The sequence below is a fragment of the Amborella trichopoda genome, chromosome 8, assembly GCF_054954075.1.
Source record: "Amborella trichopoda isolate Santa Cruz 75 chromosome 8, AtrichopodaSantaCruz75HAP2 v2.0, whole genome shotgun sequence".
NCBI lineage: Eukaryota > Viridiplantae > Streptophyta > Magnoliopsida > Amborellales > Amborellaceae > Amborella > Amborella trichopoda.
In genome coordinates, this window is record NC_142343.1 from 41,001,417 (window position 1) to 41,072,919 (window position 71,503).

The following is a 71,503-nucleotide window of genomic DNA, read 5'->3' on the forward strand; positions in this document are numbered from 1 at the left end:
GGTGAGGAAAATTGTTTCAAACTTTAAGTCAATCGTACATCTCCAGCGACCCGATTCCACATTAGCAGTTAGGGTTGATTGTGATCTTTTGTGCCAAATAAAGGTGGCAACGAGATGGGCTTGGGCTGGCCTCGGAGTTGTGAGTGTGGTTATTTACTTTTGTAACTATAATCATGTCTTGGAGCTACCACCTATAAATGGTGGTATGCCACCTATTCTTGGCGCAATCACAATGTCTTGGAGCTACCACCTATAAAGGTGAATGTCCAAACTGGGACTTAAACTCTATTTATCTTTAAGGTTTCAATTTAATTCAGCCACCCTGAGCATCAACTATGGTTTTATGTATGATTAATGTAGTAGGTATACACTCTTGTTATCAGTCAATTATTGAACCAGTGAGGGATCAGGTTCAGTCAAAATTAGGATGACTGCAGTCTATCCAGTTTGACAGATTTTAAGACTATTTTAAAAGCAACAATTGTTTAAAAACACAAAATATATTAGAAAAAGTTGCACACTTTATTTTGTCGGTTGAACAAGTCGAAATATGCTGATCAAACAGCTAAAACCTGTCAAATACTAGTTTGGGTGGATTACTTTAATAATTGTTGGCTATTTTGCAACATCCAATAGAATAGTTGTGTTTATTTCGCTCCATTTATCTTGCCAAAGATTAAAAATAATTGAGACAATAAACAAGTTTTTGTTTTTTGGTTGAATAGACAATAAACAAGTTTATGATGGCAAAAACACCTAGCCTTTGTCACCATTTTGTGTCAAGAAAGAACATTACTCAAATTTCTCACCATTGGTTTGCGATGTATGTTGCACGATGGGCTTTTTTTTTTTTTTTTCCATTTATCTTCATGCTATCATTTTGTGCCAATGAATGAAAGTGAGTATGTAACTTTTTTTTCTGCTTATTTGCCCCAAAAAAGAAAAACAAATATTTTTTTTTCTCCATTAAAAATATATGGACTTGATTCTATTTGAATAAGTGTCCATCTAAATCCATTGTCCAGACGGTGGATGTTGTATCATACTCGGTGTACCTATTGTGTACATGCACCACATTTAGATCGTTATGACCTTTCTCTCTGCAAGTCAAGGACACAACATCGAAATGGTTCGTCCTGCACATGTTTTATGCCTAAAATTAGCTATTAAAAAGTACGACTCAGATTAGGACTCTTCAGGTTCCCTAGTCTGAGTCCGACTCGAATGAGCCATGCTCCCTAGGCAAGTTTTGTTGCCCAACCCGGCAGGATCTCAAAATAAATAAAATTCAACAGTCAGAATCAGACTCACCCTGATTTTAAAGTTTGTCATCCAAACCAGACACCTTAGTGCATCCGAGTTACCCGACCGAGTTTGATGACCATTAGATGGCTAGCCATGGGTTAGAAGTCTTCATTTCCTTTTTCTTGTAGTGGACTACACATGTGCACCATCTCATAAAGATATTGTGGGGATCACTAGTTATAAGCAAGAGTGGAAGTTATGATTGATAGAGGGACCCTTGTTAACACATGCAACAAGGACCCCATAATTTGTCACTAGCTCCATGATGCCATCCACCTACAAAATGCCCCAAAACTCCACCCTTTGCACTCTATGTCAAAAAAAAACCCTATGCCCCTTTTTGTTTCTTGATGAGTTGATATTAAGCATGGCACATTTATAAGTCACAATCTAGATGTTATTTGGACAAAAAATGCGCTTTATTTCAGATAAATTCCCTTATGGTCCTCTATTTTTTAAGCTTGACCTAATTAATAATAAAGAAAGAGGAATAAATATTATATGTTCAATGGGTTTATACAGTAGCATAAGTCATTTTAAAAAGTAGAGGACTGTTGGACCCCAAACTTTAAGCACATAAATCTTATTAAGGGATTAAAATAAAAAAAATATTGAATTCACACAAAAAATATGGAGTCCACCATTTCCTCTGAATGTGGGATGTCTCTACTTTTTTGGGACCATTCTCTGATTGCGGGTAATCTGTAAGGGTGTTAGAAATGCTAATCTCAAATTTTACTTTTAGATACAATGTTCCAGTCTACTATTTAGAAAAAGAGAAAGATGTGATTTTAGGTAACATTAAACAACTCTTAAAAAAAAAATTTATAGTGAGATTTAAGTATTAATAGGAATTGGGTTTGAGCTTGAGTGGTTAGCAATTTATTTATTTTTATTTTTATTTTTTGTGTAATTTAATGATAACTGGATGTGGGGATACAACCACCACGACCTCAACCCCTTTTTTAAATGGTTAGCAGTTGACTTTCAGCAATACCACATCTCCAAATTGGATTCCTACCATTGAATTTCCCGAAAAAAACAGAATAAATATTAATACTGCTTTGGGTAGTGAGCCTGTTAATATTGCTGATCAAGTTGGCCTTTGACCCTCTTGCTCATCCACCTGCAGTCAATATGGTTTCTTTAACCAGAAATATGGTGGCCATGTGGAAGACCTTTGTTTCATCTTTTTTCTTAAGTTTGATCCATCTTCTTGTCCTCTTCAAAGTAATTTTCGGTGAATTTGTTGTAATTTGCTCATGGAAAGATATTCTGAGTAACTTAAAATATTACATTAACATTTTTTTAAAACAAAAAATATAACTAGGAAATCAATATCTACTTGACATGAGGAAATTAGGAATAATGGCAAGTTTTAAACTACTATTTTTAAATAAAATGTATCTACAGATTATCTTTATATCTCACATTTTACAACAATTGTAATTAAAATTCTCTAAAAAGTAGAAATGCGATATATAGCATATTTTCCAATCCATTGTTTTATATCGGCTTTAATTACTTTCAAATATAATTTTGTAATTAATGATTTAAATTTGTGTAAAGTTGTAAATTACTCAGTTAATAGCATCAGATTACACATTTGGAATCAGAGCATCAAAAATAGACAAAGAAGGTAAGGATATTCCGAATTTGGTTAAACGTCCGGCTTCGACTGCATCATTGGTATCTCGATAGACGTGATAAAAGGAAACCCAAAGCACAAGGGAAGAGCAAATATCTTAGATCTTCAGCTAAAAAACATGAAGAGACCATGGAATCCTTTGCTCATGTTTATACCATTTTATAACATTAAAGGAGTCGCCATCAATTAATACATATCTTGTAATTCCTTTGGTAACAATAACTTACCGATCCTTACAGGAGCAAACAAATTTCAGCTTGATTAGTTGAGATGTTGCCACAAGCCCGGTGTAAGAGAAAATAACGACCTTCATAGTCTCTTAAAGTACCCCCACTTTTGGCCTGATCTAAGTTATCTAAAAAACTCCCTTCAAAACTCAGTTTAAATGAGTCCTTTGAGCAAAAGCAAATGTTCGAGATTGAAGAATCGAGTTTCAACTTATGAAAAATCGAGTCTCGACTCTAGCTCTCTTGGTCTGCCTCAACTATTCTCAAGTCAAACAATTCTACTATGGCATCATCAGATGCATCTAACATCCATGCCTATAAAAATTTAAAATCGATAGCGTTAAAACTATTTTTTTAAAAAAAGTAATTATTTTTTTATTTTTAAAATTTATTGCTTTCAAGTTCGTACGAATCATGGTTGCGATTTTCATTCTCTAAAATATTGAATCCAAAATCCATCTCTAAAATAGATTTTGAGAGAGGATTCATTTAAATAAATAAGTCATCGACTCATAAAAACCTTATCCAATAGAAAAATTAAGTGACGATGGGGATTTTTCAGTTAGAATCGTCCACCTCTTTATCCCGATCCAACCCACAGGTAACCGATCCGATCGTCGAATTTTTAGTAACTGGTGGAAGTGGATCCCATTGCACAAGGGCAACTAAATAAACCGTACGGAGCTAGTTTCTCTACATCACCGTCCAACCAAATGATTGACAGTGATAAGCCTATGAGTGACAGCTGTTGGTTATTATATTATGGGGACATATTGACAGGTGACGATTGCCGGCCATTTAAGGCAAGGTAAGGGCAATATGGTCTTTGTTTTTCTTAATCTCTGGTGGGCCCTCCAATTTCCCACTTAAAATAACTCTATTTCAACTTTCAACCCAAAAATGGCACCTTAAAATCCTATTCCACATGCGCCTCTGGACAGAACACCCTCCTTTTTCCGGCCAAGTCGCCGGAAAATTCCCATGCGTTTCGGTATTTTAATTTCAGGCAACATGTTGCCTGATTTTCCAGCCACTATAACCATAGTTCTTCTCTTCCTCTTGTTGTCTCTTAGCATTTGCTCGGCAGAGTTTCTCACCGGAAATCGTGTGATCCTTCCTATCCCTCCGGGAAACCAGAGTGGGTTTTCCGGAAAAGCGATTTTCATGGAAACAAATGGAATTTTCCCACCTGTCCGTGCTGGTTTAAGCTTGGATTATCACGAAGGCGAAGAATACTACTATTGCTCTTTGAAGGTGTTTTCCGGTGGGTTGGTGGTCTGGAATTCAGACGAGTTTTCGGTATTCCGGCCTTCGGAAAGATGTATTTTGGATTTCACGGTAGCCGGAAATTTGGAGTTGAAGGACTCGAGAGGGAGCATTGGGTGGAGTACAGGGACTTCTGGACAAGGCGTGCAGGTACATGACACACACTTGTTGCGTATGCAAGCACATGTCATGAATCCTCTTGTAATGGTGTTATACATACAGCATAGCATGCACATGCTCCTTATGCTATTTATGATATATCTATAGCATACACATGTGTTGTATTCTAAATTTGTGTATCATAAAGGAGAGGATAAAGTAGTTTGTGAGTAAATGAAATGAAAATTATAAGGGAAAATATCTAAATTCAAAATTAGTATTTCTTTTATCTAAAAAAATTAAATAAAATATACTTGCTTAAAGCTGTCCCTTGCTTTCATCTGAATAGTCCATAGGTTTGGCCTGATAACCATTTTGGACTTTCACTTTTTTTCTTCTCCCTTCTTTTTTAAATTTCTCATACTGACGTAGCTTTTTTTTCTAACTATTAGGGGTCGGTCGGCATTCATAAACTCTAACTATCTCTTTTGAAACTATCATTTTCGATGTAAAACTTATATAAGCAATTTTCAAATTTTCATCAATATTCTGCTTTTCTAATAATTGCCTTTTATGTTCCCCTAATTTCCATCTTTTTCTGACAGAGATTACTACTGCACAAGACTGGAAATCTCGTATTAATGACGGCGAAAAACCATGTTAAATGGCAGAGCTTCGACTTCCCAACTGATATCTTACTCTGGGGCCAAAAACTCTACAATTCAAGCAAGCTTACATCATTCTCCGGCGACCAAAGAACCTTCTACTCGTTTGAATTACAGCTCGATGGAGCCGCCCTCTTCTTAAATTCTGGCCACCAAAAATACTCTTATTGGGAATTCCGGCCACCAGAAAGCCAGTCTATTTATTTCTCTAAATTGGGTTCATCAGGATTGAACTTTTTTGATAAAAATTCGAAAATTTCTGGCAATTTTACGCCAGATATTCCAGGACCCATCAAGCTTTTGGCCTTAGCCAAGAACGGTAACTTGGGTTTCTATAGATATTCAAAAATGAAAAGGAAATTTGAGTGTGTATATCAAGTTTTAATGGGTCCATGCAATATGCCCCTAACTTGTGGGGATTACCAAGCTTGTACTTTATATAATTCATGCTCCTGTATGCCATTTCTTAGGCCTCACAATGATCTCTCCAGCTGCATTTCCGGCGAGTTTTCCAGCGATTTTTGCCATAATGGGTCAACAGAAATGGTGAAATTAGAGGGCTTTACCACAATTTTGAGAACAAATTCGATAATAACAACCAGTAGTATGGACATATGCGTAAAAATGTGCGCTGGAAATTGTTCTTGTGCGGCCGCTTTGTATTCATATTCGCCGAATTCGGAATGTTTTCACTATGGATTGGTGGGTGGTGTGAAGCAAGTGAGAGGAGAGAGAGGGTTGGTGTATTTTGTGAAGGCTCCAAGAGGGATCGTAAAGGGCTGTTATCAAAGTTCAAGCCTAAGACCGAGGCTATTGATTTTTAGTAGTGTTGTAGAGGGAGTGGTACTCGTTATGATTCTTGGAGGATTCATGTATTGGTTCTTTGTAATTCGTAAGAGAAAGAAGGATTTGGCAGGAGAGAGGTCCTGAATCATTCCAAACTTAAAAATATATATATATATATATATATATAATGAGAACATTTATTTTTGATATAAGGTGAACCATTAGATGTTAAATTGGATGGCTGTATTTATTTCATTGACCATGCTCAAAGTTTAAAAAAAAAAAATTTGAACTTTGTAATATACTCAAACTATTAGATATCACATCAGATGGTCACATGACCTCCTCGTATCAAAAACAAATGGTGTCATTATATACAATCGGTTTAAATTTTTAGAATAGAATTATAATTTTGAGTATATTTCACATTTAGCTTTATAACCCATGTTCAACAAAACATATATTGCCACTCAAGCAAAAACCTGCAACGCCAGCAATCTTCTGTAAATATGTTTGTTACAAGGAAAAAGTTCGTGCGTCTGAGGCATGTAACATTCATCATCGAGATGGATGTCGGAAAATAATAGTTGCAAAAAGTTTTCAAATTGATGGTGTTAAAATTATGCCAAAATATTTTGTTTATGCTTCTAATTTTTAATTTTTGCAAGTTACTACTTATCAACATTCCTCAATATTTTTAATCCAAAATCCATATATAAAATATATTCTAGAGAGAGAACTCATTTCAATGGTCGAGCCTCCTGACTCATACAAACCCTTCTTCGAAGGCACATTTAATTCGTATGAAAATATTTCCCAAAAATTACTTACATAAAAAAGTTATCTTGAGGTTCGGGGAGATAATATTTCCACACACCAATTAGCTACCAATTGGAAATGGAGTGAAGGACACACTAGGACCAATTGGTATGAAAGGTATTGTATGAAATGGTACCCCAAATAAACAAAGCTTTTTTTCTAAAAGTTCCTTTCTGATACCTCCTTTAACCTGACATCAAATGCCAAACAGCACGCATCACATGCTAATTTCACACTATGATACATTATTAATTTATAAATTATTTTTCATAAGATGGAACCCTTCATATAAACCGATTTGACAGCTACAAATTGATTTCCTTTTTCAATAAAATATAAAAAATATTTCATACAAAAATTGAAATATAAGCACCCTTTCAATATTTTTGATGGAATATAGGATTTGATGGCTGCACAATTGATTTTGTTTTTTGTTATTTATCATTTTTTTTATAAATCTTATTCACATTTAAATTGAGGCATACAAACATCTTTATAGGGCAGACTCAATAAATAAATAAATACAATTTTAAATAAAAAATTGCCTAAAATATTTATAAACATTTAGAGGTATTTTAGTAAACTTTTCTACTTAAATTATTTTATATTTTTATTGGGCGCACTCTTATCAGAGGTAAGTACACCCCAATTTTTTGTATGAATAAAATTTTAAAAAAATAAAAATAACATCGATTTACAGCCCTCAAATATGTGAACCGCTAAATTACATTAAAAAAAAATGAACCACAGCAGGGTATGCACACTTCCCACATGGAACCTATATCACTTCAAACTATAGTGCGTCGGAAAATCAACAACCTAGAGAGACTCAAACAACACTAGATTAGACCATAGCAGGGGGGTAAAAAAAACATAATATTAGTATGGTCTAATGTAAGCAATATCATATACAAGATCAAGAGCATCCTATCTAACAAGTCACAACGCATGACTGTGAGTCAACCGCTGGCATGGGTTTCAAAAATGACTATCATGCCCCCAACAGCGAGTCTACATCTTGCCACGAAAACGAACAGCTTGAGGAGAAATGATTACTCATAAACATCATTCATTCCAAGCCATGAGTTCCTGCATACATACCTGAATCATTAACATTACTCCTACAATTTATCAAACAGGGATACACAAGGTGGCCCACCTTTTCAAAAATGAGAACAACAAAAATGCACGTATAATTCATACCCATAATGAATAACAGCATTTGGGTCATTTTCATTGATCCATAAAAGACCAAGAACAAGGAAATTCTTTCACCATATACAGTAAATTATATATATCATTTTAGAGCTATATTTGATTGAAAGGATGCAAAAGTAATGGGAGTACTCACCTCCAATATTCCTGTTGTATCATACAAAGCCATGTCATCGTCTATACATCCATGTTCCCCTAGCATCATGGTCTAATCCATCATCATCATCACCATCATCATTACCATAGTAGTAGTCACCATCACGATCATCATCGCTGTTCGGTTCCTCAGATAGGTAGGAGGAGCTTTTGCTCTGAAGATCCTCGTCTTCAGATGATTCGTCAGGGTAGTCATTCCGAGGGTTATTTTCAGCTGCAATCAAAATATATCAGTTTCCAAGAGAGAGAATTACATGATCATTTTACTGTTACTGTTCCAATTTTTTGACACAATACTTCATAATCGTTTTTATGCTCCGAAGTCACACTCAACATCCATTCCCAGTGAAGGATAGTGGAGATTAACAACACCAAGTAAAGGATTGGAAATTGAAAGTGCAGAACTAGAAAGAACATACCATTTGAATCATCAGTTTCCTCACCGGAATCAGCAGGCTCATCACCAAATAGCTCCTCCTCAATTTGCACACTTTCTCAAGCCAACACACATATATCATTAGATGACATGACAGGATCCCATTAGATGTTCCATATCTCATTTCATAGAATACTTGTGAACCCAATGGACTTTGGTTCTTTTATGGTCCATTTGACTATGATACACATTCCCTAAATTAACAGGGATGAGAAAGAACCCTCACCTGGGAAACCAACATGAGGCATCTGAGTCCAAAGGACTTCGGTTATCATCCACAGCATATACATCATATACATATTCATCTGTGCATCACAAAGTTTTGTCACAAGCATTGCAATGATAATCATTAGTTTTCCACTCTTCTAATATTTAAATATTCAGAATTGAAAGAAATCAGTAGCTAAACCAAAAGTTTTCCTTTCCTTTTTATTTTTGATAATATCAAATAAAAATCCAGAAAAAGGTAAAGGTATCGAGATGACTTCTGAACCTGTAAACATCGCAACAAAACTCTTAATTCTAAAAGCAGTTGTCCAGGCCACACAGGAAAGTAGGAAGAAATAGATATTAACAAATTAGGGATCTCCTCATGGGTTCTGTATGTTCACGAAATGTAGGGACCAAACTAAATTATGAGGCTACATTACCCAGACCAAACACCAAAGGTTCAAGCAGAAGGCTGGGCATGGCATTCACTTAGTTTACAACTCACGGTAAAACCAGGAAGGTGCAAGGGCCTAGCTTCATGAGTTCAACAAGGAATTTTGAAAATAAGGAACTCGTAAGAGAAGTACAGATATATCAAGGCATGAACTAATAACTGATGCCTGTATAAGAAAACTGAGATGTGGTACTGGTTTTGAAAACTATGGTGCAGAAGGTACTAGTTTGCAAAACTCTGCAAGGCAATTACCGCTTTCAACATGATGACAAAACTATCCACTCTTTTTTAAAATATTACAAAGGCGACCATTTCTCATCTTGTGTGTGTGTGTGTGTGCGTGCATGCGTGCGTGCGTGCATGCGTGTGTGTGTGTGTAAATATGAGATTGTATACTATGAGACCAATTATCTTTAATGCAAGGAGGTCACAATCACTTTTAGCCATGGGATGTGAAATCCAATAGATAAAAGTGTGTACAACATTCGAGAAATTTTCTTTTGTACTCTGTGCCCAAACAATGACACATCTTCAACCACCTGATACAAGACCATTTACCTTTGATACAAGGATATCACAATTACTTACAACCATCTGATGTGAAATCTAGTAGCTTGGGTGTGTCACAAAGTTCTAGAATTTTTTTTTGAAGTTTAGAGCTTGGTCAATGGAATAAATGCAGCAATAGAATTTCACATCCAATGGGCAAGATTAATTGTGACCACCTTGTACTAAAGGTAAATGGTGTCATTGTGTGTATATATATATATATGGATTTGTGTCAGTTCCATCATCTTTGGAAATTCCCATCCTTTTTCTGAGAACTGGTCTCAGTTTTGTAAAATTTACAAATCTAGTTGCTAGTGCATAGGTAATCAAGTAGGCCACCCAGAAGAAATAAATGCACAACCAACTGAAGAATACCTTGCTTATGAGAAGCATTCAATTCAGCTTCAATCTCATCAGCAGCATCAGGAACCCACTCCCTTAGCATAGGGAGGTAATTACATAGGATTGTTCCTTCATCTAAAGCAGCACCTCTGCATCAACCAAAACATGTTAGAAACAATCAAAATAAGGAAATTACAAAAGAAGATCATTTACCTCTTTTACAAGTTCACAATCAATTATGACTGTTGGAAGTGAAATCGGGGTGGCTTGTAGTGTTCAAGTGATTGGGCTCAAAGTCCAAAGAAAATTTTTTGAACTATGAAACACCTCAAGCGATTGGATTCACATCTAATAGCTATGATTGATTTGACCACCTTGTACCGAAAGTAATGGTCTTATAGTATACAATCCCAATAAGTAAAGTGGGCACAAACACTGTAAGATGGAAACCTTTCCTCAGTTTGAATCACACAAAAAAAAAAAAAAAATGAGAGAGAGAGATTATGCCTAAAAGAAACTCAGAAGACATAGCAACAGAAAATCTGATAAAACTGTTAAATTGAAAATAGAAACCCAAAGGAGAGCATACAATTTTTCAATGGACATAAACAATAGTCCATTAGGCATGACAGTCCAATGAAATGATGGACAGTGATGGGATGGAGAGGGACCCATCTTTGAGGTCACATCTTGTTTGACAGTTCCCAACTTCTCTCCATTAGTGTCCATCATTTATTGGAAAGTGATGACCCCATTAAACAATGATTAGCTATAACCCATTGGTGACTGGACAAATTCTTCGCAAAACAAAATCACCTGTCTTTTTTGTTTTGCCTTGATGCCCTATCTGAAGATCGCTCGTCTTCGTCGACACGGACAACATCATAGAGATGACAAAATTCACGCACAAAACTATCATGATGTGCTTCTTCGTTTCCCTTGCGGCTCTTCCATATTTGTTCAAAACGAGCACTTTTAGCCAGATCCTGCAAAGAAACACCAAAGAAAAGTACAAATAATTGATGATTATTGTTAAAAGTCATTTTTTCTATTTTACTTATTTAAATAGGATCTATCTGTCATATTTCCAGTTTGTATGGGCAGTTTTTCCCTTTCTCTAAAAGTATAGAACTGAATTGAGAGGTGCGTGAGATCAACTTGGACTCTCATGTTGCTTTCCCTTCCTCTCCCCTTTTCTTTTCATCTCTCTTTCTCCACTCTCTAACATAGGATATCAGAGCTTGATCATTTTCTTCCCTCCACCTTTTCTTTTCTATCCTAAATATGTTTCTTCCCTTTTAATCTTCTTCACTCTTGATTTTTTTTTTCTACCCTAACAAGACAAAAAGGGTTACTTCCTAGGGTTGTTCGATCTTGACTGTAGGATTGTTTCCTAGTTTCATTGTTTTTTTTTTTTTGTGCGCAAAAACCCATGTGGGTCTGGGTTTGATGTGGTGGTACTGCTGTTCATGTGATTGCTCTTTGAATATCGAGGTTTGTGGGCAACTATGGATGATTCCCCGAAGTTTAGTCAAAAATCTTAAGTGCAGACAGGTGCTGCCCTAGTCTACTCAAAGAGTGGTAGCGTGGTGTGATGTGATGCTGCCCTAGTTTGTTCAAGTGTGAGAAAGTGGCTATGTTCCAATCCAAATGATAAGAATTTCTCTGTTCTTTTTTTTTTTTAATATGAGAAAGATGTTCTCAGCATTCTGCGAGGCGTGGTGTGAGAGATTGTATTCGGTTGACCCTGGTTGGCCCCTTTACCTTTATTTCATATACCTGTGGCTAATGAAATTAAACTTGGAACCTTCGGTCTTCCTAAACATGTGGGGATACAAATTACTTCAATAAACTTAAATGAGTCCAATTATGTTGTATGGGCTCGGTCTGTTAAAGTATCCCTTGGTGCTAGGCGGAAATTGAAATACTTGACTAAGGATAATTGTAGATATAAAGAGTGGATGAGAGAGAACTTGGTCGTGGAGTAGTGTGGAGCTTCAAATAAGTGCAAATGAGATGTTTCTTGACACTAATAAAGAAATCTGGGGACATTCTGAAAGAAACATATTCATCAGATAAGAACATCTCATGGGTATATAACTGTTTGAGAAAATGTTTCGATCGCAACAAGGTAATAAGAGTGTGAGTAAATATAACAGTGCTGCTAGAGGTATGTGGAGCCAGTTGAATCTCGATCAGCCTGTATTTAGTGATGTAGAATCACAGAGGAAGCAAAGTGAAGAACAGGTCTTAATCCCAAGTTCCATCCTGTTCATGGACAGATTTTGCGAGTGAGTTGCCATCCACTTAATAATGTAAATGCACACATTCAACATGTTAACATATCTGTCTCTCCCACACCTTCTGGCTTGAGTATCAATGATGGATTGGCATTACACATTTGTGGGGAGAGGTGATGGACACAGAGGTAGGGACATGGTGGTCACTTGGGAAGGGGTCATGGTAGAGATAATGGAGGTAGGAGTCATGGAACTTGAAAAGTGTACGCATTGTAGGCGTACAAATCATACAATTGATAAATGTTGGGATAAGATTGGTAAGCCCGCTTGGGCAAATCTGGTTACTTATAGATCTGAGGCCAATGATGTTTATCCGAATGGTCCTAGTGATCATCACCGACAGACAAATTCTGCTAGTGACTCTATTGTGCTTACAAGAAAAGAATATAATAAACTTGTTAAACCAATACAGTACGCTAGTGTCAAACCTTCTACTTCCACTTCCCTCTTAACAAGTTCCACTGCTAGCGAAAGAAATTTACTTGTGTTGATGTTACCTTTTTTTAAAATAACCCTTATTTTTCAGAAGAGGGTCATATGCTTAATGCAAATTTCCTTTACCCTAATCCAAAAGAGGTCTCACAGTCATCATCTTCTATAGTTCCTCTTACTATTTCTGCTGATACTTCTTCACCTCAGTTTCCTAGACCAGTTAACCTATTACTTCTACATTTCATAATGTCTCCCAAGAGAAATCCATAAAAGTCTTACATGAGAAGGAAATTGCAGAATGGACACCCTTCACTGACTTAAGCCAACTACTCAATCAACATCTTCGCCTATAGATATACGTCCTACTTCTGACTCACATTCTGTGTCTAGTGATGACAATGCACCTATTGCCATCCATAAAGGTATAAGATCTTGTACTCAACATCCCATTGCTCATTTTATTACCTTTCGAAATTTGTCCCCCATCCTATCAAAGCTTTACTTCAGCTCTTTCATTTATTTCTATCCCTAAATCTTATTAGGAAACACTATCTCATATTGGTAGAAGAAAGTAATGGAAGAGGAAATGGATGCACTCAACTTGAATGATATGGGAGCTCATGGAGTTACCAGCTAGAAAAAGAACTGTTGGGTTTTGCTAGGTTTATGCGGTAAAATACCAGTCTAATGGCACCATCAAGCGATTAAAAGGCAGGCTTGTTGCCAAAGGATACACCTAAACCTTTAGAACAAATTACTCTGAGCCTTTTGCACCTGCTACCAAACTTAGTTCGAGTAGTTCTATCTGTAGCAACAAACAACGGCTGGCCACAGTGACAACTTGATGTGAAGAACGCCTTCCTCCACAGTGATTTACAAGAGGTGTATATGGAGTAACTACCTGGGTTTGTTGTTCAGAGGGAGTCAGATAAGGCACGTAAGTCGAAGAAAACCATTGACAGTCTGAACCAGTCCCCACGTGCATGGTTTGAAAAGTTTAGTGAAATTGTCGTGGCATATGGATTTTGAGACAGCCATGCAGATCATTCAATGTTTATCTAGAAACAAGGACTCCAGGATAATTGTCTTAGTTGTATATATTGATGATGTTGTCATTATAGGCAATGATCAAGGAGGAATCTGTCATTTGAAGAGGCACCTAAAACAATATGTTCAGACAAAGGATTTGCCAGCTAAGGACTTCTTATCTAAGAATTGAAGCAGTCAGATCAAAGCATCGCATTAGCTTGTCACAAAGAAAGTATGTGACTGATTTGTTGACAAAGACTGGAATGTTAGGGGCTAAACCAGTTGATACTCCTATAGATTCAAATACAAAATTTTTTGACTGATAAGAGGGAGTTGTTTGAGGATCCAAGAAGGTAAAGAAGACTTGTAGACAGGCCAATTTATCTCACTATAACTAGGTCTGATATTGCTCTAGCAGCAAGTGTAGTGACTCAGTTTATGCATTCTCCAAGGATCCCTCATTGAGATGTTGTTTGTAGAATTTTGAGGTATCTGAAGGGAGCTCCAGATAGAGGTCTCATTTATAAGCCAAATAACCACTTGTACATTTATTGGTGGAAATCTGTTAACATGGAGAAGTAATAAACTAAATTTTGTAGCTAGATCTGGTGCAGAGGCTGAATATAAAGCAATGGAACATACTATATGTGAAATGATGTGGCCGAAGACACTAATGGACGAGATGGGGTTTACTATTGCTGGGCCTATAAAGATGTATTGTCATAATAAAGTCGCAACTTATATAGCCAGCAATCCAATGTTTCACGAGAGAAGTAATATATTGAAGTAGCATGTTATTTTATTCAAGTGAAGGTCACTAGCATGCAGGGGTTTACTACATATGTGAAATCTAAGGATCAGTTGGTAGACATCATAACCAAAGCTCTTGGCTGTAATATGGTTGAAACAATTTGTTCCAAGCTAGGCATGGGTGACATCTATGGCCCAGCTTGAAGGGAAGTATTAAAAGTCCTTATTTCTCTTTTATTTTAAGTTAATAGGAGATATATGTCCTATTTACAGTTTGTATTGGCAGTTTCTCTATTTTTACTGATATAAATTTGACTCGATGGTGTGTGAGACCAATTTGGACTCTCACGTTCCTTTTAAGCTCTCTCTCTCTCTCTCTCTCTCTCTCTCTCTCTCTCTCACATGTTCAACCATTGCCCGACAAAACTGTCATTATTTACCAATATGAGCAAAAAAAAACCTCTGATTAACCAGCTTCATGCTTTAGGAGAATGTCAAGACATTATCAAGAAACCTGCATAGATGAGGCAGGTGGTCTAGATATTTGAAATATAGGTTCCTCTCGATTTTTTTAATGACTGTTATCCCTTTTCCGGTGTTCCAAACATGCAAGCAAGGTAAAGCAGCAAAATAAGTTGCATAGTCAATCTATAATTCGAAAATGATGCTTTCATTTCTCCAGTATTTTAAACACTAGACCGAGTGTAAATAATTATTTCACAACAGGAATCGGTATCTCTATTGTTGTATATCTGCAAAATAACTTCACCAGTTTGTTTTTTGGAGGGTAGTTCAGCAGTTGGATTCAAATTTGGGAAGAAGATTTGCAAGCATCAACACCTTAAGCAATATCAAGCCCAAGCCCAAGCCCAATTCCTTAAACAATCCTCACAAGTTGATATTTTCTATTTACCAGTAATAAGTGTGTGTGTGTGGGTGTATTTGGGGAGAGGTTAATTCCTGCAACACGAATAACAAAATGCAGGACAGCTAAGCCAATAATGAATCAAGAAATGGAGAAACACACCTCCTGCTTTTGTCTTGCTGATGAGCGCAACTGTTCTTGCTTCTGTGGCACCAAGGCAAAGCTTACAAAGTATTAGGTCGAACAGAAACATTTATTCATACTCTGGAGAAAGAAGGGGCAGAGGGGGGAGATCATCAACTGAAAACAACAATTTTGACATTCTCAAAAAGGCTTATGTGCAATGTTGGTTGCATGATTTCAATGTAAGAAAATACACTATACTCCCAATTCTTTCTTTTATAGGTATAATCCACTGGATTCTGGAAAAACCATAATCCATTGGGAACAACCAATACAGGAAATGACTCTTATGTCACGTACGTACATACATACATACATATATTGTGGTTTTAGATATAGTATTGAATCACATATGTATCTCAAAAGCAATGTTAATAGCTAATTGGATAAGCCTAGAATAATATTCTACTATTATATATGGTGATTGCAGAAACAAAATCATCCCTAATAAACTACAAGCACAAATAAAGGCAGTTCAATCAATAAAAAAAAGCATATTTGATCCTCAATTTAGCTGGAGAATACCTTATCCTGTTTGAACTCAAGTCTCCTCTCCTCCAACTTGGGTCTGTGAGTTTTTGCCCCAGTGGTCTTTGCATCATTGACATTTGGCTACATAATGAACAATTGCATGAAAAGATTGTATTCAAGGCATCTTCTTAACAGAAGAAAAGAGGTCAAATACTATTCCAACAATGATAACAACAAATTAAACCCGGCCTGCTCAAACAGGAAGCATTGCTCAAAAGAAGAATGATGACAGGAAATGTTCATGAACCAAACTGGATACCAAAGTACGTGTGTTGAAAAACTTCATTGGAAAAGTTGAGACTAGGAGGACACATGAAAACACGGCTTTCTTCCATAAGATGGCAATTCCAGGCGTTGGAATAATGCTATAACTCAAGTTCAGGTCGCTGGTCACACTAACACCCAACCCAACCAGGTAGAAAAGACTATGGTAAGGTACTCTAAGAACCCAAATCCTAGGCTTCATTTGGGTCATCTTACCTTCCTTTCTATTACCCAAAATGATTCCTCCTGGCTTGAAAGTGCCTTCTCCTTGACTGAAATCAAAAGGACAGCCTTAGAGCTTGCGCGCGATAACGCCCCAAGGTCCAGATGGCTTCCCTCTTGGGTTCTTTAGCAGACTTTGGGACATGCTTTCCTCTGAGCTCCTCCTTTTCTTCGACCAATTCTACTGCAGAGTTCAACTCCACAAGGGACTAAACTCCACTCTGATAGCGTTAGTCCCAAAGCTGCAAGGGGCAAATAAACCTAAGGACTTCAGGCCAATTAGCCTCCTTAACTCCCCCGACAAAATTCTTACTAAGGTCCTCGGCTCCTGGCCAATAGATCAAAAAAAGCAATGGGAATGTCATCTCCCAATCACAGTCAGCCTTCATGGCGGGTAGACAGATTCTTAAATGGAGCACTCATTAACCATGAAGCCATCCACTCTAGACATCTATTGGGAAAGAGGGGCCTCATCACCATCAAAGCCTTTTCCCAACTTTTGGGATCGACTACACAAATCCCAGTCCGCCATTCTGCTCTTTTAAGGGTCATACCCTCAATGAGGCCATAAGTCCCCATATCTTTTCTCACTACTTCCAACTGTGTCCTTTTGGGACTACCCCTAGCCCTTTTTTAAGCCTTTCACTTGAACTAACTCGCACCTTCTGACAGGTGTTGTACTAAGTCTGCACCATACATGGTCATCCCACATAAGTCTACTTTCTCTCATCTTATTGCTTATTGATGTCACACCTAAATTCTCCCAAATGTATTTATTTCGAATTCTATCCCTTCTTGTCTTACCACTCATCCATCTCAACTACACTCATTCTATGGGTATGTAGTTTCTTGACCGCCCAATATTCCGTCCCATAAAGTAAAGTTGGTCTCACAATTGTCCTATAGAACTTGCCCTTCAACTTCATTGAATGCAGTGATCACTTAAAACTCTGGTGGCACATCTCCACTTCCCCTACCCAACTTTAATTCTATATGCGACATCTTCCTCAATCATTCCAGTTTCTTGGATTATCGACACAAGATATCGAAAGTGCACACTTTTTGGTATTTCTTGGTCATCAATCCTAACTACTTCCTCGTCTCTACTCCGATTCTTACTAAACTTGCATTCCATATAATCTGACTTAGCTTGAAAAATTTTAAAACATTTAGATTCTAGAGCATCCCTCCAGAGTTCTAACTTTGTGTTGACGCCATTTCGGGCCTAATGCTCAAATTACACTGGGAAAAATCCTATGGCCATGCTGATTAGTCACTATTAGATGAGATCCAAGAAAGAATGGGGTTCAGGGTAAAATGGAGACCATGGGCACAAGGCTATAAAACCAACACATCCTTCTCCACACTTATTAATGGGGCCTCAAAGGGTTACTTTACTACTATGAGAGATTAGAGGCAAGAAGACCCAGTCTCGCCTTTCCTGTTTGCTACCTATGGAGAAATCGTCTCTAGATTGATCTCCAATCTGTTCCACCGAGGGACCCTCCTAGGTTTCTGCCCTCACCTATCAGACCCTCATCTCACATCTGTTGTACATTCATGATACCATGGTCTTCACAGATGACTGCCCTTCCCAGCTAGAAAAACTTGGCTCTTCTTGAGATGCTATAAGGTATCCTTTGGTATGAAAGTTAATTTCAATAAAACTAGGATGTTTGGAGTGAGGATACCAAAGCAAGAGGTGAGGGCTCTCAGTCATTACCAGGGTTGTGCTTCTGAAGAGTTGCCTTCCACTTACCTAGGGTTGCCCCTATGCTGAGGAAACTGAGGAAAAGAATCATAGAGGTAGGTTTCTTCCTTTGTGGGGCAGAATAACTCTCATCAAGGCAACCTTAGCCAATATTCCTATATACCTGTCAATGTTCCATATTCTTGCAAGTGTGGGTGTAGGAGTTGAAGCTAGAACAACTCATGCGAAGCTTCTTATGGTCTAGAGCGAAGGAAGGGCGAAGAAAATCCATCTACTTGCCTGGAAGACGACATGCAAACCCAAAAAGGCAGGTGGTTTGGGTATAAGGAATATGAGAGAAACAAACATTGCCCTTATGGGGAAATGGTGGTGCAAATATGCCACAGAAGAGGACCAACCATGGAAAGAGGTGGTGTGCAGCAAGTAGGGAAGTAATGAGGATGGTTGGTTCCCAAAATCTCCTAGACGTAAGCATCAGGAGCCTGGTTGAGCATAACCAGGAGCAGAGCCCCCATTCCTATCTAGGTCTAGATTCAAAGTAAGTCAAGGGACATGGTCAAGTTTTGGATGGATATGTGGATGCGAACCCAAACCTTCGCTGACCAGTAGCCAGGACTATTTTTGGTAGCCTCAAACAGACTTGCTCAGATGAGAGATTATGTGGACCAGGTAGTAGGCCGGTTAGTATGCACTCCATTGTTCAGAAAGGAGCTAACCAAAAATGAAGCACATCTTTTCATGGGCCTTCAAAAATGCTTGTAATAAGTATTCGTTCCTTTGGAGGGGGATGATCAACTAATTTGGGCCCATGCCAAGAGGAGTTTTCACGGCGTCAACGTTCTACTCCTCGTTGCAGCTTTTTCATGCCCATAACCCAATCTTCGGTAATATATGGACTGTCCCAGAACCGCTACAGATACAGGCTTTTCCTTGGATACTGGGTCATGGAAATATCCTCACCATAGACCACATACAAAAAAGGGAGCTTCGCATTCATATTGTTGCATCATATGCCAACAGGATAAGGACAGCCAACCATATATTTCTCCATTGTCCCGTTTTCTCTCTACTTAAGGTCAAACTCATAGATCTTTTGGTGCCATGGGTCTACCCACAAAATTTGTAACAACTCTTTCACGCCTACATCCCCTCCCCCCCCCCCCAAGGGCTTCCCCACACTGGGCACAAGATGGAGGCTCTCTATTCTTGCCTTTTTCTGGATAGTAATGGAGGGAAAGGAATTCTCAAACCTTTCGAGCTCAGGCACAACCAATACCCTCTATTCTTCACAGTTCCTCTGTTATATTCTGGTCAAGGAAACTTCCTATGTGTAGTAAACTGGGTTCCTCAATTTGCCCCCCCAATTGGTAAAGTGTTCGCCTCTTAACCCCAAGTCCTTCCATTCCCCAGGTGAACTAAGTTCCTCCCCCAACGAGCACACTAAAACTAAATATAGATGGATGCTCCCTAGGAAACCTGGGACACTCAGTGTACAGAGGAAGTCTATTGGACCACAATGGAAAAATCCTCTCTTTCTCAGGCTATTTAGGGGACATATGTTCCACAGCAGCTGAAACCATAGCCATCTTAGAACGCCTTCAGCGAGCTTCCACCTTAATTAATAACACCCAGAACTTTAGTGGAGGGAAGTTGTAGCAATGTCATCACTTGGGCAAACAGAAAATCAACCTCACCTTGGAGGTTAACCCATTTCTTTGACCACATTCACATTATTTGCAGGGAGCTTCAGTTGCATTCAGAAATATTCCGAAGGAAGCTAACGCACTCGCAGATAGATTGGCCAAAGGAGGAGCTACCTGACACTCACAGCTTGCAGGCCTCACAGCATAGAACCTCTTCTATCTTCTTTCATCTCTCACTTCTCCCATCTTTTTCTCCTCTTCGACCTTCTTTCTTCCTATCGGACTTTTGTAGCGGCCTACACCTTTTAGGCTCTTTTTGCTTTCTCACTTTTTGCTAATGTACCCCTTCTTTTGTTGTTTGAGCACTTCATGTTGTGGATGGTCAAAAAGGGGCATTTTTGTATTCTCTATATTACTCAATACTACAGTTGACACTTCCTTCAAAGGAAAAAACAAGAATGATGATAACAAAGCCCAAAGGCCAAATGTCATTATGAAAGACTTAAAAAAGAGCCTAGAACATCGAAACATCAGGAAAACTATGATTTTACAAAGAACCTCTAAGATATTAACTAAACAAAAAGGCCAAAATGGGTATCATATTACTGCAAAAACTAGGCAACCAACCAATGCAAACACAAATGGGAGGTACAAAGGAAAAAAACTTCCAGAAACCAAAGATGCATGAATTGCATAGTCTCCCTGAGAGACTGTTAATAAGATCTTGTGTTTTTGGGGTCTAGGTGGGGCTTACTCAAGTAATTTTGTACACTTCTCTTATATTCAATGCTATCTTTGTCAGTTATAAATAGCTAAAAAAAGTATAAAAAATGGACAGAATTTCCTTCAAAATTCTCAGCTGTGCTGCCTAAACAAGATGGAATAAGTAAAAGCAGGGACATGACCGCATAAAATTAAACAAAGCGAAAGTATAGAAATAAAAAGAACGAATATAAAAGCTAGAATGCAGGGGACCGAAGTTCTTGTCAGATACGACTTTTTGGGTTCATCCAAAGATAGTTTTGAGACATTAATATTCTGGAGTCCCAATACTCCAGGAATTTCCTTACTGTAGGATTGGATTGTCTCATAATCCATCAAGAATAGAAAAATAACACCCTTGTTTTATTATATATGTACAAATGGCTAAACACCCAATAGTCATCATTAAGGTGATAGCTAATTTGAGTTTAAAGATCATAAATTCCAGCTGAAGTATGTACTGGTATAAGTTAATAGGTTAATATCATGTTTACTTGCTGGTCAAAAGGTAATAATCCAGAGGCAAATGCAAAATAAAAAATAAAAAAAAATTGAGAAATGGTTGACTAAAATGCAAAAACAATTTGAAACTGGGAAATGTAAAGTCACTGACCACAACTGATAGTAAAATATCTTGTATGGCCTCAGAGCTGCTTATAGTTTCCACACGCTGGACCAAAATTCTTGTGGCCTTCACCTCTTCTGAGCCAGCATAACAATTCAAAATATTAGGAAAAAATAAACAAAAGATCACGATATGTATCAGAGACAGATTTGGGAGAATTGCCTGACCATAACAAGCCAAAACTAATCATTTGATAGCAACAATAATTACCGAAAAACAAAGTCGATATCACCTATAACCTGTTCATATGTACCAGAGATGTAAGCAGAATCTATATGATTAAAACAAGATATAATTATTGCAAGTCACCATAAGGAAGCAAAAAACTGTTCATGTGATGAACACATGCAGTTTGCACCACTACCCTATAACCCTACCTAATAGAATGCATTGCATGCATAATATTTCATCTGTCAATGGAACCAAGAAGATTTCATATTCGAGCAATCTAATCAATTAAGTTTATGATAACTTAAAAACATCAATGGGATATGACAACATTACACGCAAATTAAAGCTTTCAACAACATGTGCAATATGCATATACCTTTAATGACTAAGTCTCCTCAAATGCATCTAGATAACATCACCGACTACTGCTCACAATGTATGAAATGACAATAACACTCAGATCTCCTATTCAAACCAATCTGACATTATAAGAATTTTCATTTATTACACTAAAAAAAAAAAGGAAAAAATAAAAAGTAGTTTCTGAAGGGAACCCATTCAGGAATCATTCCAGTCCCTGAAAGAGAAAATTATTTGGTAAACGAAAAAAATGAATAAAAGTGAAGACCTTACAACCAACCACATATAGAATAAACAAAGCTCGAAATTTCTGTAACCAACTAATTAATAATTTTCTCAATGAAAAAGTAGCTCATAATTTTCTTAAAAAACTGAAAAATATCAAATAAATTAGAGCAAAATACTTCAAAAATTAGGTCATGACAACAGATTAACAAAGCAAATTTACCTTTGCCAATTGAATCAGAAATGGACAGAGCAGAAATATCCAAAGTCGCCCGCTTCAGTGGCCTATCATTAATCTCCAACCCTAGAACAAAGGAAATAAATCAACACTTATAGGGAAAAAAATTACAATCTTCTTTATTGAGTAAAGGAAAAAATTCATTGAATGCTTTCCTTTATGAGGAAAATTCATACACCTAAGGAGACAATTCTTTATATATCTATATATATATATATATATATATATATATATATGAGCAATGATTCCATGCAACCGTTGTACAGTAATATGATGGAACAACCTTAAAAAACCATCTTATGGCCATTTGTTTGATCCAAATTTTGAAATATACACTCTTTTTATTCTAATGAACAATCACAAAAAAAGAAAAAATTGAAAACACAACCTAGAAAGTATTTTTTTAACCCAATTAACATAGGCCGTTCATTTTGGTGAGATGCTTAGATCTAGGCCCTAGAAGGATTTTTCATATCCAATTTTTTTGGATGGCTTTATTATCATTAGATAAACAAAGTAAAAAAAAAACAATGATTTTGAGTTTATAAAGGCTAAGATCTTGAAATTCACAAAATGAATGGTCCAGATTCGTTTTTGGAGGGGATTCATTTTAACCATATCTAGGGTTCAAATTGAACTTTTTTTTTTTGGGGGCTTGATTATTGAAATGAAGAGAGTGTGTGTGCAAAATTTGGAGTCATACAAATATCACAAACATGGTTTTCTAGAAGTGTCGTTGCATTATACTATAATACAACCATTGCATTGGATCATTGCTGTATATATATATACACGGACTATTACATCAATAAAAGAGGATATGAGGAAATAATTCATTTGAAACTGGCTTAAGACTTGAATTTAAAACCATAGAAAAGCCAAAAAGCCTTCCTTGCTTATTTATGAGCCGGACCTAGCTTCTGCATAAACTACAAATAATTCATTTGAAACTGGCTTAAGTATTCTTAGCAAGAAACAACATGAAACACTATCAGAAACAACAAAAGTACTACAAAACTAGAAATGAACTGAAGAAATCGAAGCCAAGCTTTAAATTACAAAGAGCATCAACAGGAGCCTGGTTTGCCTTCCTCTTAACCCTAACAATCACTGGCTTCTCAGATATTGTAGTAGATGCATGATTCTTAGAAGAGCTTGCTTTTGAATCCATTATCGTTGAGCCAAACCTGGATTTTCCAAGAAACTGAGAGACAGAGAGAGTGTATTTGATAACTTTTTTTACAGTTTCCCTGGGAATCTCCCTGCTGCTGACTTACCTGGAATTTGGGAGGAAAATGAAATTTAGTAGCCTAAAAGCTGGGAACCTTGTTTGATAAACTGTGGTGCTGCTAGTTTCACTTGTTCCGTATTGGGAAAGCTGGAAACTGCCTATTTTAACCATTCATTATGTATTTCATTGATTTGATATGCAAAATCATTTGATGAATAAGATTTTCTTGCTACAACCCATCTAACGCATTTCTTAAAATATATGGTTAAGATTGAAATTTGATCTCATATCTATGCAACTTAAGATAGGAAGGCACTCAATAAAAAATCAAATTTCAACCACACAAGTACACCAGAAAAGATAAGCACATAACCATATTAAAAGTTCACCACAAAGGTCTTATGAAATACAGACGAATGAGAGAGAGAGAAAGAGAGAGCAGCCAAACTTTTTTTTTTATAATGTTAACATTGAGAGAAGACAAACTTACTGCATCAGCGTAATACTTCCAGGATTAAGCCATCAAATCAAGAGCAACACCAACTTCTTCTAATGCTTTGTTAGATTGATGGAATATATAAAAACCAAATGTTATTTCTCTAAAAAAAAAATTTATTTGTCAAAAACAAACTTACTGCACACCCACATATGTAAATACACTATAAACACCACATTTGCACTGTAATTTCGTCATGTAGCCCACATTTGCACTATAAATAGTAGATAAAGAGGACTGATCATCTAAGTCAAGCTCCAATCAAGCCTTGGTGAAACCACCCATTGGAAAATCATAAACATAAATAGCATAGCAAACTAAGAACCTTGATGCGGATTCATTCCATATTGGAAAGATGAGACAATCATAGTCCCAATGGTAATCATTTCGATATTAAAACAAAGAGAAAACACAAGCCCAAATCATGTAATGGTAAAATAAGAAGCATAAGCTCTAATTCCCAAGAGAAACCGATTACTAAAAAGAACAAGGAATAAATGGACGGAGTACATAATCTGACATGAGTATATTTTATAGAAGTCTATTAAATATTTTGTGCGTTGAATTGATTCATCTTTCGTCAATCAGCACCAAAACCAGCTAGAAAACTGCTCTGATTAGCGTGAAAATTTAAAGATTGAATAACAAGTATGTAATAGAGAGCTGATGTATGCAATAATATTGAAAATACGAAGACATGAACCTGAGAAACAAGCAATCGACTCGAACTAAAATTGGAACAAACAGATGTTTAGAAAGGAAGAGAGGTGATAGAAACCTAGATATTGCACACGATTGGGAATGCCTTGTCCAGCAGCTCAGCCAAGTACGTGGTGATCAAATTTATGGGTGGTATAAATAGCCATAAAAAAATAAATTCGTATAACCAGCCGTAACATAAAACCAGCTACAAAAAAGATAAAAAAAAAAATATAACCAGCAAAAGAGAAAAAAGAAAACCAGCAATGAACCATTTCTTCGGTTGAGCTTAACCAGAAAAAATATAATATAACTAATAAATAAATAAACTCTGTGGATATGGGGGTTTTCTTCTTTGAGCATAACCAGGAAAGAAAAAAGAAACCAAAAATCAAATAAAAAATACCTCTGTAGACTTGGGGTTAAACTTGTTTGAGCTTAATAAAAAAAAAACCTAAATCAGAAATAAAATCTCAGTTAGATGTGGGATTATTTCTTTGAGCTCTAAAAATAAAATAAAAAATAAAAAAAAGAGGACTCACTGTGGCTTTCTCTAAACTCTTAGCTTGCAGCAATGGGGGCGATGAGGGAAATAGACCTGAGGCGAGGAGGATTGAGCTTCGTTTGAGCGAGTGGCAATGGAGGGTTGAGTTGCTTAGAGAGAGAGAGAGAGAGGGATTTCAGAAATAGTCATAGAGAGGGGCCTTGGAAGGAGGTATTTAACAACTAGAAGCTGGCGGTTCCTAGGAAGGCGGAAGCTCTGGCTCCGTTTCCTTGCACCCGGAAATTATTGTGTTTTGTAAATGTTCTAGAATTTTGAGGTTTTTAAATTTAGAGAGATGGTAATTATCTATATACTATATTATTAAGCAAGAATTAAGTGGTGGAATAAAAATGGTCCGCGATCCTAACTCTGTATTACATTATTAAGCGAGAGTTAAGATTTCAATGGGTTTAGAGGTAATGGTTGCCATGATTGCAGTGCGGTGCTGATTTTAGAGAGAAGATGGGCAACACCTGCACTAACTGATGAGGATGGGATAATATTTATGGATGGGTTTTAAGTGTATGGCCATGGATGTAACTTCAGGAATTTTGTTATTTTTCTTTGTGTATATTGTTATATACACATTTAACTAACTAGTTATTTTTCTTTGTGTACATTGTTATATTAACCAAGGTCCTAGAGTCCAGAAATCTTCCATGGATCTGCATATGAAAGAGAAAGATGCTATGGTGGGGAGATTGAACATACGACCTCTCCAATCCAGTGGTACGCAATGCAGAGTTTCTTTTTCTAAAAAATTTTGGAAAAAAAAAAAAAAAAGAGGAAGACTTTTTTGAAAATCATGATATAAAATAGAATGTATAACTAATGTGATTCTTAATCTTGTTTCTTGTGAATTTTTGGGTGGTTTTTTGAGAATTTGTCTCATCTACAGTGGTTATAGGATTTACTCATATGATAATGTTCTAATTTTTTGGATTGGTGTAGTTTCATTCTCTTCACCATGATTTTATGCAAAAAATGCTATTTATTCATCCAAATCATTTTTCATGACAGGTGTAAAGAGAGCTAAGAGGGCTTACAGGGGTAAAAGGAAGGTCCACCGGCCTCACCAGCGCATGACCGAGGTGTCCGTATGGGATGAAGATATCCGGATTTGTCATGACTGGTAACGGACTCACCACTGTTCCGGATTTGGCTTGCGTGAGCTCCTTCGGGACGATTTTAAACCGGGCCAAGGTCTCCGCCCCGATGGCAAAGGGATGTCAGAGCCGTTCCTTACACCTCGCCGCACAAAGCTTCAAAACGACGATGTTCAGGGCCTCAAGTATGTATCCATGTCGAAGAGGGATTGAGTCCGCCGCATGTGACTCAGTTTATTTCTAGCGACCTACAAGGTGGTTGACCTGTAGAACTTTCGGGTTCGGGTTCGGGTTCGCAGCCTAACATGTCCTCCCCCTCCACTTACTCTTTAGCTCCCTTGAGTGTCATCCCCCTCCACCAACCCTTCTGATCACACTCTTCAGCTCACTTGGGACATCTCTGACATGTTGGTTCATATGAGCTTGATTGACATTCATTGTAGGATTTGCTCTAGAACCTCAAGCACCATCCATCATCTTCAACTTTCATAAATTCTTTTTGTAAATTATAAAGTTCATGTCCTAACAAATGGAATGAACATTTATTTGTAAACAAATTAAATTTCGAGTTTTTTAACATTTAGATCTCAGCCTCTATAAGATGAACTTTCTTTATTTTTTCAAGCACATTGATGGTGTAATTAAGGAATTCTTTTTATTGAGGTTAGTCTATGGTTTGAGGAGGTCACATCCCAAAATTTTGGATCCTAAAATTGATTCTAGAAGGGGTTTGATCCGTGGGAATAAATAGACAGTATACTCCCTTGGGAGTAATATATTTTAGGCTTTTTATAATGGTCTGACAGTTTACTTCTCTCTACAGATGTCCTCTCCGCAATCCGTTGTTTATGCTTCTTAGCCCATTTTTATTGAAATAAAAGATGGGTTTCTAAAAAAAAGAAAAGAAAAAAAAAAGAGGCAAGGTGGATTTCTGATCCTTAAAAATAAATAACTAAACGATAAAATACAAGCAATTATAATAGGGTGTGGTTTGGATAAGGCTGAGGCCCTAAACAATCATGGTAAGACACACCTTCAAATAGTGTCAAAAGATGTTTTAATAATAAAAATCTTTGAGGTGGCTTAAAAATTTTATTTTCATCTTTAATTGTAAAATTTAAAGTTTTAAAAATAGTATAGATTGATCAGGTCTATAAACACTTGAAAATCTTAAAAATTGACAATCTAAAAAATGCACTACAATTTGCACTCTTTCCAAGACAAAATCTATTTGTTCTCATGTCGTACATCTTGATGTCGAGACAATGGATTTAAGGATTTTTAGGCATCAAAACAACCATTTCTAATGGATTTTTGAGGTGTTCCCTAATTTGATTGTTTCGAGCCTCACCCTTATAAACTTTTTCCATATACGGATGCTCTAATGGGACATCGGCTTAAAATTTGTTTTTTGACTGCTAAACTAGTGACAAGGAAAATGAGACAATCAGCCCAAGCCTACCTACTAACAGCTAAACCATCTTGAATTATTTGCTTCTCCTAAAATTGTTATTATTTGCTATGCATGAAATATTTTTTTTCCTAGTCTTCTATCAATAAAATGGGATTTAAATATTGCTGTGCAATTATCTTTGTATTTACATTAGATATTATATATTACAAGATCATTTATCTTTAATAAGAGGGGTCACAATTATTCTTAACCATTATACTGAATCAGCTTTACTTTGAATTCAGTCAATGACACACCCCGAGATATCCATTGACATCCATTTTCAGTTCCAGTGACAAAGTAATTGGGTAGGGATGGCAAAGGACCGGGTCTAGGTTTGGGTCCGGCCGGACCTAAACTCGATCAGACCGACCCAAATATTAAAATATTTATGTATCTATATTTTATATATTGAAAATCGAAAAATATTACTGGGCTTGAACCCAACTGGACTCGAACCCATACCTAAATAGCGTTTAGGTCCAAGATTTGGACCCAGATCCGACCTACCGAGTCCAATTTTGGAACCCATACACATACCCAAACCCGGATCAGGCCCACCCCACAGGTCCCAAGTTGGGTCCAGGTCCATTGCCAACCCCACAATTGGGACATTCTTGTAACGTTTACTTATTGTACACTTTCCCTTGATATTAATATTCTGCTATGATAGCTATTTCCCAACCATTAAGTCAAATCTTCTGATTCTCTCAACTAGGCACGAAATTTCATATATAGCAAATGCATAGCATAGTGTAGTATCTACAATTAGGAACTGCCCGAGTCCAACCGGGGCCAGTGGCCACCCAATCCGAGTCCCTCTCTAAATTGGCACTTGGATCTAAGGGTGTACAAAGAACATTTTTATCATGATAAAACTTGGAATTGTATACGATGAAACCATTTTACAATTTGTATAAAAAGATCAATCACTTATAACTATCCGATGTAAAATTTGATAGTTTGAGTATATCACAAAATTCAAGAAAATTCCTTTTGAACTTTGAGCTTGGCCAATGGAATAAATACAGCCACCCAATTTTACATATAGTGAAACTTAATTGAGACCACCTTTTACTAAAGGTAAATAGTCTCATCGTAAACTTTTACATAAAACTAATGTTTTAGAAGGATTTGAAATTCTAAAAACATTTTAAACTCTACAACTTTATCAACATTTTTTGTTTTATTTTTGGTTTGGCTGAGCCAACTTGCCGACCCAGCTGGTTCAACTCGGATCAGTGGGCAACCAATTCGACCCGCGGGTCCAAGTTTTCTAAAGTCTCTCTCAGGTGTTTTGTTCAATTCCCCAAATACACAAATCCTTGGTCCACCAGAGAAGTAAAATAAATAAGTTATATCCCACCAGAAACAGCAGCCATAATTTCTGAGAAATAGCAGAAAAGCCCTAAATGACTTGAATATCCTTTAGTATAAAATTGCCTCTCATACAACCTCAAAATCTCATCTCCCATCATACATTTTTTTTGGAAGAGTTAACTGTCATATCCCATCATAACTTATAGAGAGAACATTACAAGGAAGTTATATATCACAAGATGTCAAGAGTTGCACAAAAAGGGAACCAAGGAGGGTTCACAATTCAATTTGATAAAGTAATAGATTAGAAAATTTAGAGCAGGATCCGTGAAGCTCTTTGGAAAGCATTGAAGAAGGGGCATCCTCACTCATTTTTGAGACGGCAATGCATGGAATGGTACATCAATTTCATAAAACTCCCTCATTCAACCTTTGCCTCTCCACCAGGTATGTTGCTTTCAGTCACACTCTCCCTGACAAACCTGGAAATAATTTATTTATATGAGTACATAATACTGCGCTACAGTCACATAGCCATGCATCTCTCTCTCTCTCTCTCTCTCTCTCTCTCTCTCTCTCTCTCTCTCACACACACACACACACACACACACACACAGCTATACATGCAGCTAGTTCCCTCCAATGGATCTGCACCAGACTCTGTTAATAATTGGCAAAACCTTGCATATGACATCAACCCATTGGGGACTAAAACATCCTCTCTCTCTCTCTCTCCCTCCCTCCCTCCTTCGCACTCTCTCCCCCTGTGTACACATGCATGAGGCCACAAGATTTGATTCTTAGATACGAGCAAAATTAGAACAACATACCTTGCCAGCTTGTCTTGAGAGGACTGTAAGATGTAGATTGCTAGGATGAATGATACAACGACCCCTATTTATCACATGGAGCCAGAAAATGAGTAAGAAACTAATACTCCTTTGTATAAATTATGTATGAATTAGTGAAAACCTCGAGAATATAACGCAAAATTGGAAAGCTCCTTGTGTGCACAAAAAGAGATGACAAAATGAAGAATTGAAGGAAGAGAGTGAAGATCGAGAAGCACAAGGCATTTGGCAATTTCTAGATACCAGAATTTTGAAAGGTTGGAACTTCAAGCAAGATTAGTATTGTCTAACCAATTTTTCAAATCCATGCTTTGAAAATGCAAAGAAAATGTTGGCCAGTTGTAGCATTATTCTATCGATAAAAACCATCACATCCATGTAGCTGCTGGAAAGACAAAACAAAGGATATATCTGAACCATCCTATGGCCCCCTATTGAGCCTGAAATGTTTTGAGATATTTTGGTTTATTTATGAGTAAACCTTTTAACTTATTAACCAGCAAGCAAAACTCAAATGTTGCAAAGTATATCATTTCCCAAAAAAGTAAGCAATTTGTCTCATTTACAAGTACTGGAGATCCTAAAATGAACTCTTAAAGGTCTGAAAAAATAGACCATTGAGAGATTTCATCATCAATATCATCCAAGCCTTACCAACTATTGGGGCTCGGCTACACAAATCCCTACCGGGATTCTGCTCTATCAAGAACTATACCCTCAATTAGACCCCAAGTCACTATATTTTTTATCACTACTTCTATCCATGTCCAAACCATAGAGAGATTATGTCCTGAAAATTTCTGAGAATAATTTAAACAATTCTGAATGATACAAAAAACACTTTGATCATTCAAGGGGAGAAATAAGAGAAACCATCTTATTTTTTATTGTTAATAATAGAAACCATCTTTCTTGCAACAAGTGAATTAGAACCAGGTAAGTTCCCCAATTTTCTTCATCACATATAAAAGGCATCTGATAACACACAACAACAGAATCTTCTAAACAGAAATTGGACAAAGACAACCCTTCCTAGAATAGTTGTGATACATGACAAACTTACCATATCCGAAAAGTGCATAAAATCCTCCTTGAACATCTATTTCTGATCTCTCCTCCCTGTCAAAATAGAGCAATCAATCTTGCAGCTTTGACATTAGAAAAGAACAAAACAAGACACCACATATCTAATGACTAAAAACTGGGAATTTATCTAGTTACTATCTATATAACAAGAGAAGCTTATAAAATAAAACAACCAAGAAATAAAAATAAATAAGGAAGAAAGAACTCCTCTTATTGAGAACAATCAACAACTTAAAGTTTGAAGCATCCTGCAATGCAGAAATGCATCAAATAGTCATCAAAACGTTGTACTGCCCTAGGTTCATCAAAGAAATAGAAGTTCTAACAGAAATTTTTTCTTCTCTGAAAACCATTTCCATCCCCAAATAAATATGGATATACATGTTATTTCCATAACTTTAACTTCATCCAAACAATAAAAACTCTCTCAATTGAAAAACCCTCGAACTGATTCCACTAAATCTTGCAATGCAATAGGTATGATTTTGGACCACAAGCCAGAGAATAATTTCCCTATCCATGATGTTTATTAATCAATAACTGATCCCAGCTAGCCACCTGATGTTTTTCTTCTCTCCTCTTTTAAATCATCAATGAAAACTGTCTTCATTGAAAGGATGCAAGCAGAAAGAATGAAAATAACTAGTATCTTTTTAATCCTCAAGCAAAGCCCTCACTTTTGGCCCCCAAAAAATTGTTTTTTTCTAGAATGAGAAAAGAAAAAAACGAACATGGTGATTCTCTTTCAATTCTTTTTGGCTCCACTGTTCTCCCCATGGTTTAAGAGATGGTTATTCTCTATGGGAGTAAAATTATGCCCCCAAAAAGATGTTGCTCTCTTTATAACAAAACCCTCAAAAAGGAGAATCAAGAAAAGTATAATCCATAGTTTAATACCTTTTTGTCTTCCTCTTCTTTACAAAAAATATGCCATGATTCATTGAAAAAAAAAAACATTGCTATGATTATTTGATAAGGTCCTATAATAGAACTTGCTAACAACTGAAAACTTTTGGTCAAAGTGGAGCAACCTTACTCATGGGAAGCCCAGATTTCCATTTTTAAGTTATTTTACTAATTATAGCTTTCAGCGCACTATTGTATTATCTGCTGTCTTTTCCAAATACCATTGACAAATGAAATTGACACCATTAAAGTATATTTCCTCTAACATTTTTTAAAATACATAAAAGTTAGGTATAAAGAAGACAAACTACAAGCAAATATTCATGGCTCTAAACTAAAGCCTTGCATACAAGAACAAACAGATCTAAAGTTAGAAATAAACTAGAGAAACAAATGAGCCAAAAACTTTTATGACGTCTGCAAAGCCAGTTATTGAGGGAAACTGATATTTCCTAAGATATACTCATTCTTGCACTAATGGCATAGTTGTATAGGTTATTAAGATCATTTTTTTCTGCATAAAATAATTAAATGGCAACATCCGCCAAAAATGAAAAATGTCTTGCACAAGATAGGCTTATTATTTTTTCCCTAAATAATATAGCTGCTTTGCCTTTGCTTTATTTTTCCTTGTTTGCACTAATATAAGTGCTGCTCCCAAGTATTGATCTGTGAAACTGCGAATGACTAACACGACCATAAGGAATAATTTTAAAAGAATCCATATGCATCCACAAACCCACAGTTGATGATGCTTTACAGTTCATCGAGTGCCTCCTAGCAATACAAGAGTTAAATAAAGATAGATCTAAAGGCAAGTCATCCTATACATAAAAACAATGCCAGTGATACACACCAAGTATATCTGACAAGAATATGTTTTGGCCAATGTTGTGGGTCCCAGAATTCCTTCCGTATATTTGGATGAACTTCAACATCTGCTCAATTCAAAGATACATCATTTATTGATCAATCAAACAAGGCACTTTAATAAATTGTAACAAGGAAGCATGCTAAAAGAAGGAAAAAATCAATACACATATAGATGTGAATCCAAAAATGAATATAATGAACAGAATGAAAGCAAGAGAGAGAGAGACAAAAATACAGGTTTAATTTCCACATACAATGGTGAGGCATGTCTATGACATTGGTTGTGACGCCCTGTATATCACTGCCTGAGTACCCCTATATACAAACCAACTCCAAAATTAGGACTTCAATCCATCAACAAACCCAAATTCAAGGAATATATACATGAAGCTATCTATATCATTCACATCATATATTGCATTCCTTAATATGATGATCATGCGATGAAATATTCATAAAACCAAGTTCATGACACTTATCATATTCAGATAGATGCTGCTTGTTGAAACTGCACTTACCAAATGCATATCGATCATTGGAACCTCCGAACTTTTACGATTAATCACAAATAGCCATGGGATAAGAAATTTCTCGTTGCCAATTTGAAATGATCTACATAAGATATCATAATTCATGGAAGTTAACTTCAACAGAGAATAAAATATGAGCACACGCACATTGAAACACAACCATTTTTTCCAAAACAAATTGGGTAAACAAAAAAAGGAAATATTGGAAAACAACAATTATAATGGTGATATATATTTGATGCATACAACCATCAAGAGGTAAATGATATTCAAAATTAGATGAGAAATACACATAATAATCATCAAGATATAGCGATGACAATACTTTGTTTTGCTCAAGAAAAACAAACTAATGGGAGCTTCAAATTTAAATAATTATAAAAGAAAAAATTTAGTCATAAAAAAAAATGAGAATGCCATCTATAAATGATTTAACAAATATTTTTTGTTAAACTCAGTAATTAGCATAGTTCTAGGCTCTCCCATTATGGGACATAACATCATGCATGTTATTCACACAGCGGAAACACAACAGAATTACAGTCTCAAAATTGCAAAAATTTCAGCCCCAACACCAAACTCAGGAAAAAAAAGAAGAAAAAAAACAGAAAAGACAAAATTTCACTTACAATTTATAAGGGTCAGCGCCAGTGTAACCTGTAGGTTTAGCAATGGGAAGCAGAACCTGCGCAAAAATTACCATAAAAATACATTTATAAATAAAAAAGATACCATGAAAACATAAGGAAACTCAAAATGAAAAACATAAATGGGAATGCCGAAATTCTTCAAATTTTTGGAATTCTCAATAACGAACCATATATAGGGGATGGCATCAACGGAAGCCTGCCTGAACGTAAAATACATGGAAAAGAATGACCCAAAAGAAATCGGAAAAGCTTTTTTTTGCTAAGTCGGATATCAGAAAGCTTAAAATCCCTTATTACCAATTCAAGAGAAGAGAGAAATAGACAGAGATAGAGACAAAGAGAGAGAAAGAACCTCTCGATTTACTGCAAAGATCGGGCAATGGCGACCGATCACATCATGCCAAGTAGTTCTCATCTGAAATTCACCAATAAAAGGAAAAAAATCAAATGAATAGAGCTAGAAAAGCAAAATAAAGGAAAGAAACCAAGCAGAAGAATCTTACGGCGTGGTACTGGCTCATTTTGTTCATGGGCACGATATCTCCAGGCCTGTAAGCAAAGGAAGTGGACAAATTCGACAAAGAAAATAAGCAAAAGAAGATCAAATACAAAGCCCTAGAGTTTCTAGCCATTTCTGCTGAAACTGAGATTCAACAATTCGTATGTAGACTGGGGGACAAAGATCTCGAACCTCTAATTTCGAGAGAGAGAGATTAGAAGAATCGAGAGAGAGAGAGAGAGAGAGAGCAGAAAGGGCGAGAGAGAGAGAGAGAGAAGAGTGTTCAGAGGAGAGAGACGGAGAGAGGGAGAAAGATGTCACGAAATAAAATTGATAATTTGTTCGTGTGTAAGTGTACAGTATGCTCTCTCGGCAGCTAGCTTTACGCACTCTTATTTGAGACTGTAAATAATTAAATACTAGAGTGGTGAAACATTTATAGGGGAGCGTTATTTTGAATTTTCTTGGGGGCGAAAATAATGAAAATAACACTCTTTTTTCAAGTAAAATAAAGGAAATAAATCTCAGATTTTTTGGAAATGTTTCTTGCCGTTCCCCCAAATCCCTGGAAAGATTTTCAAGTTTCCCATATTTTTGGTGCTTAACACCGAAACTACTAAATTAGTCTTTTGATAAAGGAAAATCTTTATATAAGTGTGAGGCACTAAACAATTAAATTAGTCTTTCAAGTTTTAAAAATAGTGCATCTAGTAATGCATTTTTGGACCATCAATTTTCATAGATATACTTGATCCACACTATTTTTAAAGCTTTAAATTTTATAATCACATATGAAAATATATTTTAAGGCTATTACAAAGATTTCCAGTATTGTAACCACATTTTTCAACAAAATGTGCGCTTTATTTTGATTGTTTAGAGCCATACAAACCGCATCATCCTTTGATAAAAGGGCTACTCGAATCGGGAATGGGATTTGGGATTTGGGATTACAATTGGCATGGACCAAATCATTTATATGAATGTATGGGTCGAGGTCCAATCCCCTCTCTAAAACTCCATTTCCATTTTTTTTTTAAGTTTATCTAATATTTTTTTTAGTCCGTCCTAAATCCCCACCCCACAAACTTCTATTTAATTTATTTTTTTTATTTTATTTAAACATTATGCTTATTTGAACTTTGGGGAATCTATTCATTTTTATATGGCACACTAAACAAAATAAAAAATATTGTAAACAAAACATTTGATTGAAATACCCCTATAAATATTTTGGTTAATTTTATGGTATTTTCTCTTCAAATTATTTTTTATTACTTTTATTCAATATGCCATGTAAGAGTATTTCTATGTCTTAAATATTAGATAAACATAAGTTTATCATTCATTAATCGTCAATGGAGTAACAAATCTTTTATTTGGTATGCTAAAACCGAGCGGTCCAAATCACTGGTCCACTTATTAGACAAGGTTTTTGAGATACCCAAACCTTGGTATCTCAAGAAATAAGTGGAAGAGAGAAATGAGATAAGAGATGAGAGCATAATGGAAAACAAAGCAAGCCTCAGGAAGTTAATTTCGCGAGGCTATCAACATCTCCTTTCTTTTCTCTTATGATAATTTGCACATGTATTGTTTACCCAAAAAAAAAAATATTTGCTCATGTAATGTACAAGACAATTTAAACTTTATATCTTTGTGCAATTAATCATGATCTTTTCATTATCTGTCTATACTGCCCTCTTAATTCCACAAATCCAATCCCCTTAAAAAAAGGGATACTTCCACCTTTGATAATTTTTTTTCCTTTTAGCGAAATCCAATCTACTTACACTTCGAATAAAAGGGAATCCACAACAATAATAGGGGGGAATTCATGATTATATTTCTATCTAAGTCTAGATATCATATTATGGCACATGCATCATGAACTCTCTATTGTCATGCGTAGTATGGATTGTGGAGTACTGTCGTACAAATTATTTATACCAAAATATATATTTTATATTTTTTTTAGGCAAATCAGCGAAGAAAAGGTTCCCTACCCATATATATTGTTTTGGGTGAGTAAAATAATAGAGAAGCCCTCTGAAAAAAGGGCAGGTTCGCTTGGTTTAGTTTTTTGGGACAAACGTCAACGATTTGAACTCTCTCATTGCCAAACTTATATATGACTACCATTAAGCTCCACCCATATATATATATATATATATATATATATATATACTAGTTACGTCCACATGATTTCTAATCTTCTCAAGAGAAATCATATACTTGAATAAGAATGAAGAAAGTATGCTGGTAATAGTAAGATACGGTGTAATGTAAAAGAGAAAGATTGCAAGACACAATAGTAAGCAAAATAATTTACAGGGCATTAGCGTTAGCAAAATAATGTATCTATGTGTATATATATATATATATATATATATATATATATATATATATATATATATATATATATATTGAATGAAATATGTATTTTTTAATATAAAATTTGATTTCCAAGTTGGGTTTGGGTCCCCCATAATCAATTCGGATCCGGGTCTAGGGCCCCCATATTCAATTCAGGTTCGGGTCTGGGTTCGGGGACTTTGGACCTGACCCTACCTGTTGCCACCCCTACCCCTATTTAATCTAGCCACCAATTGTCCTCCTCCTCTAGCCACCACCTTCCTCCTCTTTTAGCCACCACCTTCCTCCCTCTTCTAGGGATGACCCACCAAGACCTCCAAGCACAACCTATGCCCTCACCCAGTAGGTTTCGACTGCCTAAGACTACGACTAAACCACACAAAGCACTTCTACAAAAGTCCCTTGAAAGAAATACCTATGTGATATTTTGTCAAGAAATACAACTTTTCTTTTTTAATAATATACATCCCTTATGTTTTTGGCAATAAGATCACTCACAGATGGTCTTATTACATACAATAGATATTCCAAAAATAAAAGGCACATCAATAAAATAAATTTCAACTACTTAATGTCATTCATACAATCTAATATTGTGCTTGAGAATATAAAATAAAAGAACAAACAAATAAAAGAAAAGATGCCGGAGATTACTTCAACCGGACTTATTACACCTCACACCGAGTCACCACATCTAATGGCGTGGGATCAACGGTCTAGCTTCAATCTCGAACTGGGAGAGCTAATTTTGACCAAACTAGGTAACCACCCTTAAATCTCTACAAAACCCTAACTCCAAAATAATTAGGCTCAGACCCTAATTTTTCCAACCCTTAAATATTTAGATCAAGAGAGAGAAAAAATGAGACCTAGGGTTGGGGCGTGCCCCCTATGGGTCTTAGGAGAGAGAGAGAGGGTTAGAGAGAGAAAGCTTGAGAGGAGAGAGAGGGGCATGGCCCCTAGGGAGGAGAGAGAGTGTGTGGGAGAGAGAAGTTATGGGAAAAAGAGAGGTGTGTAGAGACGGGGGAGAGCACCCCTATTTATAATGAAATTTAGGTATAGGGTTTTTTTAGGGTTCCCCATAGTTTGCATCTTTCTTGAGATTGAATATGGACCGTTGATCAAGGTGACTTGTGGGGTGAGGGATCTGAGTCATCCATTCCATATATGGACCATCAACATTATGGAAGGTGCATGAACCATTATTCCCATTTCCTTAAACCATTTTCCCATCAATATATTTAAATAAGTTAAATCCATTAAAGATATCATGTATTCCATAAAATTGCATTATCCATCTCATATATTCCAGAATAATATATCAAGAAATATCAAGTTAATATTTACTATCTTAAATAAATAAAATATGTTCAATATTTACTATATTACAAATTGACCATATGTCATAAGATACGCTTTCCATATTTAAATAACTTGAACACAAAGCTACCAAAGGAATCCAAAGGGTGGGGTGTGCCACCGCTACGTGGCACATGTGGGCCCCCACCCACATGCCACATGGTGGGCCTATGTGCATTTTGGGCCTCCATGGAATTTTATAAAAAGTTTTAAAATTAAGTAAAATGAATTAATATATATTTGAATTTTTACAATTTCGTAAAATCAATAACTGTTTTTTTGTAAGTCCAAAAGTCATAATTAAAATATTGAGAGATTCATAAAAATTAAAATAATAAAACTAAAATCATTTCAATAATAAAATGAACACATCTAAATTAATATGATGGGAAAAAAATCCATATAGTTTTAGAAATTTATTTTGTAAAGGGGTACTCCACCTTCAATTGTGGACTACATACCACACTAGCGTTATCGAACTGACCAAGTGTTTCCTATGGCCTACAGTTCAAGTAGGGGTTCATTAGCGGGTCACCAAAGTTAGGTCGCAATCCCAGTATGTGGATTACAGGTCCTCCCCTAGAGACGAGTCAAGGTCACCACGACCTGATGCGACCACAGCTCTATGGTGCATTGGGATATCTCTCGCACATGCATACGCTTCACCCAAAAGGTGGATAATTTACTTTTTTGAACGATCTATCGATATGCATGTTGTGTGATGGAATATGGATGATGTTTTGGCCCCCGTCTCAATAAGCCTACCATCATACACAAGGGTCACACAGTCTCTCGATTCACTTATCTAGGCATAAGCTCTGACCTCATAAAGGGCTAATCCAAAACCCTCATCGGTTAATTCTTTATGCCCAAGTACCTAAGGTTTTCCAACCGACTGACCTAGATCGATAATCACAGTCCGATATAAGCAAACATCATTCGCTTAGTGTGGTCCTCGAGGGACCACATTTCTACTGAGTTTATATTTTACTATAATAAAAGTATTTTAATAGACACTCATAAGGCCTATAAATGTCACGTAAACCTAACATCCCCCACATAAACTCAAGTCGCTAACCCAAAGTTCCAATTGAGCACCCCATAACCGTATTCCCATTAATCATGACCTTATATACCAGGGTTGGGTCGGTGCATAAGAAAATAAGCAGGAAATGGTATACAACCTACTCTAAAATGGCACCCAAGAGAATAACAAGAAGAGCACAACAATGTACAGGGAGGGCGCCGAGATATAACTAGTGACTAAAATAATGGAATAAAAGATTGGTCAAGGGAGGAGAGAGAGAGAGAGAGAGAGAGAGAGAGAGAGAGAGGGGAAAGAAGAAGACAAACAAGTAAAAGAGTTAAAGCAAAGAGAACAGGGAACAAAGTGTGCGGAGGGGAGAAGACCAGCTGTAACAACTCTCCAAAAAAATAATATCCAACTACTTGCAGGAATTTCAGGCCACCACAAAGGAGCATGAAATACCATGACAACCTTCATTAGGGCCCCTATGGGCCAGACCCCATCTTCAACGTTAACTTGAGTTGCTAGATACAAGGTGTTCGAAGCCCTCAAGGCAAGTCCTCGAGACTTGAGTTGCTATATTACAATGAAACAACATGTCTTAAATAAATTATATTTCATGTTAGGGCTCAGTTTCTATGAATCCCTAGACTTATATGTAGAAATGCGCCCCCCCCTTAATAATCCATTTTTTTAAAAAAAATTTGACCCTAATTTTTAAGGAATTTATAATCTATAACATGGAGAATATTTTTGTGAAAAAATAAAAAATAAAAAATAAAATGGTATTTTTTAGAAAAATATATTTAAGCCATTGGTTTTACCATGTTTTCCTAAAAGAACCATCATTTACATCCATATTTGGATATATGGTTTATACCTCAGGGGGCACGAATGAAGGAATGTGTCATTTCACGTTAACTTCTTAAAAACAAATTTCACACAAGTTGAATTGGTAGCACAATTTAGTGACACCACAAAAATGACGCATTGCACTGCTCCAAGCAACACTTTACTTAAAATTAATACTTCTTTAAAATAAATTTGACACAAATTGAGTGAGCAACACAACATAGGGCCACCATAAAAAAGACACATTATGTTCTTTTAAGCAATAATTTACTTAAGATTAATATAAAAACTTATATTTTAATAAAAATACGAGTACTTCATGGTTATAGGATGATCACAAGTTACTTTAAAAGATCTGGGACTAAATTCATATATTTTCATTTATATAAATGGATTTTTACTAACATGTCCATCTACAATATTCTATTAATTTACTATGAAGAATAACATAGAGCAGAGTTTGAGATAGAAAAGAGGTGTCTAAAGAGAGAAAAGAGATAAAGTGATAGTTATAAGGAGAGGAGTTGGAAATAGAAAGGGAATGGATAGAGATAAAAGGACTTAAATAAATGACATGTTCATGATGTTGATAGGTAAAAAAAATGTAGAGGAAAAAAACAAAAGATCAACAAAGTTATATGTTATAGATGTGGCGATGATGATTTTCAATAGCACTATCAACAAATAATAAAATTATGATTCCATGATTAAAAGCTCATCTTTCATATTCCAAAATTGTATCCCACAATATTCTGCATAGATAGATACTAAAACAACAGTTTTTTACAATATTTGAAGGTGCATGTTACTTTGATTGTTTAAATTACAAACACAATTGTGTTAAAAGTTAGAATGAATTACAAACAAATTAAGTTTTTCAATAGACCATTTGTGACTACTACTACAACCCACAAAACTCTTGATGCAAATACAAGAATACTTCAACATCGTTGGGGTTCCTTAAAGAGATTAACAGACAGGGTATTTGCTTGTCACCTTCTTAGTCATCTCCAAGCATGCACCTATGCAATAGATAATTAAATAGAGTCAATCAAGATAATCATGCATAAATTTTTGTTTATACCACTTGAAACACATTACACATCTGGAGAGAAATATCCATCCAAGAAAGATTAAACCAAATAAAATGTTGACCACTAAACTAGAACACAATACATTTATTAAATTCTATGAGCATTACATTGATGTCATTCTCATGCCTTAGTCATAACTACTTCAAGTAGTCTTTGTTAGTATTACCTCAGTATTCCCTTAGAGTTTGGTGTTGTGAGTCGATACTTTGACACATATCAATACATGGGGACATTTTTTATAGTAAAGAAAATAAACGAGTATTACAAGACACAATGGTATTTAAGTAGATTTAATTTTATTTTACCCCCATTTAGTCTACAACCACCCTGTTTACCTTAATGTAATACACAAATGAAAACTATATTATAATATTAAAAAAAAAAAATTATTTCTAACTAATAATTATTATGGATGTGTCTAGCAACATCTACATTCGAGGCCAACATGCAAGACATGTTCAACACTTCTACAGACTGACACTTGTGGCAGTGTCTCTGTAACACCGATCATCCCTAATTTTCAATCTTCCAGACCAATGTCATTATTAGAGGGATGTGATATCCCATCTACATGTTGGGTTGCCCAATTCAAACATACTCATTACAAAAAACATAAAACTTCTCACAAGCCTAGCATTTATAGTATTTTTTATTAGGGTTTTTATCAAAGACTGAAGTACAGACCTTGGTAGTTGCTGGTCTACATAGCATTACCTTATATTGAGCATTGCTTTAAGATAATGAGCTCATCACAATTATTCCTATAAGTAGAAAGTTGATCGTTTGATGACTTTAGATATGCACATAACATGTGGAGACTATTAGGATATTAAAATGTTTAGTAGTAACAGTAGCTACTCAAGAACTTAATAATCTTTTATATTTAACTTATAAGCATAAGAACGGATAGAATTTAAAATGAATACATTCGGAAGAGCTTATATGTGGTTCCAATAAGTGATAAGATAAGATAAAATAGAGTTAGGTGGATGGCAATGTGCAGCACAGACCTGTTATAAGATGAGAATTTGTTCAAGTGGAAAGCTTGGAAAAGGCAAGTGTATGCTCAAAATATATAGTTGGAAGTAGTGAAAAAAGATCTCAAGACTTATGACCTCATTGAGGGTATGACCCTTAATAAAGCAAAATGGCGGACTATGATTTGTATAGCCGGCTCCAAATTGTTAGAAAAAATATTTGATAATGATGATGAATTGACCTTACAAAAAAACAAGACAAAAAGCAATACTTACAGATATTGAGACAAAAAATCAAAACTAATCGCATTGAATAAATCAAATATATAATTATACTATAAAAGTTAAAGACCACAAATATGCAATCATGTTTCATAATAACATATCATTTTATATAATAGTATAATATGTACAACACAATTACACAATCTTACAATATTTGAAGACTACAAATATATCAATCTCAACAAATAATTAACTAAAAGAAAAGGGGAAAGATAACACTATAAAAAAGTATCATAAAACTTATAGTAATTAATAATGTGTGGTTTGCATAAGGTTGCAAACTTAAGCAAACAAATTAAGGCGTGCCTCCAAATTTTATCTTAAATATAATCTTGGTGTAGAAAATTCTTGATATGGCTCGAGAATCTATTTTTATCTCTAATTATAAATTTTGAACTCCCAAATGGCTCAAATCAGGTAGATCTATAAACACATAAAAATCTTGAAAATAAACGATTCAGATAATGTATTGCAAGATACACTATTTTTGGGGTCCGAAATCTTTTTTCTTTTCACATTCATACATCTCAATGTTGAGATGATCAATTAGAGGGTTTTCCAATATCCAACAACCTTTTATGATGGATTTTTGAGATTCACTTTAATTCTACACTTCAAGGTTGAAACCGTATATAAACTTTTTCCATTAATAATAAATAAGGTGACATATATCAATCCTATATAAGGTTGTGATCCTCAGTAACCTATTCATAAAGCAATTTCTAGGCAAGATAATAAAATTTATAGATTCACTTTGTAAATTTATAAATTTTAAGCTCAAGGAAATCCTAAAAAACAAAAAAAGAAGAAGCAAGAAACCAAGTAAAAATCAGCGAAATCTTATAAAAAATAAGAAATTTATCTAAGCAATAAATCTATTAACAACAGTAAATTATAATACATTGACTTATACATCAAACCCATGAAAACATGTAAATTTAAGTAAACCTCAGCATGATCTATAAACTTTACCTTGTATAGTCTATAGATTTTAAGCTCAATGAAATAGATTTAATCGATATATTTATTGAAGATATACAAGCCATAATAGACTTATACATCAAATTGAGAATAATCTAGATATTTTACATAGTAAAACTTTGAAAATTTAAAGATCTCAAATATGTATTTACTTGTAAATCCATATATTTTAAGCTCGGAAAAATATTTTTTAAAAAAGTACAAAATCAATATAATATTTGTAGGCTTACACCATATTGGTTTTATAATGAAATCGATGACTTTTTATAATTACTGAAGAATGATGTAGAATCGGTTTTGAAAGGGACACTTGTCAATTGAAACAAGATGATTCGTTGTCTCCCTTTTTTTTTACGATAATGGGTGAAACTTTTAGCAGATGTATCCAAAATTTGGTGTATAGAGGCAGATTTACGGGTTTTACAGTGTATCAAATGGTCAACAAGTTTTTCATCTACAATATGCAGATGATACCCTTCTGTTTTGTAATGCAACAGTTGATCCGATTATTAATATTATAAGGTTGTTGTATTGTTGTAAAGCTGGTCTTGGTTTGCAGGTGAAATTGGAGAAGACTTCACTTACTGGAGTAGGATGTGGTGGAGATTTCACCTCATCTCTAGCATTTCATTTGGAATGTAAAGTGGAGGCATTTCCTATTACTTATATGGGATTGCTCAACTCTGATGGTAGATTGCCAAAGTCAGTATGAGATTCGGTTATTCAATGTGTAAATACAAAGCTTGATTTTTGGAAAGCCCGATATTTGTCCCAAGGAGGCCGAACTACTATGATAAAATCTTATTTTGTTTTTTTTATCAAATGTCTTTTCTCATTATGCCGATATTAGTCTCAAAACAGATTGAGAAACTTATAAGGAGTTTTTTTTATAGGGTTCGGGCGAATTTGAAAGGAAATATCATATTGTCAGTTGGGATAGAGTTTGCACCCATGCAGGGAGGGGGAATTATAAATTAGGAGGTTAAAATATACTAATTAGGCTCTTTTGGCGAAATGGTGGTGGAGATCGAGACCCGGAGAGGATGCATTGTAGATATCTGTTCTAAAAGAAAAGTATGGTGTGGAAGGGTATTATGCAAAATAGAGGATTTATATTACAAAGTTCTAGATGGGAGGTTGGGAGGGGCACTAAAGTTTCTTTTTGGCACAGTAAGTGGCTCAATGACTGCCCTTTAAAGAGAGCGTACCTGACGGTGTTTGATGCTATATTAAATCCAAAGGAGAAGGTGAATGCTATGTACGACCTGGATAGGGAAGCTTGGGTAGTGAATTACTGGTATAATGAAGTTAAATGATGAATTTATTAAGCAATACTTAACATTACTTAAAAACTTAGAAGAAGTGGGAATTTTCCATAATGTTGAAGATGAGCTTGTGTAAGAAGCTGAATGTGATGGTTGCTTTACCTTGAAATCGACATATAGTATGTTGTTTCATGATAGAATCAGATGGAACAAAACCTCTCTAAGGAAAATCTGGCCATGGAGTATACCTTAGAAAGTAAAGATTTTCTTGTGGATACCGTTTCAAGGTAAGAATTTGACAGTAGATAATCTAATGAAAAGAGAGATAACGTTTACTAATGTTTGCATCTTTTGTAAGGAAAGTGACGAGACTGGTGATCATTTGTTCCTCCACTGTCCGTTTACATATGGCTGGTGATGTTGGTTGTTTAGAAGAATGGGTGTTGTAGGTTCTTTGCCTCAATGTCGTACTCAAATTAGTGAGCATCTGACATTCCATGGATGGGGGTCTAATTTTTCTGATAGAGAGGGCGACAATTCTTTAGGAAGTATGGCCTAAGAGAAATAGACGAGTTTTTCAAGGTGTTTCATTGGAGTCTTGTATGATTCAAAAAAGGATTCAGCACGCTTTGTGGAGTTGGTTCTCAATTAGAAATGAGGGATTTGGTATTTCGAAAGGGGATATGGAAGTGAATATGCATAATCTTACGATGCAGAAAGTATTCAAAGTAGGACCAAAAGGGCGATGGCAGGTACTGGAAGCTGGCAACATCAAATTGAACTTTGATGACAGTTCTTTGGGCAACCCAAGTCCAGTCGGGATGAGGGGAGTAGTGAGAGGTTATCATGTGTTTTGTTGGTCTTTGTGGTGAAAAAACTGCAATTGAAGTAGAAATCTTAGCAGCTCTACAAGGTTTGAAAATTTTAAAGGATAGGGGATTTCAGCATTCGTGTGCCATCAAAGGGGATTATTTGAATATTATTAATTGATGTAATAATATTTCAAGACCATTGTGGAGGCTTAGATCGATTTGGTTGGTCTTGTTGGAGATCGGAAATGGACGATGCGTCACTTACAAACATATCTATAGGGAGGCTAATGAGATTATTGGGTGAAAAGCGGAGTAGCTTTACATTCTTTACTGATTTCGGATGTTCTTTTTGTTTAATCCTCTTGTAATCTCCTTTTGAGCAAACATAACACTATAATAATAATAATAAAAAAAAGGGAAACTTCTCACATAAATCAAATCTTGTTGCATAACATATGGAAAAGTGTTCGGTAAGTCAGCTGACTCACACTATTTTTGGGTTGTCTCCTTACGAAGTATATCTCAAAGATGTATTTTCAATCTAAAATTTTAAGGTTTGATAATCTCAACCTTGACAATTATATAAATTTGAAAAGTTTCTTTTGCAAAATTATAAATGTTATAATTTGAAATCCTTTCTTCATCATCCATTCTAACAATTTATCAAACACGAAATGAGAACTTCTTAGTACTGTTCAATTTACTAACATTACTATTAGTACTGACATTTTTTGACATCCATCTTAGAAATGAGCTGCAGATAGACAAGGGACTGAACGGAAATATGTGAGTCAACTTACTCATAAAAGCTGTGTCCAAAATACAAAAGTTAATAAATACAAAAATTTACTTGATCGCTTAAATTGGTTGTTTGTTCTTAATTTGCTAACTTTTTTTAGGCTTATACTAATTTAGACAATGAAATTGAGAGAGATGAAGTAATCATGGCAATTAGGAATTTAGAATGAATGAAACATAATTCTTATTTTAAATTAAAAGTAAAATGCAAGATGGTCAAAATGCCCTTATTTTAAATTAGAAAATTTAATAATTTACAATTTCTCATAATCTTGTCAAATTACAAAATGAGCCCATCTAGAACATGGGGTTTGGAGAGGCATTTCTGTGATATAAAATTTTATTCCAATAATTTTTACTTTTCTTTTTATTTATTTTTTCATATTATTGTTTGTTAAATATCTATGTGGCACGGTGAACTTATTGAAAATAATAGTTTTAAAACTAAAACTAAAGTTCCAATTAGTTGGGCCCAAAGAATAAAAAGCATATCAATTATAAAAATATTCAAATATAAGGGTTTAATTGGTGATATTTAGTAAAAAATTAAATATAACATCCTTTACAACATTTTTGTCAAAAAAAAAAAAAAAAAACATACTTTACAACATGTATAATATTAGCACCGTTTTTATTTACTAACATTTCATAATCAATAATGACTTCATAATAAATTTAAGAGCAAGTGACTCGTAACGCGGACCCGAGCATGTCTGGGTCCGGTTCGTGTCTGAGTTATAGACAAAGCCTAAACAAATCAAATTTCTTTGGTTTTGAAAAAGTGTAATTTGATACAAATCCAAAAAGTGATTCATTGTAAACATGGATCAATTTTGAATTGCTACTTACCTGATGCAACTATGATAACATGACATTGTGTAGGAAAGTCCACATTCAACCCAATTTTACTCTAAATCCAAATCTGAATTTGCATTATTAGCTTAAGTATAAATAACAGTAATAGCCAACACACTTTACACTTGTCCATTTGCCTCTTTTTTTTTTGGGGGAAACTTATAAAAAATCCTAGTTTATTATTGAAATTTAAAAATAGTAATGTATATATATTTTTTATGCTCAAGTCCCAATGCATATTGTATTTCATTTTTATTTTATTTTCTATAATAAGGTTAAGCTCAAATTGGGGAGTTGATACGTCTCACCATCTCACATTTATAAAAAAATACCAAAAAAATATTTTAAAAGAAACACCATGATAAAAGACAAGCTTATATTTTAAAAAATTGTAGGGGTATTTGGTCATTTTCACTTTAAATTGATTATTTTTAAAAATATTTTTATATAAGTGTGTTATGGTGAAGTATGCATACACAAATCTTAAGCTTAATGAGATATATAGAAAAAAATAAAAATAAAATACAATACAATAAAAAAGTGGACTTACCCAAAAAAAAAAAAAAAAAAAAACCATAAAAATGGGTTTAAGTGATATACAAAGCTACTATTACATTTTCTATTGATTTCACTTTGTTTTTGACATTAAAACTTATCATTTCATTAAGCAATCACCAATTACATAAACAATACTACTTTGAAAAATAACAAATATATGTCCTATCATCTACATCAATATCATATTGTCTAATTACTCCACAAAATCCAACCTAGGAGTGCTTTTAGGGCTCCAAATTTTGAATTATGAAACTCTTAAATCTATAATTTATAGACCTATCTCGGAAAAAAAGAAATATCCGCAGTCTTCTTTAATTTATTTATAACCAGATTCTCAATTTTTTTTCTTCTGAATGATAAAACTGCATTCTTCTTTAATATTTGAACAACAAGATTCTAGATAAAATAAAATAAAATATCTGGATTATAAAATTTCTGCATTCTACTTTAATCTATTTGCAGCCAAAATTTGGATCATTGCACCAGTCCACATGAAGAAAGAAGTACAAATGATGATTTTTTATGTTTACAGGAAGGTAAACCCAACGGCTACGTGCACTTAACTCAGCCAGGACAGAGATATAGAGAGAGAAAAAATTAAATATAGGTTTTCTCTCTTGTAAATTAAGAGAGAGAAGAGAGAGAAGAGAGAGAGAGAGTAAATACAGATTTTATTTCCTTGTGTACCCGGAGTTCCTTTTCACCAGATGCAATGAACACGTTTAATCCAATTAATGATGCAAGAGGAGAGAGAGAGAGAGAGAGGCCAAAGTTTGCATGTAGAGCGAATGGCCATTTGTACATGAACCATTTTAATTCATTTCGAGTGATGCTAGAATATACCTCAAGACCGAGTACGCGTGTGAGCGAAATATTGACCTAGAGAGAGAGAATTAGTTTAGAGAGAGAGAGTGAGGAGAGAGAAAACTGGTTGATTCGAAAATAGGCATTTTTACGAGAGACATTTCACATTGGGTGTGGTTTGTATAAAGCTGAGCTCTAAACAATCAAAGTTATGCATTCAAATAAGGTCGAAAGATATTGTTTTAGTATAAATATTTTTTTTTTAATAATAGCTTGAAATTTTTTTTTTTTTTAAATTATAAAATTCAAAGATTAAAAAATAACATGAATTGAATAGATTTATGAGCACTTAAACATATTGAAAATTAACTGTCTTGATAATACGTTACAATATACATTATTTTCGAGACTTGAAACCTATTATTTTTTATCGCAATACATCTTAAACTCGAGATGGTGGAGCGAGAAACCCTAAAATTGGTTGATTGAGAGAGAGAGAGGGAGGAGGGAGAGAGAGAAAACCCAAACATTGGTTTATTTGAAGATTGGCATTCTTACTGGATATTTGAAGGGTAAAAATAAGAAAATGCATGTCTAATATAGTTGGAAAGAGAGGTATCCTCGAAATTGGTTTAGAGAGAGAGAGAGATCCCTCAAAATTGGTTTAGAGAGAGGGGAAATCCAAAAATTGATTGTGTAGATTTGAGAGGGAGAGAGTCCCTAAAAAATGGTTTAGAGAGGGAGAGAGAGAGGAGAGAGTCCCTAAAAAATGGTTTAGAGAGAGAGAGAGAGAGAGAGAGGAGAGAGGGAAAACAAAAAAATTGATTATATGGCATTTTAAACGGACTTTTGAAGGTTAAAAATGAGGCAACGCGCGTCTTTTGTACTTAAGAGGGGTACGGTAAAATAGAGAGCAGTGAAGTGAAGAGAGAGAAAAAGGGGGACAGGTAAGGAAGAGAGAGAAAGTCGAAATAAGACGTTGAATGGTCAGATTGGGGCTTCCCAGTGGCCGAGTTGGTGGGGCATGTGTGCCTTTCAGATGAGAACGGACATTTCTTAGAGAGAGAGAGAGAGAGAGAGTAGCAAAGTTAATCCTGGTTTTTACTGCGTCCCCGGATTCTCCATTGAGAAAGAGAAATAAGAGAGAGAGTGGGTTTTATTGATAGAGAGAGAGAGAGAGGAGAGAGATTGGGTTTCTTTTGAAACATTGAATTGATTCTGCAGCTAAATTGGCGTCCCCCTTGTAAACTCTCTCAGAGCAGCCCCTAATTCAAGCAAACGCTCGGCACTTCTCTGAAATTTTTCAGAGTCCATTTGTCAATTACCCCATTAAATCCATTTCTGATATCTGCACCGAAAAACCCTAGAATATCTCTCCTCACTCTAAATTTGGATGACCCGCGTCGCAGACTTTCAGAAACGGCTCTATGTAAAGGGCTCAAATGGTTTGAGTCTCTGTAACTTCTGGTTCTTTGAGAATTGGGGCTTGTGGGTTTGAAGCTTGGGTTGCATGGGCGATCTTCAAGCTTGGGCAAAGCCTAATGGAGAGGGGGCTGGCCCTTTGAATCCTCATCCTCGAGCCATTGGGCCTGATCGTTGGAGAAGAGCAGAGGATAGGACATGTGAAATTATCAGCAAGATTCAGCCCACCATTGTTTCCGAACAGAGAAGAAAGGCGGTGGTTGATTATGTGCACAGATTGATCCATGGTTATCTTGGTAGTGTGGTATGAATTTCTCTCTCTAAGAATCTCTCTCTTCTCTCTCTTTGTAAGTTTGTATTGATGTGCCTATTCAGCTGGCAATGGTTTCTCTCTCTCTCAAACGGTGTTGATACCTAAGACTCCAATAAAGCCCGTAGCTTTGTTCCATATAGTATTAACCAAAACTCTTTCTCATCTCTCTCTCTCTCTTATGAATTCTTGGTTGATGGTTTGATCGAAACGGTTTTTGATTTTTCCTAATTTTCCTGCTATTTTTTGTCTCTCTTTTTTCTCTGTGTTCTACTTTGGTTTGTTTTTCCTTCTTAATTTTAATGGGCTTAGTTGTTCTTAATGCTTCTCATAATTTTCTTTATTTAAAACATTTTTTTTTTTTTTCGTTTAAGTTTTGGATGATGGGGTTATTAGCGCTGCTGTACTTTTTTACTGTTATCATTATTTTTTCATTGACATGTCTCATCATCATTATTCATCTTTTTTCTTCTTCTGTGATTTGTTTAAAATGCATTTCCCTATCAAAGTTTTACATTTCCTTTTATCTTTTTTACTACTATTTCTTTATCTCTTATTAGTCCTCAATTTTTTTTATTTTTTTTGAACCTTGATGCACTTAATTGATGTATGATTGTTCTGCATTTGTTCATCAATGCATTAAAAATGGGGCAGCAATGGCAGTTTCCCATTACACTTTTCCGCTATACATTCTTGAACTCGGTTTTGTATGATAGTGATCTTTGAGCTTGTTGATTATCTCTGTCAATTTGTTTCTCTTTATCTTTTTGCTTTTTTCTTTCTTCTTTTTTGTTAGCCGATGATTTCGATACCGAGGAGGCTGAACAAGTCGCCACTTCTTTCTGTTTCTTTGTTTCATGTTCTATAATATTAGTTGTTATTGATATTTTACTATCTATTATTTTATACAACTATTAATCCACTGATCCTTGAAAAATATTCCCACTTTTTCAAGTGTTTTGAGTTGTAGCACAGTGGAACCTGTGTATTACTTGTTCGGTTGCTTGGCATAAACTATGACAGTGCTTGTTGTAGCTGTGCTGAACAAAGTGCCAGAATGTGATGCAGCATATCTTTAAGATGACCTCCGACTATGGATCTATATTAAGGGTCTATGTAAACTCTATATTTCAATGCATGCAATCTATTGGGTCCTTGGCTGAGCTGCATGGGCAAGATCTGATGCACTTTTATTTCAATAATCTTACTATCTATTATTTTATACAACTATTGATCCACTGATCCTTGCAACATATTCCCACTTCTTCAAGTGTTTCGAGTTGTGGCACAGTGGAACCTGTATATTACTTGATCGGTTGCTCAGCATAAACTATGACGGTGCTTGTTGTAGCTGTGCTGAACAAAGTGCCAGAATGTGATGCAGCATATCTTTAAGATGGCTTCCTACTATGGAGCTATATTAAAGGGCTGTGTGAACTCTATATTTCAATGCATGCAATCTATTGGGTCATTGGCTAAGCTGCATGGGCAAGATCTGATGCACTTTTATAAAGGTCCTTCGTTTTTTCTTTTTGGGTCAAATTTTTGATCTCACAATGTTCTAGAAGCACACACAGGTGTAAAAATACAATGCAATATCGTAGTAACAGGCATTAATGGTATCTGATGTGTTTTTTTTTTATCTATCAGATGAGAGAGGGATCGTGCCTCTGTCTTTTGTGATGATTCAATTGTGAAGTGGTGCACTGCTATCTTCTAGTTTTTGTATCAGATTGGCATTTAAAAATATGGGGTATGCTATCGTTGCATTGGTGTTTGATAAATCGGAGCTGTCTGTGTCTTCATAGAATCTGATAATAGTCTACATTACCACGTCACTGTCCTATTTAGAATCAAGCAATTTTAGAGGTAAACATAACTATCTTTTTAATATACAAATACAAAGTACCTTCTCATCTTGATGGGGATTGTATATAGGGAAAAGTTTATATAGAGCCGAGGTTCTAAACAATCAAATTTGAGCCTATCTCAAAAATTTCACTAGAAGATGTTGTTTTGATGCCCAAATATATTCAAATTGATCATCTCGACATCAAGATGCATGGACATGAGAAAAAATAGATTTCAAGTTTTGGAAATAGTGCATTTTATAACGCATTTTTGGATGGTCAATTTTCAAGTTTTCATACATCTGTCAACTTATACTATTTTTTAAGCTTTAAACTTTATAAATAAATATAAAAATATATTTTAAGGCTATCACAAAGATTTTCCGTATTAAAACCACATTTCTCGACAATATTTGAAGGTAGGCTCTAATTTGATTGTTTAGAGCCTAGGCTCCATACAAACCGCACCTTTGTATAGATCCTGCTTGTCAATGATCTCTGTTCTGTTAATCTCTATTCTATAACCTTCATAACCTTCGATACGTCACCCTTATAGAATTTTGGGAATGCTATGATTTTTTCTTTACAAATGTAAGTTTTATAGTAATGAAAATTGAGGAGGAGACAATGAAGCCAAGGGAGAGTATACCAAAGTACTGTAAAATAAGTGAATGCTACAGGTTCAAAGACAAGGACGCACACAATAAGATTTAGGTAGGATCACTACAGGATTTTTAAAACTGATGGTGCTTAAAGCTTTGAATATGCATGTGGATCATTTTAGCTCTTACACCATTTAAAGTCAATATGAGAAAATTTTGTCTTTTTGAATTTATTTTTATGCTTTCGATCAATGGGTTCTTATTGTTATCCACTTTCTGGCTTAGAATCTCCCCCTATGGCTCATTGAAAACACTTGTCACCAGAGCCCATGTTCCCATGCTAGCTAAAAATACGCCTGGTTTCCTTTCCTGGTTATTTGAAATTGAGTCCTTATGTGACTACAGAGAGCATTAGTTAATTATTGAACCCTACTAGCATTCTATGATGAAATCATCCTTGCCTTCCGACAATGAATATCCACTCTCCAGACAGCAGGGTGGAGAGAGAGAGAGAGAGAGAGAGAGAGAGAGAGAGAGAGTTTATGAAATCTGTGTTCGTGCATGTGTCCAACAGTTTGCTAGCACATTCCCATCTTTCCGATGTTAACAATGTATGTTTGGGAGTTTGTCATTCGCTCAAGTTCCATTAATCAAGCATGGCTTGACTTTCCCTTTGATGGATTCAACTAGTCTTTGAGCAGGTTACATAAAATAGAAGAAAATTTTGGGAGGATGCACCTCTCTGACTAACAGACTGAGAGCCTGAGGTTTGAGGAGCATCTGCTAAACCTTGGGCCATGGTGCTCACTGATACCCTAGCTCCGGGCTCCCAAAAGGCTGTATCTTCCGTGATGCCAATTTGCTTCATATCCTGTTTCTTTGAAAGGTCTTAAGTAGTGTATTGTTTCAACATAATGTTTGATTTGTTTTGAAATCATTCATCATGTGGTTTGCGGAAGTTCTTCCAAGTTTTTTCAAACTTAGATTTGGGCTACTTTTTGACCTTTTATGATGATATAAGTGTGATGTTTTTTTTTTTATAATGTTATAAGTGTGATGTTTTTTTTTAATAGAATAATGATATAAGTGTGATGTTTGTACAATTAAGCATGTCAAACTGAAATTTGCGACGTATTTAGAGTGCAAATTTAATTGGTTGTAGAAAGAACTTAGTATGCATTGGATGAGGTTAACATTCTAAAAAAAAACTCATTGTGCATTGGATGGCTTGTACACTGACGGTAGGTTTGGCAATGGGCAGGGCAGCACGGCCCGGTTGATCCGGCCTGAAAAAACTAGGGTGGGCCACAAAATGTGGCAAGGGCCACGACAGAACCGGCCTTTTTTTCCCTTATCTTTTTTTCTTTAGGTCTTTTGGCCCCGGCCAGGGCCAGGCTGGCTTGGCTTAGGCCAGCCCATTGCTAGGCTTAACCGACGGTCAGCTTAAAGTACATTGAAAAAATTAGTTAGTTGGATAAAATGGGCTAATATGATGAGCTATTTTAAGATTCGGGCCATTGGTATGAATCTTACCATTTGTGATTTGTTATGTTTTTCCTTTCTTCCACCCAAGTGGTTAGAACTTACACGATAATAAATTCTTCTGTTTTTTTTTTTTTGCTTGGTTGTTTACATGGGAATTTCTTTTAGTTGAAGATTAATCAATTGTGACACACGCACACACACATGTGATCATCTACTATACGGCCATTTGCATTTTAAACAAGAATGTCACAATCTGCTTTAGCTGTCAGATGTGAAATCTTTAGGGTGTGTAACAAATTTCGAGAAAATCTTGTTAGACATCAAGCCTGGACAATGATACACCCTTAGCCGCCCCATTTCACATCTAACTGCTGAGGATGATTGTGACCTCCTTTTACCGAAGGTAAATGGTCTTAGTGTTAGTGTTACTCTTGTTTGTGTGTGCGCTCATGCGTGTGAGTGTGTCTATACACACAATAGGGGATTGATTTCATGCCACTTTTTGATTATATTATAATGAAACTGCTCTTTTAAAGAACCATTTTCGTAGCAATTGTATGACCCCAAATTTTGGAGACACATTCTCTTCATTCCAATCATCAATCCCAAAAGGAAAAAAGAAAAGAAAGGAATTTCGAATTTGTACCCTAGAAAAGAACAAAATGAGTCTTCCTCCAACAAAGGGTCCTGACCATCCATTCCGCAGAGGTTGGGATCCAAACCTTTAAAAATTTAATATCAATTTGTTGTTTTTTTCTTTTCAAATGTTTCTCATCTTATGATTGTAAGGCCAACTACAAAATTTGAGATAAAAAATATTTTTTAAACCCTAGATATAATCATCCCATGAAATGGAGGACCTATATTCGATGGATTAAAAATCACTTTCCAGGATACATTTTCATTTTTTTTTTTTTTTTTTTTTTTTTTTTGAGATTGCTCATTTGACTGAAAAGTATATGTTTAAAATTTGGGGTCACACAATTGCGCCTACATGGTTTTTGAAGGTGTGTTTCATTATATTACTATAAAACTGTTGCATGAAATCACTACTCATATATTTATGGAAAAGTATACAATGAGACCACTTACCTTTTGTACAAGGTGGTCACTATTAATCTTGACCATTGGATTTGAAATTGGGTGGCTGCATTTATTCCATTCACCAAGCTCAAAGTTCAAAGGAAATTTTCTCGTACTTTGTGTCACATTCAAGCTATCAAATTTCACATCGGGTGGTTATAAGGAATTGTGACCTCTTTGTACAATAGATAAATGGTCTCATTGTATACAATCTCTCTCTCTCTCTCGCTCTCTCTCCCTCTCTCTCTCTCTCTATATGTATATATATCCTTTGGGGAAATATTTAGTGAGGTAGTGAGGTCTTCTTTAAAGACAAGCAACATGGAATTCTCTTTGTGGATTTTTTTTCAGGTGTTCCCATTTGGTTCTGTGCCATTGAAGACTTATCTCCCTGATGGAGACATCGATTTGACTGCATTTAGCAACTTCCAAAATGATACTTTGGCAAATGATGTTCGTTCTGTACTCGAAGGAGAAGAACAAAACAAGGTTGCTGAGTTTGAAGTTAAAGATGTCCAATACATTCACGCAGAGGTCTTTCTTTTCCTATTCTGTTTTGTTTTGTTGGGATTGATATCCTATCAAATTTCATTTGTCAAAGATGTTCAATATATTCGTGCAAATTTCATTCATCTTAAAGAGCGATCCTCTAGTTTGATTGCAGTTAATGGTGTTATGTACATATTTTTCTTTTGGGGGTAGGTACTCTTTCTACTGCTTTATAGGGACAAACTTTTTCATTCTTCACTGCTTTCATCTGCTAGATTCTGAAGTTTTATTTTGTGATTGTGCTTACAATGAAAAATGTGTGTTCAATCTTAGCCCACGATCTTGTAGTCAACAAGTGCATTGATGCCCAAGCTAAGCACCTATATATGCAGACATACTTATTTGATATCGACGCAAACTCCATCTTTCTTTCTTTCGCTACAATAGTGTCACACTTTTCAAAAGGAAAATACATATGGTTGGTAAATCAGGGAAATTATGTATATAAATTGGACTGGGACTGCCATATGGCTAAGTGCCCTTAATGATGCAAAATGATAAATGATTGGAAATTAAGCTGATGCCCATGCCCTATTGTTTTATCTTGGACAACACAAAATGATAGTTGTTAATGTGAGGGAGAACATGAATGCCATCAGCTTTTTTACTTGGAGGTTTCATGTGAATTACATTGTAATCAATTGTGATCATTGTCTCCCATCTTGTCAAACATCTGCAACTCGCCATCCTCCTCTAGTCATTCAATCTATCTCATTGAAGGTCTCTAAAGAAAAAGTTGTGCTTTGCGATCCATTAAGTAGATGCAAGGAGTTCTATGTAGAATTAGCTTGGCCACAGATGCTTCAACGGAAGCTTCTGATTGCTGCAGATATAAGGTCCCCTCACTAAAGGTCCTGAATGGTGAATGGAACTAAATTGTTTCTGATGATTTTTAAATTTAAAATGGATAGATAGGATTTTGGAAATAATATATTACTCTAGCACTTTCTAGTGGCCTACATTTTACTTACGAAGAAAGGAAGATAATAATTGATATGAGGATTTGATACTCTAGTCATACTTGTGCATGATGGGCAAAGGTGCCTCACAACTACTTGGACTTAAATCTATGCGTTATTTCCTTGGAGAACCCTATCGTTGCAGACTAGTAGATTACTTAGAGATTGTCTTGGAAGAGTGTTTGTGTCTTTGTTGGCTGATGGTATATATCTATGACTCCATGAGGTAGAAGTAAGAGCCTTTTGATGGTTGAAGGGTTTCCTTCTGATTCTTCTTGGAGCCAGAATTACAAGTTTTAATTGAGATCTGAGTGCTCTTGGATAATCACTAACATCATGGAAGAGGTCAGGTGCTTTGGCCATCGCGTTTGCTCTCTGTACAGTGGAGAGTTTGGATCATAACTGTAACTATGGGGATTTGGGATGTTTGAGACTTATGAGTGCAGGTGCTTTGCAAGGGTGTTCGAGATCAGAGAATCTCAATGGCCAGACAGCAATCTTGAGCTTTAACTAAAAGAACATTGCCTTCTCCTTGAGAGCCTTGTTGAGTTCCTACTCTAGGTCACTTCCCTTGAGCCTGGTTTCACAAGATCAATTTTGATGACCATTGAGCGTTGTGCTGAGCAAGATGAGTGGTGTTCTTGGAGACAGGGACTACAGTTGTGTCCTATTCCACTGTCCATTTTGGAATTTCGGATTTGTTAGTAGCTGAGGCCATGGCTCTCCTGATTGGTTTGAAGTTGTTATGTAAGTGACCCCTATGATTGTTGAAGGGACAACATTAGTGCCACTATATGGTTGGGGAAGGAATCACTGGAAACATGGAAGTTGGTGATGATACCGATCAGTTTTTTTACTTTTATGCAAGAAGATTATTTCCTTCCACCATGTTTCAAGAGGCTAATTCATTGGCCTTGTGCTTGCTTGGAGTGCATTGTGATCTTACCTTTGTACCAAGTGGCACCCCTTGAGATATCCTTTGCTGTACCGTATTTACTTTTCTTGTCCTTGTACCATTACTTTTAATTGTTTTAATGCTATTGACTGAGGGTAAAAGATATGGAAAAGGTCCTCATGTAGCTCATGTTGACCTTTTTGCTTTCTCTTCTGTGTTAGATAAGAGAATGGGGATGTGGAATTCTTGGCATAGTAAGAGTTAAAAATGCATTCATATCAACTGGGGGCACTTTTTGATTTATTTTATGAACGTATCCATCTCAGATGAAACTAACATGGAAACAGGAAGTCAAAATCTGCTTATTATTAGAGCATATTCTTACCCTGTTCCCATGCATATCTAATGCATTTTAACATATATCATGAATGAGATATTGAACTAACCAACTTGAAAAATGAAAGCTTTCATTATAATTTAAATATTTTCATGCAACTATTTTGTAGCTAGAAATATGTTGTAGAAGCCTCTTTGGCCATGTGGTTAGGTAGTCCGTGCAAAGCAGACTTATTCATGATGGAGGCAAAACCTTTTTTTTTGGAAAAATGGGCCCGTCGTGGATCAATTCTGCTTCCTGCATGAAGTTGTTGGAGTACTGTTCTTATTTGTGCAGTATCACACCTCATAAGGGGCTCACATGTAAGTCCATCTTGTCAGCAGCTTTTACGGCACCCAAATACACCTTATTCTAGGGCATGGCATCCAGCCAGGCCTTGTTTGCATGATGCCCCAAAAGATGTTGGTGTTGCCTTTTGGGTGAGGGACCATTTCTGGTTCAGGTGGTCCCTTCACTTGCCTCTTTAGAAACCTCAGGTAACGGTTGGCACACTCACAAATGGCTGCTTTTTTCCAAGTCAAATGAAAACTGGAATTTCCAGTTATCTGCCAACTTGTAAAACAGTGTATTTTGTGGGTGTGTTGACCATTGCTTGACCAGAAGATGTAACTCGCATCTCTTCAAATTATGTGCAAATGAAAATGCATGTCAGCCTTGGATAAAAAATGAAAATGCATGTCAGGACCCGAAACATTAGAGGGTTCCCCATTTCACACACACATTCACAAAACCTCCAACACTGGAAGATTGAACTTGGAAGGAATTTTTTTGCATCAAGGATTCCAGCTATCCTTTTTTCCATAATTACTTGTCATCTCTGCGTCAGTTAAAGAGGCTGGAATCCCTGACTTTCTTAGAGCTTCACTTTGGACTAGGGGCTGAACCTATCATTCTCTTTGGCCAAGGCAAAAAGGATCTGACAGCTGTGGAATTTTGGTCATCGCTAGCTCTCTTTAGTACATTTTTCTGGTTATTTATACATCTATTTCAGATGCCTTCTCCTTGGATCACTGTTTGCTTCAGCTCTTCCACAAATTATATTTGGGACCATTTCATTTTCTATGAATGTAGGTAGTCCCAATTGAGAAGCATGTATATTTACATTCTAATGTTTGCTTAACTATCTAATGATTATTTTGGGATGATGACCCAATTTTGAAAAATACTATAAAATTGAGAAAAACATGTATTTAGGAACCAAACTTGCGTAGTGGTTTGGAGCCTTTTACAACAGCATATATATTTGTGTCAAATCTTATTCTCTTACCAGTGGATGTGTAAATTTAATATAATCAAAGCAGTTTGTGCAATCTCTTGAGCTTATGATTTTTAGGGTTTTATAAAATCTCATATTTTGTTTGTTTATTGTGGATGACTGTTTTCTCTAGCAGGTCAAACTTGTAAAATGCCTTGTTCAAAATATTGTGGTTGATATCTCTTTCAACCAGTTAGGAGGGCTCTGTACGCTCTGCTTCCTAGAACAGGTCAGCTTCCCAGGGTATTAATACCTTGGATTGCATCTAATCTTCAGTTGATTATATTTCCTGTACATCTATCAATAAAATCAGCTCTGGTAACAAAAAATGAACTATCTATCCATTTGTACTTCCACATTCATGCATTGACACATGTATATACATGTTCATACACACAGGCTTTTTCCTTTTTGAATTATTATACATCTTTTTTGGCTATTTTATCAGGTTGATCGTATGATAGGGAAAGATCATTTGTTCAAGCGCAGTATTATACTGATCAAGGCGTGGTGCTATTATGAGAGCCGCATTCTTGGTGCTCATCATGGTCTTATATCTACATATGCGTTGGAGACATTGGTCTTGTATATTTTTCATCTGTTCCATTCAACTTTCAATGGTCCTCTGGAGGTGAGTTTTTGTTCAGAAGCAGCATCAAAAATGCAAAATTATATATATTAAGTTTCACACTGAAAACTCTAGCTTAAGATTATGTTCATCTTATCTGAGCTATTTTATACCAGGTTCTCTACAGGTTTTTGGACTATTTTAGCAAATTTGATTGGGACAGTTATTGTATCAGTTTAAATGGCCCAGTATCTATATCTTCGTTTCCAGAACTAACAGGTGGGGGCATCAATTTGTATCTCCTTAGTTATATTTTGCTGTGCTATGAGTTTGGTTGTTTCTTCTTTTTTCTAACTAGGTTTTGTTTGGTGGACATTGTTATTTGTTTTTACAGTTGAAACACCAGAAAATGATGGGGGTGAGTTGCTACTCAGCAAGGAATTCCTTAAAGATTGTGTGGACTCATACTCGGTTCCATCAAAGGTGTCTGAGGGGACACCCCGCTCGTTCCCTTTGAAGCATCTAAATATAATTGATCCATTGAAAGAGAATAACAACCTCGGACGGAGTGTTAGTAAAGGTAAAGCATCACGTTTTAATTTTGTTTTAACTTTCTCTTCATTGGTCATGCTTTCAGGAAACCAATTCTATAATCATGGGCTATGGAAAAACCATAATTCATTAGGTCATCACTGTCCAGTTAGATGATGGATGGTGATGGACTACAATAACATTGGCCATGTTTTGAGGAAAGATTTTATAATCATGGCTTCATCTAATTCATGGCTATAAATATCTTTTTATTGGCCATGTTTCCAGTAATGTGTATTTGAATTGAGAAGATACAGTATAATCCAATGGACTATGTAAAACTCACTGGGCATCTTTGCTTGTTAGAAGAGGCAGAGGCAGCTTTTGAACCCACCTCTTCCACCAACTTTGGAAGCCGCAGTTTCCATGAGGTAGCATGGAAGCCGCGGCTACCAAATTTAAGCATAACTGTATGCTGTTTTGAAAGCCACAGCTTCCAAATCAGCATAGCACTTCCTGTTTATCAAACACAGTTAGGACTACAGTACTGGAAGCCGCTGCTTCCAATTCTCAAGCACACCCATAATCAATTGGCTTTTTCTGTAGGGCTGTAACAGTGCAGGACACCTGAACATGACATATGTATTGCCTAACCTTATCAACCATCAATGTTTCCCTAGAATGACGTTTGAAAGTTTCACTGCTCATTTCGTTCTCCATTGTCAAATAAGACCTGACCTTCACTTCCTATCCAGAAGAAATGACTCAACCCTCACCTCTCCGAACTCTTCCTTACATGAATCCTTGAAATAAAGCTCTCTTACTTTGTTCCTCTAGTAGTAAACTCTTTCATTAATTATTTGGTGCCACTTATCCAGAAATGACCTTTTTTTTTCTGAGGAAGTTAACAGTCCAGAAATTAACTTTCTAGTCTCCTTATTCCCCACCTTCCAACATGTGTTGATCTACAAGGCTCTTCCAGCTTAACCATGTCGACCATAAAGGTTGATCCTTCACTCCAAAGATTTTCTCTTTTTGATCAACATTACCATTATGGCATGGGCACCTGGAAAGGAGATGTAGCATTTGGGAGTGCTTTTCAAGGTTCTCTTGATGGAATTTGCCTTTTCATGGACCTAACTTCTTCCTTGAGCTCTCCAATGGAGACATTAGCCTTTCCATGGAGTTAACTTCTTCCTTGAGCTCTGCAATGGAAAGACATTAGCCTTTTCATGGAGCTAACTTCTTCCTAGAGCTCTCCTATATAATGACATTAGCCTTTCCATGGAGTCAAATTCTTCTTTAACCTCTTCTAAAGCTGGTACTGGAAGGACTCTTAGCGAAGTATTGATTTACTTTGACTACCAATCTATGAAAAATCAACATCCATCGAATTTGGTCATTATTGGATCTATTTGGTTTGCTTTGACTTCTTAGAAGAGTAACATTGCTCGATTCTTACGGGTCGAACATGCCGAAAATTATCGATCCCAGTTTCCATTATACATACTTTTCTGACTCCAAAAGTCTTGGTTTACCCACTTTAGTGCCGTCTCACATTTCTTTTGATAAATTTTCCTTATTCTACTTGGGTGACCCACTGTTGTGTCCTGTTATTGTAGTTTCCTTTCTCTCACTCTCTCTCTTTCTCCCTCTCCCTCCCTCGCTTTCTATCCCTCTCTCTCTCTCTATCTCTCTTCATCACCATCCATTTCATTGGAACCCAATGGACAATGGTTTTCCATAACCTATTGGATTATAGATAATACACTTCTTTTAATGGAAAACTTACACCATTTTTTTTGCACTACTGTTCTTTGCAGGTAATTTCTACAGGATACGCAGTGCATTCACATATGGGGCCCGAAAACTGGGCCGAATACTCCTGTTATCTGAAGAAACCATCCCTGACGAACTCCACAAGTTTTTCACCAACACTTTGGATAGACATGGAAGTGGGCAAAGACCCGATGTGCAAGAACTCATCTTCTCTCCTGAGGGTCTGCCATTAACTCCTGATATAGAGCAATACAATGAGGATGACCGATATTCAGGAGTATCCTTATATCACTCCTCCCTAAATTTAGAAGCTGGGTATTACTCTCTTCAATTCGATTCCTCTCTCTCAGTTGAATCTAGTGGTGTAGAACAACGTGCTGAATCTCTCGGTGGGTTATGTGGCAAGCTGGGTAAAACCAAGATTTCGGAGCCAGAGAAGGCTCGCATATTAGAAAATGGGGACGATAATCTTGGGCATGCTAGACCCAAAAAAATTGAGAGGTGCTACTCCTCTACAGCTTTGGAAATAGAGAGAGTTTCAGGAAGTCGGTTGGCCGGGGATGCCACAGACCTGGCTAGTCCCAGGCGAAAGACTAATGAAACGGGTACTCCATCGCCACTAGAGCGGACCCACCATGCTCCTCACCTCTACTTTACTCGTTCTCTCTCTGAGAATGGGAAACTTTCTTGTGGGGACCCTGATAGGCCATGGTCTAACAGTTCTCATGTCACTGATATTAAAGCACCTGTTAGCCAACGGTCCTTTGAGGAAGCACCACAATCAAGTTCAGAGGAGGGTGGGCCTGTCAAAAGCAAACCCAAGAGTTGGCTCCAAGCACTTGGTAGCATCCATGCTTTTTCTCCTTCCAGTTCTGGGGCTTATCAAGTGGAAAACACTGCTTCCTCTACCTTAAACCATTCTCTGGTGGCACCTAGCGACACTGTGAAGTATTCAGATCCTAGGGCTATCTCCGGTGCTTGTTATACGGAGAGGGTTGTTAGTGGAAGCTCTGACTCTTTGGACTCTTTGTGTGATTTAGCTGGGGACTTAGATGCTCACACGAAGAGCCTTTTGTATGGTCGATGCTGCCACGATTCGGCTATGTATGGGCCTGTGCTTCCTTTTCCCCCTACTGGTTCATATGGGCGAGGTAAAAACACTTGGGATAGTTTCCATCGACCAACACATGGGAAACGAGGGGTAATCCCTTACATGAATACTAATGGGGTTGTTGCTGGTTCGATGTTCTCTCCTGCTGCCTCTTCTTACTACCCAGTCAACTCGGCTGTGTTACCAAGTGCATTTGGTAGTGAAGAAACAAAGTCGAGAGGGATAGGAACTTATTTTCCCAATGTGGTAAGTTATATTTTTTTGCATTTTCTTCTATTTTATGCTTTTACAGAGAGAGAGAGAGAGAGAGAGAGAGAGAGAGAGAGAGAGAGACTTTAAAGAACTTCAAGAATTTATGTTTAAGTAGTATATACTTGAAGAGACAAGGGTAAGAGACGTACCTGTTATAGCTGATTTGGATTGAAATATTGGCTCGTTACATCTTGAATCATTTTCTTTCTTTTGATGCCTCTTCTCTCTGCAGAACCTTCGGATGTACAAGGAGAAACACCCACCAGGAAGGGGGAGAAACCAAGGCATGGGAGGAGCTAGTCATGGCAGGTCTCGCAACAGCAGTGTACGTGGGCCCATCCATGATGGGGGCCCAAATGGCCCCACCAACTTGGCCTGGGCCCCTCAAGGAGGAGCCCATGGGCATGAGGCCAGTGTGCCTGGACGGTCAATGGAAGGGGGGGGTCCACCCCTTCGTTCTATAGGGAGAGGCTATTTGAATGCCAATGTCCCGGCCTCGAGCGCATTGGAGAGGCTTGAGTTTGGGACTTTTGGAACTTCGCAGGTGGTTGGGGGTGAACAAGCAACAAGGACCCAGGACTCAAGCACTGGGTTCATACCTGGCTCTGGTCCGATGCTCCCAATTCCAGGGATGCAGAGGCCTGGAATGACTGCAAATAAGGAGAGGTAAGGGTCTTCATAATTCATGTTTTGTTTGTGAATGTGAGAGAGAGAGAGAGAGAGAGAGAGAGAGAGAGAGAGAGAGAGAGAGATGCCATAATTATTTATATGACCAAGAAAAATGTATGGCCATGAGTGTCACCACTGTCCCATCTATGGATGGAGGGCAACAGAGTATGATACCTGGAGGTGACCCGACCCAATAGGTCCCAGTCTCTCTCTCTCCATGACCATCCATCCATTGATTGGAAAATAAAAGATACATATGATCATGAAACACAACAGGCATTCACTTCAATTATTTTGATACCTGTAATTTGCATGTCTGGGGAATGCAGGGTTACGCCGCAGCCGTATCACATGAAAGATGAAGATTTTCCTCCCTTATCTGTTTGAACCCAGCATATCCTGTTTTTACACAGCCAGGAGAAGGTTATAGAGAGAGAGATGAGTTTTTAAGAAATAGTAAAGCAAAGAAAAGAACTTGGTGGTGCTAACCAATCAGATTTTTTAACTTCCGGCCGAAATTTAGAACTGTTAACAGAGTTTTAGTTTTTTGGTTTTGTAATTGTGGTGTTGCAGTAGCATTGTTGTACATTCTTTCCTTTTGATTGGGACGATTCATACATCATCCATGCATTTTACATGTTTCTCATACCAACCCATGTTTTGTGGATCATGGGGGCTGAATACATTACATATATATAAGATATATTTCAGAGCTCAATGAGTGTATTTACCTTGAAAGTCTTATTTGTTAGGCCCCTAATTGATCCCTGGTTTGTGCTAGTTTGGAACAGAGGCACGCTCCATCATGGCTTGTGGTTGTGAGTGTTCCCACTGCTGATGTGGTGCTGATTTTGAGAGAGAGAGAGAGAGAGAGAGAGAGAGAGAGGGAGAACCTGTGTGCAGGTCCAAACACACTTCCACAAAACATGCTCAAAATGATTGCCAGACATGGACTCAGGAGTCACGAGGCAGATTGGCCCCAGTCTAGGATGCTTCAATTGGTGGGTCAAGTACATGACTTTTAAAATATCTGCGGAGGTTAAGAAATATATAAAATATTAAAATATCTAGGAGTATGTAAAATAAATTTAATTCTACTGAATGATTTAGTGCGAGAGGGAGGGTACGAATTTATTATTTTTAAATAGTTTTTGATAAATTGAAGTTATTCGATTGAAGATTGTGAAGTTTAAAATTAGGAAAATAAAATATTCAGATATTTTCATGTTAAGTAAATTGATTTTAATACTAATATATTATTTGATTTTATATTTTAATAAATTATTTTTTTTAAAAAAACAAGGGATATTGATCTTCGAGTGAGCACAGGTGGAAAGTAAACTTGAGCTCTTTTTTATCTTTAAAGACCATTTATTTTTTATACAAGGAAGTTACATTTATTTTTAGCCATCAATTGTAAAATCAAATAACTGAGGGCATATATGCATAATGCTCAATAATTTTCTTTCAAACTTTATGTATTGTTCTTAGTGTCCAAATTTCAAATCTAATGGGCATATAACATTGTGGCGTTATTGTACCAAAAATAGATGGCCTCATGTTATACAATCCAGTGTTAAAATAGTCAATTTATCAATAAAAGAATTAGTATTTCAAAAATTTCATTTTTCAACTGAGCCAGCATTGGGCTAGGCTGCCTGGCCCAGCCCTACCTAGCCAAGATGCCTGGAGGCCCAGGCTACGAATGTTGGCCCAAGAGCTGGACCTAGGTTGGGTTGCCTTGACTCGATGGCTTGGCTGGGCTAAGCTTGGGCCATGTTCGGCCACAACCATGCCAAGGCCACATAGCCACTTGCCTAAGGCCTAGCCTAGACTAGGGACCCTTTGGCCAGGTGGTCCGGGCCTCTATGAACATGAGCCGGGCTTGAGCTGGCTGAGGCCAAGCCTGGCCTGGCCCGTTCTTCCCTAGGTTGGATACAAGTGATGATTGTTGTGTAAACATTGAATGCATGAATCGTTAAAAGGTTGGGATGCATGACGTATTATATCTTCTCGTGATAACTATAAGAATTATGGGAAAGTATAGAATGAGATAAATTATTTTTTTATATAAGGTGGTTACATTAATCTTGACCATTCGATGTAAAATTGAGTAGTTGCAATTATTCTATTGATCAAACTCAAATTTCAAATTTTTTTTTTTCGAACTTTGTGACACATTCGAGCTATCAAATTTCACATTAAATAGTTGTAAGGAATCGTGACCACTTTGTATCAAAGATTAATGGTCTCGTATATAAATCTAAAAATTATAATGAAAACTATAATAAAGTATGCGGTAATAAATAAAAATTAAAGTTTTGTGACCGAAATAGTCATTCTACTTTTTATAGATGATGATATAAGGCCAATATATGGTGGTTCTGCATAGCCAAATTGTAAACTTGAACCTGTAGGAGTGGTGGGGGGGAAAGCTTCAACAGTTTCAATTCACATCGCGGTCAATTTTTAAAAAACAAAATTGAAAAGAAATGAAAATTTTAATTTTCTAGATCGGATCGTCCACCAAATGGACGGTCCTGAGTACATAAGAGATTGTTTTGGATTTAGAGAAGAATAACGATAATTTGAAAGTTGATCAAACAAAACCCTTATTTTGGTTGTAAGACGACCTGAACAATAGGAGCCCCAAATATTTCCCACGTACAAACAATAACAAAATGCATATACTCCATTTTGTTTTTCCAGTTTTTCAAACTCTGGATCCGTCGTATGCATCATTCACCATAGATCCATGGTGGATCGTTGGATGGTGATCTAGATCGAGTCAAGAAAGTTTTGAATATGTAGTCTAAAAAATATTTTAAAATAAATAAAATAAAATTGAAATAGAACTTTATAGGATGGAGGTTTAGAGGAGACCTGAAAAAAATATTAGACAAGCTTTAAAACTTTAAAAAAGAAAAAAAATATATATAAAGGGTTTGAGGGGAAAGTAGACTGGGATGAGTACTATCTCAGAACCAATTCGGTCCTTACCGATTACCATTGAGATCAACGATCCAGATCGGAAATTGACGTGTTTTAAAAATTGGGCTTTTCTATAGGAGTAAGCAGAGATTTTAATATTGAGATTGCATTGAAGGTTCTAAAATCTCTGATCCAGATCAAGAATTGTAGATCTAAATCGGATTCACTAACTTACTGGGCCGGTTGCCTCTTGGAAATAGGAATTGGCCCTAGTCTCTCTAATTTGCATGATTCCCCGTCTATACCATACCATGCTTATAGATCATCAAACAAATAGAGTATAGTTGGCAAAGATGGGTCTATGCAATATTTTTTTTCATTTTCTGTTTTATTTTTTTGGTTTAACCTGAATTCGGCCTATCCGATACCCCAATTTAGCCAACCTATAGCGGCATATTAGAGGGCTGGTCCATCACCGAATTTCGGATTTTAGAACCACAATCAACTTTCCAAACCCACGTCACGGTTCTCTTGACCGGTGTTAAAAAAACGGATAAATGACATGGATATCTGAAAGACCATCTGGATCAGCAGATCAGCGGTCTAGATCAACAATCCGACTGAGAGAATTGTGCAATAAAATAAATAGAGGACAATAAAAAATAAAAAAATAAAAAAAAGAAAAAAAAGAAGAAGATGGGGCCAGATCGGCCAGTTCTTCACAAAACCAGCCTATTTCCAATACATGATGGGAACTGGACAAGTTTCACCGATCCTTAATCCAGATCAAGTGATTCCCATCTGGATCATTGCTTTTCAGAACCTGCTCTTGACCAAAAGCTTCTTTTTTAAATGTCATTCAAAAACATCATTTTCCAAAATATCGATGTTTTACAATTTCTATTCTAGTGAGCAATGTTTTAAAACCCGAATCGGCTGGGTGAATTGGCCATCCAAAAAATTAGTCTGGATTGGTGAATCAGGCCACTGATATTTTGGTGGGAGAATCGATTGGCCATCCAAAAAATTAGTCTGGATTGGTGAATCAGGCCACTGATATTTTGGTGGGAGAATCGATCCAAAAAACTAAAACTTTGAAAAAAAAATAAAATATAATGTGCGGGAACCAACCAGTTCATATCATCTAGTTCCTTGACAGACTCACGTGGTTCCCTTAAAAAACGAGACGATTCCAAAAGAATAGGACGGTCAGGACTTTTAGATACTGGTATTATTATTCACGAGTATCTCAAGTAGCCTTTTCTATTTTTAACCTATTTACTCGCAAGATATTGGTATATCAAACATCAAAATAATTAACTTTAAAAGATCTCCTACAGGGGTATGGTCCACCGTGGAGAAGACCCTATGTAAGAGGACTTTTAGGACCCCTATTGCCGGGATCTAACCTCCTCACTCGAGCCACCAAGATCCAAGAGCAAAAAAACTGCATTCTACATATTCATGAAAAAAATAACATCCTATTATTGTAGAGAGACCATCTAAAACTTTGGACAGTCAGATCTAAGGATTTCGATACGTAAATTCCTTCATTTTTTTTGTCTGAAAAGTGTAATTTCAAAGTGGATCCCAAAATTTTAGATCAAGAAAATACTCCGAAGTGGGTATCTCTCAAGCCAGTAAATATGTAGTATGCTTCCACATGAACATGCCATATATACTCCTTAAAAAAACAGAGTGCTTTTGGTGGAGGAACAAATCTGAAAAGTGTCCCTCCCACCACAAAAAATGGATGGTCTTTTTCAATATCCATATATCACAAGGCTGCAAAGTTAAAATATGCTTCTTTAATAGGACTCTTTGATAAAGACTGTTTTCCCATGTATTGAAACCCTGCGATGTATTTTCTACAAAATACTGAAAATGTAACTTAAAAAAAAAAAGAAAAAATAGAAAAAAGAAAAAATTTAGACACAAAATCTAGTAGTGGAAACACTTTCCAAACTACTAAAAATGTTCTCAAGATCTTTAAAGATATAGGACCTAGGCGATCAATGTGTGTTTGTGCAGAAAGAGCAACAAACAGAAATTTAAGTGTGTGAGTGTTCATGTGATGAAAAGGCAAGCAGAAGACTGCATATTTTGGGCACATACCATATATTGGAAGCTTGCCATGGGAGTACCCATCACGAGGAAGGTCGTCAATGGGGAGAGTTCGCAGGCCACAAGTTTTAGAACACAACAAGAGATCGTCATTGAGTCTCACAAAAAACCAATACTTATACAATGTTTCAATGCATAGGGGGGATAACCAATAATTAAGTTTGGAAGAAATAGTCGGACACGTGGTTGCAATGCATAGAGCCGGTATTAAGTCGAGGTTAGCAGGACTGTATTTTCGGAAAAAATAGCATAAACGCGAAGAAATTTTGACAAAGAATCCGATGTAAACATTTCAAAACCGCATTTTGTACTTAAAGTTCTATGTACATCTGTGCGCGCTCGTGCATGCACAAGCATGATGGCCACATGCGCATAAATGATTGGTGCCTGCTAAATTTTGGCAGAAAAATAATACTGTGCTACACTGCACTAAAACTCCATGTTCAACTCAACCATCCATTCTTGACATCGGATAGTTGACACGGAGCCCCTATGGGGGAGTTTTGGGTACAATTCGTGAAAAGACTTATGGATGCCAAAACCATAACAAGAATGACTCCCAAAAGTCTAAAAATGGGAATACTACAAATATGTTGTTTTGTATATTTTTGAACAGAATAATCTCTCAAATGTATTCATAACTACTTGAAATATAACTCTGCTTCATTGGTTTCTTTTCCCCTGGGGTAATGTGCATTTGGCATTGTCAAGTTTCATTAAAAATACAAATAAAAACAAGCTGTTACACACAGAGAGATAGGCAACTTTCATAGCTCCAGCCAACTATGTAGATATTTTTTAACAAAATGTACATACAATAATTATACTCTTAAAGAAGGATAGGATTATATAGCAGCATTTGAGAGTGCAAGTGGGGTAAGGATGTACATTCCACAGTCATGCGAGGCAATTATGGCTTCGAAAAAGCCATCAATATTTCCCAAGTCCTCATGCTGTAACAGAGCACCACCAAGAGGGTATTTAGATAGACAACTTGAAAAGGAAACCAAACAAAATTCCTCCTGTATAAGAAATCTATAGAGAAATCCTGACTGCAAAAGAAGAATAGGACAAATAAAATAAAAAAACTGACTAATTCATGTCTGTTTGAGATCCCTTTCTATTGCTCTTTTGAACATATTCAAGAAAGTTTATCAGTGTGTAGTTTTTGTTCCTTTTCCTTGCGTTTGTTTCTTGGGGTGGCAGGCAATCAAAATTTTCCTATGTTTGTCATTAATTTGTTCCCATTGTCTTGAATATTGACCATTTACTAAATCATGCTAAGAAGCCCAAGGACACAATGATCTATTACACATTCATTTTTCGTGAAATTTAGAAAGTTAATAATTATGTAGAAATTGTGTATTGCATGGTTGATGAACTGATGGCTTCCCACCAGTATGGCTAGCTTCATTAGAACAGATCATTCTGATGAAACAGGCAAATTTTGCATACTACAGAAAAACGTGCCTGTTTTTGATAGGTTACTTCATAAAGGGAGTCCCTTTCGTATATAAAACATAAGAATATCAGCAATCATCCTGATATATAGTCTACAAATGAATGGCACAACTGAGTTGATTCTTTTCTTTTCAATTTTCACTTTTATCTTGTTTTGTTGATTGCACATCCTTTTTCATTTAATTTCTCTTTTCCTGTTCCATTTCTTTCTTCATATCATGTATATATTTGTCTTACATCTCGTAGAATTTTGTTACCTATCAGTGTTATTCTTTTCATATCTTATTTTCTTTTGTGATCTGTCATGCCTTCCGTTTTCTCTATTTTATTTTCTGACTTCTATTTTTCAGAACTTTTCAAAATGTCATGTTTGTGATTACCATTAGTAAATGAATGTGCATATATGTTCTACGCATACATACATACATTCAAATACGCATGCACACATGTTAATGAACAATGACATAGACAATGGTAATAAATATAATTAATAAA

The 71,503-nt window shown here is 36.1% G+C and overlaps 5 protein-coding genes and 1 long non-coding RNA gene across 12 annotated transcripts in view; 2 read left to right on the plus strand and 4 right to left on the minus strand.

Moving 5' to 3' along the window:
- The first annotated feature begins 4,071 nt into the window (after nucleotides 1-4,071).
- LOC18433555 (D-mannose binding lectin protein with Apple-like carbohydrate-binding domain-containing protein) lies at nucleotides 4,072-6,144 on the plus strand. 2 transcript variants are annotated; one of them, XM_088874999.1, is made up of 3 exons: nucleotides 4,073-4,596; nucleotides 5,151-5,529; nucleotides 5,681-5,907. In XM_088874999.1, exons 1-3 carry the CDS (start codon nucleotides 4,162-4,164, stop codon nucleotides 5,758-5,760), a joined length of 894 nt encoding a protein of 297 aa, XP_088731125.1. In that variant the 5' UTR covers nucleotides 4,073-4,161; the 3' UTR covers nucleotides 5,761-5,907. The 2 variants fall into 2 exon arrangements, with proteins under 2 accessions (XP_020522327.1, XP_088731125.1); XM_020666668.2 differs by having other exon boundaries at nucleotides 4,072-4,596; nucleotides 5,151-6,144.
- A 1,379-nt stretch (nucleotides 6,145-7,523) lies between these two features.
- On the minus strand, nucleotides 7,524-25,608 carry RDM4 (RNA-directed DNA methylation 4). Of its 4 annotated transcripts, XM_020666709.2 has the most exons (14): nucleotides 25,457-25,608; nucleotides 25,321-25,368; nucleotides 24,210-24,274; nucleotides 23,548-23,765; nucleotides 22,474-22,554; nucleotides 21,483-21,571; nucleotides 16,262-16,348; nucleotides 15,716-15,757; nucleotides 10,994-11,163; nucleotides 10,211-10,326; nucleotides 8,849-8,927; nucleotides 8,606-8,676; nucleotides 8,167-8,400; nucleotides 7,524-7,904 (listed from the first exon to the last, which is right to left on the minus strand). In XM_020666709.2, the coding sequence occupies exons 4-13, from the start codon at nucleotides 23,657-23,659 to the stop codon at nucleotides 8,201-8,203; spliced, it is 1,047 nt and encodes a 348-aa protein (XP_020522368.1). In that variant the 5' UTR covers nucleotides 23,660-23,765; nucleotides 24,210-24,274; nucleotides 25,321-25,368; nucleotides 25,457-25,608; the 3' UTR covers nucleotides 7,524-7,904; nucleotides 8,167-8,200. The 4 variants fall into 4 exon arrangements, with proteins under 4 accessions (XP_020522368.1, XP_088731126.1, XP_011623067.1 ...); XM_088875000.1 differs by lacking the exon at nucleotides 25,321-25,368; XM_011624765.3 differs by lacking the exon at nucleotides 24,210-24,274.
- A 3,804-nt stretch (nucleotides 25,609-29,412) lies between these two features.
- Nucleotides 29,413-35,030, minus strand: NPU (ATP-dependent helicase/deoxyribonuclease subunit B). 2 transcript variants are annotated; one of them, XM_088875001.1, is made up of 10 exons: nucleotides 34,925-35,030; nucleotides 34,737-34,782; nucleotides 34,586-34,648; nucleotides 34,213-34,268; nucleotides 33,572-33,665; nucleotides 33,308-33,368; nucleotides 33,037-33,118; nucleotides 31,252-31,307; nucleotides 30,168-30,231; nucleotides 29,413-29,819 (listed from the first exon to the last, which is right to left on the minus strand). In XM_088875001.1, exons 2-10 carry the CDS (start codon nucleotides 34,761-34,763, stop codon nucleotides 29,759-29,761), a joined length of 564 nt encoding a protein of 187 aa, XP_088731127.1. In that variant the 5' UTR covers nucleotides 34,764-34,782; nucleotides 34,925-35,030; the 3' UTR covers nucleotides 29,413-29,758. The 2 variants fall into 2 exon arrangements, with proteins under 2 accessions (XP_088731127.1, XP_011623068.1); XM_011624766.3 differs by having other exon boundaries at nucleotides 34,737-35,030.
- Nucleotides 35,031-50,030: 15,000 nt separating this feature from the next.
- On the plus strand, nucleotides 50,031-65,210 carry LOC18433557 (uncharacterized). Of its 2 annotated transcripts, none has more exons than XM_088875002.1 (9): nucleotides 50,031-50,501; nucleotides 55,879-56,061; nucleotides 59,716-59,811; nucleotides 60,031-60,213; nucleotides 60,327-60,429; nucleotides 60,545-60,730; nucleotides 62,505-63,817; nucleotides 64,056-64,489; nucleotides 64,822-65,210. In XM_088875002.1, the coding sequence occupies exons 1-9, from the start codon at nucleotides 50,286-50,288 to the stop codon at nucleotides 64,877-64,879; spliced, it is 2,772 nt and encodes a 923-aa protein (XP_088731128.1). In that variant the 5' UTR covers nucleotides 50,031-50,285; the 3' UTR covers nucleotides 64,880-65,210. The 2 variants fall into 2 exon arrangements, with proteins under 2 accessions (XP_088731128.1, XP_006843704.2); XM_006843641.4 differs by having other exon boundaries at nucleotides 59,719-59,811.
- Nucleotides 58,381-64,473, minus strand: LOC148781106 (uncharacterized). The gene is made up of 2 exons (XR_016061731.1): nucleotides 63,973-64,473; nucleotides 58,381-58,945 (listed from the first exon to the last, which is right to left on the minus strand). It is a non-coding gene; the product is annotated as an uncharacterized LOC148781106 (long non-coding RNA).
- Nucleotides 65,211-70,152: 4,942 nt separating the features above from the next.
- The window catches only part of LOC18433558 (Melibiase family protein), a 10,568-nt gene continuing 9,217 nt past the window's right edge, over nucleotides 70,153-71,503 (minus strand). The window contains exon 15 of the mRNA XM_006843642.4: nucleotides 70,153-70,500. Within this exon, the coding sequence (XP_006843705.1) occupies nucleotides 70,393-70,500 (108 nt within the window). The 3' untranslated portion in view covers nucleotides 70,153-70,392. The remainder of the gene's footprint in view (nucleotides 70,501-71,503) is intronic.

Bases quoted from the DNA above. Each gene is read 5' to 3' on its own strand.
- LOC18433555 (XM_020666668.2), top strand. From the start codon at position 4,162: ATGCGTTTCGGTATTTTAATTTCAGGCAACATGTTGCCTGATTTTCCA. The intron at 4,597-5,150 runs GTACATGACACA...TTTTTCTGACAG, and splicing joins CTTCTGGACAAGGCGTGCAG to AGATTACTACTGCACAAGAC.
- RDM4 (XM_020666708.2), bottom strand. From the start codon at position 23,659: ATGGATTCAAAAGCAAGCTCTTCTAAGAATCATGCATCTACTACAATA. The intron at 22,555-23,547 runs GTAATTTAAAGC...CCTTTGTTCTAG, and splicing joins GGCTCCTGTTGATGCTCTTT to GGTTGGAGATTAATGATAGG. The intron at 8,401-8,605 runs GTATGTTCTTTC...TTTTGATTGCAG, and splicing joins GGAAACTGATGATTCAAATG to CTGAAAATAACCCTCGGAAT.
- NPU (XM_011624766.3), bottom strand. From the start codon at position 34,865: ATGGCTAGAAACTCTAGGGCTTTGTATTTGATCTTCTTTTGCTTATTT. The intron at 33,119-33,307 runs GTATGTGGAAAT...TGAATTGAGCAG, and splicing joins CATAGACATGCCTCACCATT to ATGTTGAAGTTCATCCAAAT. The intron at 30,232-31,251 runs GTAAGTTTGTCA...TGTGATAAATAG, and splicing joins TTATGCACTTTTCGGATATG to GGGTCGTTGTATCATTCATC.
- LOC18433557 (XM_088875002.1), top strand. From the start codon at position 50,286: ATGGGCGATCTTCAAGCTTGGGCAAAGCCTAATGGAGAGGGGGCTGGC. The intron at 50,502-55,878 runs GTATGAATTTCT...ATTTTTTTTCAG, and splicing joins ATGGTTATCTTGGTAGTGTG to GTGTTCCCATTTGGTTCTGT. The intron at 56,062-59,715 runs GTCTTTCTTTTC...TGTTTTCTCTAG, and splicing joins TCCAATACATTCACGCAGAG to CAGGTCAAACTTGTAAAATG.